The sequence below is a fragment of the Apium graveolens genome, chromosome 2 (genome assembly GCF_009905375.1).
Source record: "Apium graveolens cultivar Ventura chromosome 2, ASM990537v1, whole genome shotgun sequence".
In the NCBI taxonomy this organism is placed as follows: Eukaryota; Viridiplantae; Streptophyta; class Magnoliopsida; order Apiales; family Apiaceae; genus Apium; species Apium graveolens.
In genome coordinates this window covers 248,891,136-248,963,224 of record NC_133648.1, presented here as the reverse complement: position 1 = coordinate 248,963,224, position 72,089 = coordinate 248,891,136, and the positions used below count along the sequence as shown (strand labels likewise).

Sequence of the window (72,089 nt, the reverse complement as noted above, 5' to 3'; positions counted from 1 at the left end):
TACGAGAACTCCTTCCTTACCTAATTGCAATATTTCGAGCATTTTCCATGTTTCGACTTTTCCGATCCGGCGTACGGTTTGTCCTGTGCGGGTCCCGACACAACATTTTCGACACATTATTCGTTTCGGTAAATCAATAAAACTCGTATTTTTGATAAACGATATATTTTTATTAAACTATTACAATTATCACCTCGTAATACGTATAACCAGGCGCTGAGACCAAGACCGCAGTATAAATTGTACTGGTTTGGATAATTATCTCGAAAACCGGTACCGTTTGGATCAGTTTTTATAAATAAACGTACCATTTTACATCTGGAATGATCCAACGGTATACTAATTTCCCGTAATTATAAATAGCCTTTACCGTATTTTATTTTATACCAGAAATCATTTACAAACAGTATTTACAGAGAAAATACTATAATTTATATTTTGTTCTTCGTAATCAAACACAAATTCGGAGGCGTTATCGATATCCGATTTTGGCATACATATACTCAAAACGAAGCTACTGAAATCTAGAATCCAAATCTTTCATCAAAACATACCCAGAAATATCAGGTGATTTTCTATTTAATTAGTTATATTCGAATTTCTTGGTATTTAAATTATGAATTTTTGTTCGAGAGATTGTTTGTATGATTTGATGATTGTATGTTGTAGAGCTTGTTTTCCTGATCATTTGGGTATATTATACTCTTGATTTGGAGTTCATAACATGTTTAATTTTGGGTTTGATTCTCTGATTAAAGAAATTAGGGTTTATATTCGTTTGAATATTTTTAATTGAATTTAGGCTTTTCTTGTTTAGGGGTTATCTGCTAAAATTATTGGTGTGATTAGATAGATCATTTAATAACGAATTGAATGGTGTATTTGGAATCAACGAACGATTCCTGGAGGATGCTCATCGGAAAACCGAAGCCACGACGGTGACGGGTTTTTCCCGTTGGTTTTCCGGCCGTTATGTTAATCGTTAGGGCGATTTGATTGCATAAATGGGTGTCTGGAGAGGTGTAGATGATTTCCTGTAAATTTGATCGAGTTCTGACCTCGATTAAAGCTTTCCGGCGAGCTTGCGCGGTGGCGGGTCGCCGTTAATGGCAGCCGGCGAAGTGGAAGGGGGAAGACGGCAAAATTGCTGTCTATTTCCCCTAGTTTATAAAAACTTACAATTTAGTCCCTGGCGTTTTAAAAAACTTATAAAATTTAGATTTCTGTTTTATTTATTTTCAAAAACAGGATATCTTTATATAAAATGAATTTAAAAATAGTTTTAATTATTTTAAAATTCTAAAAATCATTTAATTCCAAAATTCATTTTTAATTCAAAAATAAATCTAAATTACTTAATTAATTAATTTTAATTAATAAATAATTAATTAATTGGTCAATTAATTTAAATATTAATTGATTAGTTAGTTTAATTATTTATTAATTGATTTTAATTGATTATTTAATTAGATTTATTATTTTAAAATGATTTAAAAATTCCGAAAAATAGTTTCGAGCTTTAAAATAGTATTTTAAATTATTTTCAAAGCTCGATAATTATTATAAAATTTTTTTGAAGCCATATTTGGCCAACCGAACCCTGTTTATTACTTTGAAATTGATCCAATGACCCATTTTAATTCCGAAAAATGTTTTAAAAATCATTTTAAATACCCAAAAGCCTATAAATGATATTTCATTGATTGTTTGACGTGCTCTGTGCTATATGTGACTTATTTTTTTGACTGTCGGTCTATGTGATCAGTTTTTACTTGTTTTAGCATAACTTTTAATACGTAAATCGGATTTGGGTAAAATGAAGGGTAGTTGAAACCTTATGACGTCCATGTGATGATTAAAATAATGTGAGTTGAATATTGATAAATACTTATGATGCCTAGCAGAGTAAACAAGGTGTAGGAAAGGGAAGCAGGTGATCAGAAAATGGAATTGACATGTAGAAAATACGGCAAGTGATCAGAAAATAGAATCGAGGCATAGGAAAAGTAGACGAGTGGTTGTTGAAGAAAGTCATTGGGCGAGTACAAGTGAAATTGGAATCGATTGTGATAAGGCAAGTACTTCTAAACCTTTTTCGAGATATAATGCAAATATTTCTAAACTTTCTCGTAACATATTGTTAAGTATTCAAAATAGCTCTATTTTATATTGTAAATACATTGAATCCTTCAGCCTTGAACCTGAACCACATCATTTTTGATCTTTGAGCCGCAAGCCTTATTCTTTGTGAACCATTTATTGTTGATTTCTAGATACTAAACCACATAAATATGACACTGCTCTCCAAATATACAACCACCAAACACTGGTATAGAATTGTTTGAACATCCAGAAACTTTTATACTCAACCATACCTTGTGACATCAAAGAACTAAATCTTGTAAACCATTGTTCATCTAATACCCGATTCTCCTACAAGCTGAAGGCCATTTCTTATACATACTTCGATACCCCTTATGATACTCATAAAATGCATCATGCCTTTATACAAATGTTTCATCACTGCTGATTACGATCTTGTTTTATTAAATTATATTGTTTTTCATATTGAACTGCTTTAGAATTGGATAGCTTTTTTTATATATAGGGACCAGATTCGTGGTCAAACGATATCAATGGTCAATTTAGGCCAATGTGTGCCTTGGATCCAGTAATTAGAGCAGTGTTGTGTGCTTTGCTCGGGGTTAGTGCGTGACTGATCAGCAGCCTAACCTTGGTTTTAAAACTTAAAATGAATATCCAATTCTAATGAATAAACTTAAACATTACGTTGATCATTGATTAACCTCAATTATTGACATTGTGACTTGCTGAGCTAGTTAGCTCACTCTTGCGAATCTTTTTATGTATTCTACAGTTAAGAAGGATACGGTTGATAGCGAGGTTTTCCCAGTTCAATGTACGAGCTAGGATTCCTGATTATGTTGGATCGAGCTAGCAAGAGCTTATTGCAGTAGTGAGATAGTAAGTTTGTAAGAATAATTTCATATCAGTTGTAAATTAAATTAGTTGGGATTTGGTACGTTGTAATAAAAGTTAAGGTTGTGGCTTGTTTTTATACTTTAACCTGTTACGATCCGTGGTTATGTAAAGCAGGGTCATTGCAAATAATATTTCATATACAGGTTTATATTTTATGTATGTGTTGTGGACCCCAAACTTCTGACCCGGGTTTGGAGTCCATGCTTTGTTGAGTTTGAACAACACTTTTAATAGTAGTTTTCATACTCGTGATTTCAGCTGAGGTAGGTGTGTGGAGCATAAATCTATCATTTTTGTCCTTGACGGCAACATGAGACTTCTTCATTCATCAAGGTCAGAGTGAATTCCTTTGACAGAAATTGTGGAGGCCTTGAGATGCAACTTCAGATCAGGATTTTGAATTTCATCATAGGCGCGATGAATATGTTGCATGCCAATAATAGATGAAATAGAAGTATTTGCATGTCTCTATTTAAAATCCCATTCTGTTTGTCGAAAATGCTTAGCATCAGTACTATAATAAGAAGGATTTTCATTGAAGTGTGAAGAAGAACCAATATTGGACTTCTTAGATGCATCAATTGCAGTCTTAAGCTGAGCTGTGTCAGAATCATCCATCTCACTGTCATTATCAGAATCAGACAAACCCTCAGAAGAATTTGCAGAATGAGGCAGAACTTCCTTGCATTTACAGAAATCCTTTGCAATAGGTGTCTGTGGCTGATGAGATCCTGAAACAGAAACATGGTAACACCTAAATCTCTCTTTTCTTTTCAAGTTATCTCGTCACTTCTCACACAATATATTACTTTTAAGAGTAATATGGTTCTCACAGGAGAAACTTTATAAGTAAGAAAAAAAACTTATAAGATTCTTGTCTCAAAGCTCCCTCTCCTTTTGCCAGTATAGGAGACTGTCACTCAAAAATTTAATTTTCTCACATGATATTTTCACACAGTCTCACAGACTAGCTCAATCCCACATTTTAGCAAAGAAATAAGAGATGGATGAGAAGAGTAATATGCTTGTCATATAAATAGAGGTAACCTCAAAGAAGAGACTATTTATAATCATACAAACATGAGAACATATGAGAAATATAACAATACCTGAAGGTGAGTTCTCAAGTGGAAGTGATGGTAGTGGAGGAACAAACAGCACATCAAGATGCTTTTGTAAACTAGAAATCAGTAGGGGATCATCAATAGTAGCTAGTTCAGTTGAAGGATGAAACTCAGTAGGAGCTGTTGTAACATCAGGATTTGACCTGTCAAGAGGAGGTGAGAGACCAACATCAGTACTTTGAACTGATGGTTCTTGGGGAGTCTGAGAAATGTGAGCTGCTTCGGCAATGCTTGGTGAAGGTTCTTGTGTGCTCTTCTCAAAAATAGGATCATTGATGATTGCATCCATCTTTGACAGTGCCTCCTGATGAGCTTGCTTTTCCTGTAGTAGTTGAACAGAGTCAGCAAAAAGATCATTCTGAGCAATATCAACAATGATTTGTGCAGCCTCATTGTCTGCATCTTCCCTTTGAGAAGATGGTTCTTGTGTGACTGGATGTGTTGCAGTTGCTAAATTCCTTTGAGACTTAGGTTCTTGTGTACTGACATCCTTGGCAAGAGGCTGAGTCTTTTTCTTCTTTCTCATGTACCCAACTACTTCTTCACTTTTTCTTTTCAACTTGCTCTTTGCAGTTGTCTTGAGCTCAGCAGTTGCTTCGATCACTGGAAGTTTGTGGAGCAGAGCACTAGCAGCAGTAGTTGGCTCATTGGTTCCAGTAGTGTCAACAGAGTCATCGGGATGTTTAACAGTGGATTTCTTGGTTTTCGACAAAGACCCTATTGGCATCTGATCATCGGAGTTAGAATCATCTTGTATGATCAGTCTTCTTCTCCTGACTGGAAAACAATCTTCTTTCTTCCCACTCTCACTCAATGAGGCTTGTTTAGCTTTCTGTCCAGATGTGACAGATTTCTTAACTAGCCTTTTCTTTGTTACAACTGATGTCTTTTGAGAGGCAGCAGCGGAGGCTAATTTAGAAGCTGGGTGTGTTTGCTGTTTGGAAGAAGAAATGCTTGGGTTAGAAACAAGATGGGTAGTTTCTTGATTCTCAGCATCGGGAACTGTGACAAAGGTTCCAATATCAGAATTTGCAGGCACTTGTGTAGGAGTAGGTCTATTTCTTAACAGAATTGTCTGACCTCTCTAGGCAGAAAGGGAGGTCCTGAAAATTTATTCTTTTCATCCCTTTTAATGTGATCAGTGATTGCTTTTTCAGAAATTTAAAAAATAGGAAGTAATTCATCATCATCAAAAATAACATTAGGGCATAGAAAATTAAAAATCAGTTGTAGAAATCTAGTATACCCTATAACTCCTGATGCATCTGATCTCCTAGCAATTATGAATTGTAGTATTGTATTACCATAATTAAAATTACCAGAGTAAAGAAGAGAGTACCCAATTTTCAGAGAAGTGGATGGAAGAGCATCAAAATTTGTTGTTTTGTTCAAGAAACACCTACTGATGCAATCAAATAAAAAGTTCCATTCTCTTTTCAGTTTAGTCCTTGCCAGTTTTTCAATGGTTGTGATTTCTCCTTTATAGCCTAAAGTCCTTAGCATATCAAACAGTTACTCAGTGGTATGAGTATCAAGAGCACCATCAAGGGCAGGCAATCTCAAGGCTTGAAGCAGAATATCAGCATCAACCTCATACATGTGGCCCTTATACTCAAAAGAAAAACCATTATATGTTGCATTAACCAAAGCTGTATTCCATACCTGCATTACAGCCCTGTATGACACCTTGATAGGATTCGTAAGAGCATACCCAATTGGACATTGGAGTAGAAAATCCTGAATATCATGAAAAGATGATGGTAGTTGCTGATGTGTAAGCAAAGCTAAATAATTATTAGTGCCAAATGTATTTTCATGAATGATTGTGGTTTGGCTGAAGAGTGGTGAAACTTCAGACGATGTCATGATGTGTATAGCTTGTGAGAGATAGTATAAGTGAGATGTGAACAATGAAGCTATGTGTATGATGAATTGTGTCACAGAAGTTCTTTAAATTATATAGCTTTGCTACTCTGGAGTATGTATAACACATTCATATGAAGAAGGTAATATAGTGAATTTGACTTCAGACAGGTAACAATTACTGAGTAACAGAGTTTGACGGTGGAGTAAATTGCGGAAGTAAAGACAAAATACGTACAGATATGTCAAGACACAACTGTAGAAATTTGTTTATCAGATAATCCACCATTAACCATTAATTAAGTAAGACAATAATTTTAGCAATAAAACTACTCAGAAATTAATTATTACTAATGTTGTGTATATGTTGTGTACTTGATGATTTCATGAACAAAACACCTTAGTAGATTTTACTTAGTGAAATAATGTAGCACTCGACGGATAAGATTTATAGTCCCGATGGATGACTCATTATAGTCCCGACGGATGATGACTTATTATCCATCGAGTGAGTAGCTTATGTAACAATAAGTCTGTAGCACATTTCTGCATTCACCATTGTATAGATTATGTAAGTAGTATTCAAGTCATGTTGACTTTAACTAGATATGTAGAATAGGTTGATTAATTGTACATAGATGATGTCTTGTAATTCTGCATAAATGAAATGAAGTCAAGTGCCAGTTTGCTACCCGACGGATAACCTACAATGAAGTCGACGGATGATCAAATAGACAACTCGACGGATGATCATGAACCCGACGGATAAAGAATTCAAATATCTGTTGACAGTGACAACACAGTCACATGCGTCGAGTGGATGCAAATGGAATGTGGTAGCCTATTCAACTGGGTTTTCAAGAATAAAGAAGCATTGCCATTTCTATGCTATTATGAAGATATTCAAAGATGCTGGAATAGAGTAATGAAGTAGCATTGTAATAGAATAGATAGTTTTTGTTTTATTATCTTGTCTTATTACTTTGTAATCTTGGTGATATATAAACCAAGTAGTAGCAACTAAGACACTATCAATCTAAGCAAGAAAGCAGAGAAACATTTGTAAGCAGGATTCTTAGCATTTCTCTGTAGTCTTAGAAGTTTAATTGTTGTAAGCAGCTGTGAGCATTTCTGCACACAGGGTTCTCTCGATATATAATATATATCTCTAGTGGAATCATTCAAAACCACCAGAAAGTTTTAAAGACTCTTATTTTTAATTACTTGTTTTTCGATTCACTTAAGTTTTTATTCTGCATTGTGCTAATCAATACACTTATATTTATATTTGAGTTAGAACATTTTATTTCAAGAAAAAGTTTCAAGAATTTCATTCAACCCCCTTCTGTAATTCTTGTCATATTGTTAAGGGACTAACAACTAATAATCTGAATTAGAACATGCTGACCTGGAATCAGTATTTGAGACCTCTTTTCTGTCAGGAGTTGACAAAATCAGGATATGTCGATTCGAATTCAACAGTTATTTGTCAAAGCATCATAAATTATTAGCAAACCACAATTTTAATCAAAAAAATCATCAAAGTATACATTTTAAGTGGATGATGTAAAGATTAACATGCTTCAAACAAGAACATTTACATGCATACATAGCGAAATAATCATTAGCTAACTCTTGCAATCAAAAGAAATTTCATTAATATATCAGATGAGTACATTTAATGAAATTTGTGGATTACATGCAAAAGAAATTACAAGATAGTCTAGTCTATGATAGAAAAGTAATCATCATCTAAGAGGCCTAAACACAACTGATGGTGAAGAGAAACAGCCAGAGGGTGTTTGTCAGGAAGATGAAGACGATGGTTGATCAGGGCTTCTTCTTCCTACTCTCAACGAAGAGTATAGCAAAACGAATAATTTTCTCCTGCTGTTGAAGAGTGTGGAGGCGAAATTCTCTTTGGAAAAACAGAAGATCATTTTTGATGACATCTGGAAGTTGAATCCAGATGTCGTGTGTAATGTCGTTGAGGGGATATGGAGTTGGGATTCCATTTCGAAAAATTGTCACAATATTTGTACCATAGCAGTAGAACTAGCTGGAGTTCGCCATTGTTTATGAGAAATGAAAATGAAGAGATGTGTTTGAGTTTGAGAAGATGTGATTTGACTGAAGGATGAGTGGTCATTTAAATAACCGAGAGAGAGAGAGAGAGAGAGGGAATATTAAGAGACCAGGGATTTGATTAATGATTAACTGAAGAGTTAACTTAATGATTTAACCAAAAATCTTATTTATGCGTGTCTCCCTAGATCGACAAGTAATGATGACAATGATATAATTTCATAGATGCACACTTAGTAAATAAATTCACTTAATTTATCATGCATAAAATGAAATACATCAAAAAAATCCAACAAAATATTCTCAATCATTATTTAGGACATATCAGTACTTGATCATTATTCATCAGAATTTGACCAAATAAAAATTAACAAGAATTTATTTGTCCCAACTAACCATTCTAAGCTCATTGACAAGCTTTGTAAACGTTGCTTCAGGTAATGGCTTTGTGAAGATGTCAGACAGCTGTTGATCAGTATGAATAAAATGGAGCTCGATGGTTCCTTCCATGACATGCTCTCTTATAAAGTGATATCTGATACTGATATGATTAGTGAGAGAATGTTGCACTGGATTCCCTGTCATAGCAATAACACTTTGATTATCACAGAAAAATAGGAATTTTAGAAAATGATAATCCATAGTCCATGAGCAGGTTTCTCATCCATAATAGTAGAGCACAGCAGCTTCCAGCTGTAATATATTCAGCTTCAGCAGTTAAAGTAGATATGGATTTCTATTTCTTACTGAACCAGGAGACTAGTCTTCCTCCCAAAAACTGACAACTGCCATAGGTGCTCTTCTTGTCTATTTTACATCCAGCAAAGTCAGCATCTGAATATCCACACAGTTCAAAATCAGCTTCCCTTGCATACCATAGACCAAGTGATGTTGTGCCCATGAGATATCGAAAGATTCTCTTGACTGCAATAAGATATGGCTCCCTAGGATTTTCCTGGAATCTTGCACACAAACAAGTGGCAAACATAATGTCTGGACTACTAGCAGTTAGGTATAAAAGAGAACTAATCATACGTCTGTAGCTTGTGACATCAACTGATGTACCTTCATGAGGATCAAGTTTTGTAGCAGTTGCCATAGTAGTGCTTGCAGTTGCACTTTCTTGCATATTAAACCTCTTTAGCACATTCTTTATGTACTTGGACTGATTAATGTAGATGCCATTATCAGTCTGTTTAATTTGCAAGCCTAAGAAGTAGCTCATCTCTCCCATCATACTCATTTGATATCTTGATTGCATCAAATTTGAAAACTTATCACACAGTGTTTGATTAGTTGATCCAAAAATGATATCATCCACATAAATTTGAACTTAAATCACATCTTTACCTTTATTTAGATAAAATAAGGTTTTATCTATTATACCTCTTTTGAATCCACTTTCAAGTAGAAACTGAGCAAGGGTCTCATACCATGCTCTAGGTGCTTGCTTCAGTCTATAGAGTGCTTTGTCAAGTCTATAAACATAGTCAGGATGTTTAGGATCCACAAATTCTGGTGGTTGTTCAATATAGACTTCTTCTTCAAGTTCTCCATTGAGAAATGCACTCTTGACATCCATCTGGAAGACTTTGAATTTCTTGTGTGCAGCATATGCCAAGAATATTCGGATTGCTTCCATCCTAGCAACAAGAGCAAATGGCTAATCATAGTCAATGCCTTCCTGTTGAGAATAACTTTTAGCCACTAACTGAGCCTTTTTCCTGAAAATGGTTCCATCAGAATCAGTCTTGTTTCTAAAGACCCACTTTGTGCCTACAATTGACCTGTTTTTAGGTTTAGGCACCAGCTTCCAAAATTTATTTCTTTCAAACTCATTCAACTCTTCTTGCATAGCTATGACCCAGTCTGCATCCTTGAGTGCATCTTCTACTTTCTTTGGTTCTTATTTTGAAAGTAGATTATGATATAGACATTCATTTTGAGTTGCACTCCTTGTCTATACACCTTCATCAGGATTTCCAATGATCAGATCAGGAGTGTGATCTTTGGTCCATTTTCTGGCATGAGGAAATATTCTTCTAGAGCTAGATGCTCCCCCTGAATCATGTGCCTCATCAAATGCATTTGAGGCTCCCCCTGAGTCAGTCTGTTATCTCCTGATGAAGTATTAACACTTGACTCATGCTCTCCTGATATCGTGTCAGCATTATATTTTTTTTGATTAGATTGAGAAGAACCTTGAGTTGATTCTTCTGTGTTGGTACCATCAGTTGAACCTTGTTGTTGCTCCCCCTCAACATGTGCAGGTTCATCAGTACATTGATCATCTTCAGGATATGAAGGAGTATCAGGAATTAGATCATCAGTAATTGATAATTTGTTGGAGTCTGATGCAGAGTCCAGCAGTGCATATTCATTCTCAAAAATCAATCTTTCATGAGAGTCTTCTTCAAATCCAGAAATATTTCTATCATCAAAAGACACATTGATGGATACAACTATAGTATTTGTTCTCATATTGAAAACTTTATATACTCCTGATGGTGCATAACCAACAAAGATTCCATCATCAGCTTTTGATTTAAATTTTCCTAGCTGATCAGTGTGAGTCCTTAGAACAAAGCACTTACATCCAAATATATGGAGATGTTTCAGACTTGGCTTCTTTTCTTTAATCATCTGATAAGGAGTTACACCATGTCTTTTTATCAGAGTGATGTTCTGAGTGTAACAGGCTGTGTTTACCACTTCAGCCCAGCAGTAAGTGGGTAATTTGGCTTCTTCTAACAGAGTTCTGCCAGCTTCAATCAAGGTTCTGTTTTTCCTCTCAACAACACCATTTTGTTGAGGTGTAACAGGAGCTGAGAATTGTTGTTGTATAAACTTGCAAACTTCCTCCATCTTTGAATTCTTAAACTCAGTGCCATAATCACTTCTCAGAATTTTCACTTTGAAATTTGTTCCATTTTCAATTTGCTTTACATGATCCAGAAGAATTTCTGGAGTTTCATCCTTCCTGTGTAGAAAATAAACCCAGGCATATCTAGTGAAATCATCAATAATTACAAGTGTGTACCTTTTCTTGTTGATTGACATTATGTTCACTGGTCCAAAGAGATCCAAGTGTAGCATGTGATATGGTTCAGTGATGGAAAATTATGTTTTACTTTTGAAGGATACTCTTCTTTGTTTGGACTTTTGGCAGGCGTCACAAAGACCATCAGATGAATATAGCATATTTGGTAGTCCTCTCACTAGCTCCTTCTTGGCAAGTTCATTTATAGAATTGAAGTTGAGATGTGAGAGCTTCTTGTGCCAATTCCAGCTTTCATCTACAGATGCCTTAGAGATAAGGCAAGTAGCTTCCTTCTCAAGACTTTCATGCAACCTTGCTTCATATATGTTACCATGTCTATATCCTTTCAAGACAACTTTTTTTGTTTTGATGTGAACAACTTCACAGTGAGAGTCATAGAACACCACATGGTAGCCTTTATCAGTGATCTGACTGATGCTCAGTAGATTATGGTTCAATCCTTCCACCAAAGCCACATTTTCTATTACCACCTTTCCAATTATCAAGTTGCCATATCCTAGACTGTGTCCAATGTTTCCATCCCCATAAGATACATTCAGGCCAGCCTTCCTCTCAAATTCTGACAACAGGGTTTTATTTCCAGTCATTTGTCCAGAACATCCAATGTCCAAAACAAGAATGTTTTTCCTGTTACCCTGCAATCAGAGAGATGATTAATTAGAAGGATTTTTAAGGACCCACACTTGCTGGGCCCTTGTTTTGAACAACTTAAGTTTCTGTGATTTAGAATCAATTCTGACAGGTTTTTCTTTGATAGGATTTGTCTTATCAGAAGCAGATTTAGTAGAACTTGCAAAAACACATAAGCAGTTTTATTAAATTTAGGCAAGGGTTCATAGAAATTATGATACAGCTTATGATAAGAACTACAAGTGTAAATTGAATGTCAACTACTACCACAATGAAACCAAGGATTTTATGGTTTGTAAAATGCTAATCTACCCCTAACATCAGACTCAGGAAAAGCAGATTTCTTTTTCTTACTCCTACTGTAATCAATAGCAAGATGATTAGTATTTCCACAGTTAAAACATTTTTTTCTAGGAGCATTAGGAGCAACCTTATAGTTGGAATCTTTAGACACGCCTTGCTTACCATTCATGTTTCTTTTTGGACTTTTTATCTGAGGTTTATCAGTAATTTCAGATAATTTCTTTTTCAGTTTTTCTTTAGACAAAAGTCCTATATTCTTTTCTTTCTTAACAGTCTAAAAGGTTTCTTTATTTTCCTCACTTTGATTTTTATCATTTACTTTCTTTTCCTGATATGTAGATGTTGAACTCTTTTCAAAGGTTGATTTGGGTTCATTTTTTTCTGAAGAGATGAATTTAACAGGAGTATTAAGGGTAATTTTATTTTCAGTGTCAACATCTTTAATTCCATCTTTATAGCCAAGGCATTCTTTCCAGTTTTTCTTTGGGATCATCTCATGAACCTTTTTGCCTGAATCAGTCCAGGCTTTAAGGGTTTTTCTCTCATTTTCTAAATCTTTTTCTAACATATTGTATCTAGCCTCAAGGATCTTTACTGTATGTTTAGCTCTCTCACATTCTTTCTTCAAATCAATCTGATTTATTAAATCAGACTCTAACTGTACATTCCTAGATTTTAAGATCTCAATCTCAGTTATAAGTCTATCATTTTCTAGAGTCTTATTCTTAAAATTACCATGCAGAGATTTAAGAATAGACTTCAATTCAGATATATCCTCAGTAGCAAGAGAAAAGAAGGATGTTGATACCTTAGAATCAGGAGAAGCAGGATTATCAAAACTAGCCATCAGTGCATAGTTTGTTCCTTCAGCCTCAGAGTCAGTAGAGTCCATCCAGTCCTTGCTTGATGTGATCAAGGCTTTGTTCTTTCCTTTGTCATTTCTTGACTTCCTGCATTCAGTAGCAAAGTGGTTAGGTTCATCACAATTGTATCACTTGATCTTTGACCTGTCTACTTTTCCAGCTTTCGCATCTTTTCCTTCTCTTCTTCCAGAAGGCTTCCTTTCCTCTCCAGTAAAATTCTTCCTGAAGCTTCTATTCTTCTGAGACTTCATGAATTGCATTCTCTTGAATCCCTTAACCATCATAGCTGCCATTTTCATGACATCAGAATCTGTCAGGTTCCCATCAGTTTCAGAATCAGTATCGTCATCAGGATTTGATGATGAATCATCAGTATCTGATTCTGAAAGATAGTTCTTCTTCCTTGTAGCTTCTATAATCTTGTCATTTGAAGCTTTAGCATTTACCTTTAAGGCAGCTGATTTTGCCTTGATGCTTTTCCTCTGTTTCCTTTGCTGAACTTCCAAGTCATGAGTCTTCAGCATGCCATAGATTTCATCCAGAGTGACTTTTTCCAGGTCATACTGATGTCGTATGATTGAGGTCTGTGTCTCTCATTCCTCACTCAAAGCTCTCAGAAACTTTGTGTTTGAATCTTCAAGATCATACACTTTTTCCACCAAAGATAGGTCATTGAGCAGAGTAAGAGACCTATCATAGATGTATGTGAGACTCTCATCAGTCTTTGCCTCGAAATGTTCATATTCTTGAACTAAGACAGCCCTTCTGTTCTTCTTGATGGATGTGGTTCCTTGGCATTGAGTCTCAAGGGCATCCCAGATTTCTTTGGCAGTCTTGTAGGCTATAACTCTGTTTGACATCACAGAATCAAGACTGTTATGCAAAATATTTCTTACCTTTGCATCTTTCAGTACAACGACTTTCTCTTCTGGTGTCCATTCGCTTTTCTCCTTCAGCTGGAGATGTTCATCAACAGTAGGAGTTGCAGGGTTGTAAGGTCCATCATTGATTACATCGAGATAGTCTGGATCTATAGCTTCCAAGTGCATGAGCATCTTCACTTTCCATGTAGGATATTCAGCCTTCTTCAGAATGGGGATTTTGATACTTTTATACTTGTTCAGAGACATGTTTAGTTCGATTCTGATAGTGAATTATCAGTCCGCTCTGATACCAATTGTTTCCCAATAAAGATACAATTGTTTAAGGTGGTTGGATACATTTGTATAAATGTTTCGAAAAAGTAATAAAAATAACAGCTTTTTATATTTCTGATAAAAACTGTTACAAAACTCTCTCAAGAAATACTGATGTTCTTGAGAGCTGGTAGGTCGTATGATGCTCAAGTTCGATACACTATATGATGGCCTAAACTGTGTTTATATAATACACAGCTACAACTAAACAATCTAGGATATGCATTATCAAAAGCTAACCGAAACTGATACATATCTTCAACTGAATAGATAAAGTCCTATAACTCAGATGTAAAAGATATATATTTCACAATACAAGGAATGAAACAAATCCTCTAAGATGTCTGTCTCCAGATACTGATGACATCCAAATGCTGATGATGTGTCAAATCCTGACGACATATCAAATACTGATGACACCCAAACAGGCATATCCTGAGCTTGTTCTGATCATTGAGAATCAGTATGTAACAAATCTATTTATAATTTTACAGACTCAAGTACTACAATACAAAGTGCAAACTTAGATTATCATACAACTTACTTAGGGCTGTCAATTTGACTTAGTCTTGTTATAGTAAATGCATGTCTTGCACAACAAGCTTAGAGTTGAATAATGTCGTTCTAGGAAAAATGTTTTAAGTCAAATATCGACAAGTTATAGATCAAGAAATATAGAGATGTATGTTGAGAAGTCAAAAATGGCTCATAGAGAAGTCCCAAGAGATATCGACAAGTTAAAACGGCTTATAGAGAAGTCCTAAGAGATATCGACAAGTCAATTTGCATGTCGAGAACTCGAGATATCGACAAGTCAAAAAGGTTCGTATAGAGAACTGAATATATCGATAAGTCAAAATCTATTTGTAGAGAACTAGAGATATCGACAAGTCATTCTACTTGTAGAGAACTGGAGATATCGATAATTTAAAAGTCTATGTAGAGAACTGGAGATATCGACAAGTCAATTCTACTTCTAGAGAACTTAATACCTTGATAATTCATAACACCTTCGAGAAGTGAAGATATCGATAAGTCATTTTACTTATCGATATGTGGCATCTCTGTACAATAAAAAAGATATCGACAAACAACTTCAGAATTCGAAATATAGACAACTTGAAGATCCAATATTATCAGTCAACAAACAATTATATCACTGAATTGGAAAGCCTACAAATGCAGCTTGAAGAATGTAAGATCAATGACCAAGATGAACTAGACAAAGGAGGGTCACGAACCTAGTAGATTCTACACAGATACGCTGCACTAGAAATAGAAACAGACAAATGAGCTTTATAAAACATTTTAGTCTATTTTAGTATAAGTTCTATAAACCATGCATGTTGATCTATAAAACATGTCACGGGTCCTTTATTTAGATGTAACAAACAAATCTAGAAAAATCTGGTATTTTCTCAAGAGAAGTAGCTGAGTTCTTATTTTTAAGAACATGGATTTTTAGCACAAACAAATTTGATTTAATACAAATCAATTGAGTTTTTGATAAATTACTTGTGTCTTTATATTTAGTCTTTTATCAATACAAATTAATCTAGTTGTTAATTTCCAAGAGCCACAAACATTTAAAGCTAATGAAGAAAACAAGAAAAAAACATTAATCCCCCTGTGTTGCACTTAATACCTAAAATTCCATTCACACGATCGTAAGCCTTACTCATGTGCACTTTGAGAGTCATCCATCCTGTTTTCCCAACCGATTTTCTTTTCATATAGTGCATTATCTCATATGAAATAAGTATTGTAAAGCATAATGTAACGTAATATGTAACCGAGGAATTATAACTCAACATGAAATAGAAATAGATAAATAATATTAATTGTGAAGCACAGGAACCCCAAAAATGAAAACTGGATAAATACAAAAAATCAAAACATGGAATTAATGCTCTAAGTTCGTACCGGGTCATGGAAAAAAGTTCATTATATGTTCAAGCGTCCGAAGAATAAAATATCATGGTACTTCTAGTGGAAAGAAAATGTATTGGTTTGAAGTATTGAAGATAAAGGGTTTCAATGATTGAAGCAATGAATGACTAACAGGCTATATCAGCTTAGAATTGTAAAGAGAATTGAATAAATCCAATTCAGTGCTGGTCGTTTGTGAACCGGACCAGTGCACTAAGAGTCAGCACATCAGAAAATGATTGATTTAGTTCATGGAAAAGAAATCAAACTAATACAGACAAATATAAATCATATTGGCGAAAGAATCTAGCTTTATTTGGAAAGTCAAGAAAATATTCTAAATAGGGAAGCCTGTCCACCCTAGGCACAACTAAGAGTTATACTAACACTATTTTCCCTCTTGGCGCAAGTAGGGAAAAGTTCTAAGTCAGGAACTTTGGTTCTCCTTCTTGGTGCAAGTGGAAAAAGAGTCTAAGGCAAAGAGCAGTACTCCCCCTTGGCGCAAGAGAAATCCAATTTGGAGGGAATGCTTTTGTTTCTAGATGGCGCAAGTAAATATTGATTCTATGTCAATAGACTTATTTTTGTTGATGGCGCAACTGGAAGAAGAGTAGTCTCCTTCTTGGTGCAAGTGGAGTATTTTTCTAGGTATTATCATACACTTCAGACGCAACTTAGTACCTTGGTTTATTCTTTGATATTACAGAAACATACTCAATGAACATGGTTGTAATTAAGCCACATAATTGGGTGTAAAAAAGTCTACATTCAAAAGAAGCATATTACATTTGATGTAGTCAGTTTTCTTCTCAGCAATTAAATGTGTTTTACGAAGCTCCATTGAAGGCCATATTTATTAAGCTTGTAAACATACCGTTATGCGGGTGAATTTATTATAGTTAATCATTTATATGATTAGAGTGTAGCAACCTCAAAGTTTATATTAATAAAATAATATATTCCTTGAATTGTTTTGTGTCTATCTTGATTCCGTAAATTTAACGAAAAACTTGAATCAAATCGAAAAAGATTGTAGCTATCATATTCAGCCCTCCTTTTACGATACTTTGGGACTAACAAGTATATTATTAGTAATGAATCTTTCTGGAACAAATGCACTTTGAGTTTCAGAAATCCTACTGTTGAGAAGCCTTTCAAATCTATTAACATGAACTTTTGATGCAACTTTATACAGCACGTTACATAGAGAGATAGGTCTCAATTCATTCATTTTGGTTGGGCTTGGTTTCCTATGGATTAACACATTATTTGTATATATTATATTCTCCTCAAATTTTCCAGTGGCAAAGAAATGTTTTACGAACTTATACACATCCTCCCCCACGATATGCCAGTACCATTGATAGAAGCATGGGCTCATACTATCTGGCCCAGGTGATTTATCTGGATGCATGCTAAATAATGCCATTACCTTTTGAAGGCCATCATCTCATCTCACTACTTGCCCCATCTTGTTTTCCAGGCTGGATATGTAGTTAATTTTCTGTCTAGTCTTCGTAGCCGCATGAAAATACTTAATATTTTTGTCTCCATCTCGAAGCCATGGTTGTTGGGACACTGCTTCCAGAAAATTTCCTACTGTGTATACACCTCCTCCAGCTGTTTTGAGGCCTCCTGGTATAACTTCACTGAACCTCCATCTCTTATGCCTTTCTTCATCACCTTTTTACATTGATTTATACGTGATTTAAATTGTCCAGTAATCTCATATCCCCAACTCGATAAAATCTCTAAGAATAGCGCTATTTTCTCCTGAATGGATTTATTTTGATATAAGCTCCATGTTTCTTTAACAGTCTGGAGACATATTGGTTCCCTCAGTCATGCATTTTCAGATTTAACCTTTTGGTGTGTGATGGTTTTGTTATGACTTTAGGTTCAAAAAATATTGGAGTGTGGTTAGAGGTTGATACCTCCAGATTTGTCAACTTGGTTTCTGAGAAAATATGCTTGAAATTGCTTAACACTAATGCTCTATCTAATTGGATTTCCACCCACGCCTTTGTACCATAGCCTCTCTCCCAAGTATATCTATACCCTTCTATTTGCATGTCATGAAGATCGCACTTATTCACTACAGTTTGGAAGCCAGTAAGAAGCCATTGAGGATAAGGACTTCCTTCTCGTTTATCATCATGGCTGAGAATGTTGTTCATATCTCCAATTATGCATTGTGAACATGTATCGTGCTGATGTAAGGTTCTGATGAGATCATGGGTTTCTTGACGCCTTACACGGTTTAGTTCTCCATAAAAGCAGGTTAGGCGATAACTTTCCCAATCTTTAATCATCACCACCATATCAATATGATTTTTGCTATTGGATGAGACACTCACTTCATTCATATTTTTCCATAGTAAGGCTAAACCCCCGCTCTGCCCTTGCACTTCCACGGCAAACGAATCTTCAAAGCCCAGTCTGTTTTTTACATACTCTACTCTTTCTTTTTTACATAAAATTTTACTGAGAAAAATAAAATGGGGACACTTTTGGAGATTTAACTCCAACATGAATTGGAAGTCCCATGGAGTGCCCAACACACAGCAATTCCAGCTGATAAGACTCATTGTTGAAGGCGAGCCCTGTTACAGGGCTCGCTATATGCCCGTTTTTTTGAATCCAATGACATGTTTGGATTTTTGTTAGAGTCTTGATCCATATCATCAACTTTTGTTACATTCGGTCACGTGTCCAGGTCCACCTCAAAATGTTGATCCGACCCATTAGAGGTTCTCCTTTTTTTATTCTCAATCACAATAACTCCCTTGTACCAAGTTAAATGAATAAAGTTTAACATAATGAAGTTGTAGAAGTAAGAAAAAAAATTCAATGCACATCTTAAAAAGTACAAAGTGCATAAATATTTAAGTTGAGAATTCCAAAAAATCATATATAAAAAGACAACTTTTAATGTAGTGAAGCGTGTATATCGAGATGTCCAAAACATACTGTGTCGAGAATTCTGCTATATTGAGAAATCAGCGTAGAGCATAATCCAAAAATGATACCGTATGACCTGTAATATATCGACAAATCAAGATGTCTACAAGTATTTATTATTATATATAACAAACTGGATTTTAATTAGAGAAATGATAGAGATACTAAAAATATGTCCTAAAATAGGTATTAAATGACAAGTAACAATATTTGATATGTGCCCAGAAATTATAATTAGTCATCTGTCTTTTTAAAAATTATTTTGGGACCAATCAAAATTGCCCCGGTAACATTACTCTTTTAATTATGATATCTTGCGGAAGTAATCTGTATTTTTATATGGCTCATGAGCTTGCAAAAAAATATTGTAGCGAAAAGCCTGTATCTAAGATAAAGCCTTCTCCGTATGTGATTATGAATAATCGGATATATGACCCAAGAAAAATCGGACTATGCAGTGTGAACATAAATATATATAGATAGTATAGGTTGGTCCCACAATATATAAAAGAGAAACGATTCAATTTCTACATTTATCAGAGGAATTACAAGAGATATCTGCATTTACTAATTTTAACTTGGTGGCATCCAGATCATGAACAAGATATTCATTTACTACATTACTTCTTCCATTTCCTAATTTTCTTGAATTTCAAAAATTTTGGGTTCCACACAACCATGTCAACAAAATTCTCTAAATTCCTCGCAACATTTATAATTTTCAGTTTTTTCTCTGCCACAGTCGGATCTGCAGAATATACTTCTTTTCCGTTATCTCTAGTAAATGAAAGTGCCAGTACTGACAGCCCCTGCGGTGGAGGAAAATCTAATCCGGTGAATTGTCCTGTAAGTTGCTTCCGAACCGACCCAGTTTGTGGCGTGGACGGTGTGACTTACTGGTGTGGTTGCGCGGATGCTGGATGTGCTGGTGCTCAGGTTGCGAAGCTAGGGTTTTGTGAGGTTGGAGATGGTGTTAATGGGAGTCAAGCTCTTCTGTTGGTTCACATTGTATGGCTCATCTTACTTGGCTTCTTTGTTGTATTTGGCCATCTATGAAAAATATAACTACATTTCTATTAATGTTTGAATTCAATGAGAAATTATTTAGTCTGAATTTGCTATTCTTATATACTCTGCCTAATTTACAGTATGTGCATGCATAAATAGGATTTTTGGATTTTGTGGGAAACTTAATATTTACTTACTACCTTCCACCAGAAAGTTGTTGAAATCTGTAAAGATCTCAATTTAAGATTTGTATCCTGTATATCCTGTATAATCAAATATTTATTACAGATTTAGAAGAATAAATTTATAGTAAAAGTAAATATGCAGATTGGGTACATGCATACTAGAAATGTTACCATATTAAAAATTAAGAAGACGATACAGAAGATGGGAAGAAAACGGACGATGGACGATGTTGATTTTGAATGCACGAACAAAACCACATTCTCCGAATTAATTATAATATAAGGTGTTGTTGACTGTTGAGGCACACATTGCATGCAAATTTTTTGGTACAAAGTCAAGCACTTGTACGTACTACGGGTTCATCACTCCTACGTTAGCGTCATTTGAACCTGTGCTCATAGCTAGTTTTCTCACTGATGTAATAAATAAATTTAGGGGTTTTTAAATAGGTAGAAAATATTTTTAATAAACTTCAACATAATATAAAATATAACATTTGCAATCTCGTATACAAGTAACCTCTTCTGCAAATTCATTTGTAATTTTTCCAGTATTTTATAAAATAAGTTTACAAATATGGATATTTTTTATAAATTTCATAAGTTTATATTTAAATTTTCATAAATCAACAAATAGTAATAATTAAATTTATATAAATGTTGAATATGAAGCTATTATGTTAGTTTTGAATGTATAATATTTAGTTGCTTACGTTAGAGATAAATGGAATGTGTATATACTTTGTTGATAGTTTGGCTTTAATAAAAAAATTAGAAGGATTAAAAAATTATTATAAAGATACATTTTTAATTAGAAAATTGAATTTTAAAAGTTTAGAAATGCGTTTCCACTAAAATTTAACTTGCCAAATCTAATCAGTGAGCGAGTCTCAACTATCAGAGTTGTTCTGCCCTCATTGTTTATTTTCCTCTAACTTTGCTTTTATTGCTCAGAGCTTATGAATGTATAAATTATAGATCTAAGTTCCTGGAAGAAAAAGAAACGGAATTAAGGGCATGTTTGTGTTATAAGGTACTTATAACTTATAAGTTCTTAACATATTGAGTAGTGTTTGTCAACCCCACTTATGTTTTATAAACTGATAAGTTGAATGTTAGCAATGACATATTCTTTCTTAATTTATTTTAATTTTTCGTTTTTTTATTAACTTTAATTTTAAAATATATGTTTATAAATATTATATTAATTCAAAACTTGTGAATTAAGATAATAGTATATAAAAAATATTTGTTTTAGTTCATTTAAATAAAAATTATTCTGACTTTTAAGTAACATTATCCAAACACTTATATAACTTATAATTTTTAATTTACTTATTATTTATAAGTTAATTATTCATTTTAAGTTATAAATTACTTATTTTAAAATTTTCCAAACGGACACTAAAACTCTAATATTATGGTTCTTACCTTCCATTATCATTCTCAATTTTTTCACATTTTTATTATAACAAATTTGTGTTCACTCGCTTTTTTTCTCAAAACATCCTTCAATTTTTAATAGTTTATTTATTTTTATTCCGTTACATTTTATTCTCCCTACCCGGATGCCTTATTATCTCCCGAGCTGAGCTTTAGTTTTCTGGCTTGACATAAAAATGGGCCGGGCCCAATGGGCCTTAACTTCGTTGTTTGCAATGAAGATGAGCTCAGGGACTGGCCCGTTGTACTCCCTTCTATTCAAATTATTAAGCAGTACTCCCTCTTCTTTTTAGTTCTCACATTTGATTTTGATCAAGTTATATTAACTAAAATTTAATCAAAGTTTATTAATATTTTATAATGGAACAAAATTAAAAAAATTACATTATCAGAAAGTAAATTTAATATATTTTAATATATAGTTTTATATTTTTTTAATAATATAAGAGTAGTTTTAATTTTTGGTTGAAAAGTTGATCAATTTGACCGCGATAAAAAAAATGTGACAATAAAAAGGGACGGGGCAGAGTAATACTCTAAATTAGCTAAAAGAGCTCATGTGAACTCAGAACTGTAATTTGAGTTGAGCTGTTTCAAGTTTAGCTGTGTTCACGGGCATAAGCAAAAACATGGATGCCGATATCCTAAGAATTAAGAACCAGAGAAAAATTAGTATGAATAGGAAGGTAACTCCCAACATCTATCCATTGCAAGATTGATGATGTGAGTGAGTGCTACTTAAATTGGAGGAGCATGAAACAGAATAAGCATGAGGACATGAGTTGATCCGTTTCACCAATCAAACAATAACAGTTAACAAAAAAGGAGGATTCCCGGGAACAATAGAATAGAGCATGAAAGAAAATCTTCGCTCATTAATAAAGATCACCGTTTTTAATCCCGCCCGAGATTTGTGCTAGTCGGGAACACTGGACTTTGGGAGATCCATGATGCAGCTGAGAGTCCTGTCTAGTTCTAATGTGCAAGTTATTAATAAAAATCTGTAGCTTAGTTCAAATTAAGTTGTGAGATCTGTTATGTCCAAATATTGATATAAACATTATTCAGGTTAAGATCGATAAAATAGTCAAAGTTGAGATGTAAATGTCTAAAATTAAAGAACGAATAAGATAATCCTCCTTTATGAACGGAAAGTAGGCGCGCCCTATGGGCAGGGAAGGACGCGCCTTGACCTATGGTTGATGAAAATATGCCCCCGAGATATGGAGGGCGCGCCCTCAAAAAATGATGGGGGATTCATTAGAAGATTGACCCTTTCTACCCTTGAAGAATTCAGGGCGCGCTATGAGTGAATAGGATATTTTGGGAAGACTTTTAACATGGATGCTTGGATGGGTTCTTTGGAGTATTCGAGGAAGATGGAGATTATTATTACTAACCTATTTGATGCAGATACTCTATTGAAGAACTCTTTTCTGTAGTGCATCTACAGGAAGGCGGTGTCCGTGGTCAGAGACCTCTAGGGGTATGCCTGGACGGAAGGGGTATGTCTGGACGGAAGGCCTCCTCCAGTAGTCAATGAGTGTCCTCATTGGGGATATAAGGTGAATTCTGGTGTGTGCTTTGGGAGTTTTGTCTATGTAGTCAACAGGTGTCCTCATTGGGAGACTTTGGAGTATCCTGCACTTTGCACCCAAAAGTTTGGGATCACTTGTCCTGTAATCTGGTAGGGGCTCCTTATCGGGGGACAAGGATACGTCCAACATTTGGGGTGAACCACGACTATACCTGCGTTCACGGATTAGAGAAACAGCTGGTAGCGGAGGCTTATCCTTGGTCAGGGAGATGCCTAGTCTCGAAGCCGCGGACGAGTCTTGGGCCTTTGTGGTTGGGCCTCATCGGCGGACATTCCTAAAGATAGTAGAAGACGGTTTCCAGTGGGTTTTCCATTGGGCCTCGGGACAAGAGATCTAAGCCCATTAGGTTTCTTGTTCCTCAAGAACTACGTTGGCTTGATTCCCTATAAATAGAGATACGTAGGCAAATTGCAAGTGGTCATAAGCGAGAGCGCAAAAGAGCCACCACTAACCCTAAGCAATCTCAGCCACCAATAATCACCGCCACCAAACACTATTCATACTTTCCGACGAACACTATTCATTAAATCCACTGATTACTGTTCACGTTTCCGACGAAGAACCACCATTACAGATCTTTTTTCCAGCTACGAACATCAGACTTTGTTGCTCCCAAATTCCTCCGTCAACAAATTGGCACTAGAAGGAGGGGCTAATCAAGATCTGCATCTAGAAGGAAAGATGTCTCAATACCGTGATGGAAGTTTTATGATGGAAGCTCTGAAGAAGAATCTGATCATGGCTATGACCGCCATGAAACCTACGATCCACCCATGACTGATCGCCCCACTCCAGATGTTGGGGGTCAGCCACCTATGTTGATCAGCAACGCTGACTTGTTGGAACAACTATATCGTATAGGAGATGCTCTGAACGGTTTCGACTCAAGGCTGAGTACCGTGGAACGACGCAAGACTAGAAGGGGCTTCGAACTGAAGGTGGACGTGTGCCAATAATCCCGCGACGTCTGAACTATTCCAACGATGTAATCCCGATTGTCGAGCTTGTGGACGAAGACGCGGATGGTCGAGAAATACTGTGGGTAGATAACCGGGGGGTTACTCACTCGTACCGGTCCGGGCGTAGTCTTGAGGAACGTCGACAAGCCGAGTTCATGCCAGACATTGAACAACGAGGTTTCACAGCTTTAAAGGATCGCTTGGGGATCCGCTTAGGTGACGATGATCTAAGGATGTTGTTGCTAGAATGGCAAAAAGAGGCTGATCGCGGTGATGTGATGCCCCATGGTACAACGTATGTGCCCCTGAATTCCCATGAGAATCAGGAGCGGCACCGCGATCATGAGAGAGCTCCTCCCCGCGGATCGCTAGACCGGTATGGTCGAGGATATGGAAACGACCGTTGGGGAAGACCCCAGTGGAGAGGAAGAGGCGGAGGTCGAGGTAGATACTTAGATGGATATCACCGTGACAACTATCGTGGCCACAGGGATTCTCGCTGGTATAATCGAGCAAAAAAGGATAACTATGCCGAATACGATGGTCATAGGGATGTGGCAAATTATGACCGCGAGATGGCTTGGGGCCGCGGCCGAGGTCAAGGAGAAAATCTAGGGGGAGATCAATGTCAAAACCCAGAAGTAATTGTGATACATGAGGATACCCAAAACACCAACCAACAGCAAGCTCCTCCAGGTGGAGATCAGGCAGTAGTACCTCCGCCTCAGCCCCAAGGTCTACAACCTCACATGCAAACTATCCCAGGAGTGGGAACCTTCAATGTCGATGATCTGAAAAGGCTGCTTAACCACTTGGAAGGCAGAGTAACAGCCACGGCCGAAATCCCTTCCCCATTCTCTGTGGCGGTAAGAGAGGCGCAGTTGTCGGTCGGATATCGGAACACTACTAGTGATCGCCATTTCCATGGAAGTTCAGATCCTGTGGAATTCTTGGGCCGATTCAACCTAGAGATGGACGTGTATCAAGTCCCAGACTTGGCTCGATGTCGGCTTTTGGCATCGACTTTCAGGGAGAGCGCCCAGCAGTGGTTCCAAAAACTCGGACCGGGAGTGATCACTTCCTGGGACCAAATGAAGACCTTGTTCCTAACCAAGTTCCAAGCCGTCGTGAGGTATGCTTCCTCTGTTACAACTCTTGCCAATGTTAGATAGAGGGAAAATGAAAGCTTATTGTCCTACTTTAAAAAATTTAACGCTGAATCCACCAGCGTACGAGGGGCTTCGGACGAGGCTTTGAAAAGCTTTTTGATAGCAGGGCTAAGGGTCGACTCGGATTTATGAAAGCATTTACAGGGAAAAGACCCGGCCACTCTGGCAGATTTCTTTACTTTGGTGGAATCATTTAAAGCCATAGAGCAGTCTCTGGCAGAGGTGCAACCAACTTCGCAAGCAAGTCAAAGAAGCAAAGCAAGGAAGAGAGACAGATCTCCAAGCCCGAGATATAGAATGAGTAGTCGAAGCCCAAATCGGGTAAATGCTACGACCACAAGGAGGGAATGGAGCCCTCCCTCGAGCTATGACCACAGAGCAAGCAGATATACGCCTTTGGCCGCGTCTATTGAACATATCTTTCAGGTAAACAAGAATAGAGGGCTGTTAAGAAAACTTGAGGTTCTATCATCTTGGAAAAACAAAGATAAGAAGAAATATTGTGAATACCATGACTCATCCGGACACAACACACATGAGTGTCGGCAACAAAAGGATGAGATTGAAGCCCTTATCAAGGAAGGATATCTTGGTGAATGGGTGGTTAAGGAAGTAAGGAGGCATAAGGATGACACCGACAGAGTAAAGGAAGAAGGAGGTCGAGCCCTACGGGGATCGAATGGTGAAACTCTGGAAGAAAATAAATTCGTCAGGGATGGAAGCATCCGAGCAATCTACGGGAGAGATCCCGGGATGGAATGCAGCAACAGAGCCTTGGAAAGGTATGCAAGGGAAGCCCGGTTCAGACCTCTGACCGACATTCATAGGGTGGAAACTCGGTCATCCAAAGTATTTAAGGGCGAGTCTATGGACATCACCTTCAGATAAGCAAATGCCCGGTGGGTACATCACCCCCACAATGACGCACTGGTCATTTCCATTCAGATCGGGACCAAGAACATTCACACAACCTTCGTAGACTATGGAAGCTCGGCGAACATCCTCTACTACAGCACCTTTAAGAAGATGGGGCTACCTGATCGGGATATGTCAGGAGAAGACTCTTGGGTCTATGGTTTCTCTAGCGCAGGAGTTAGAGTTATGGGATCAAATCGATTATCGTGTACCTCGGGGGAGAGTCCACTGTCCGTCACAAAGATGCTCGAGTTCAAAGTCTTAAATCAGGAGTCATCTCACAATGTACTGCTACGCCGACCTTTTCTTATGGAAATGAGGGTCATCACTTTGATCCACCATCTCACCATCAAGTTTCCAATTCCGAACGGTGTGGGCAGCATAAAGGGCTCTCAATATGACTCTCGAGAATGTTACAGGTAAGCCATGAGAGGCTTTAGGAGAAAGGATGCTCACAGTGAAGATGCGTCAGATAATGAGCGAGAGAAAAGCATCGAACAGCCGATCGAGGAAATCCGAGTCCATTACTATGTCGAGCAAGAAAACAAGCGTCCTTCTAAATTGCCTCTAGCAACGTTGTTCTTAGAAAACAAAATCAGGATATAAATGTTGGAGGAAGAAGACCCCCCAAATGACATAGTCCAAGCAAACTTCAATGGGGAACGGCTCGAAGGAAGATTTGATGTCTTACAGATTCGTGGACAAGATGTGCGTAAGGTAGATGCCCCTCGCCCTGAGAGCGCTCCCTTATCTTTGGGAGATTTAAAGGAAGTTGATGCCCCTGTGACACAGGGCGCACCTTTCAAAGAAGTTGATGCTCCTCTCCAAAAGGATGAGCCTTATTTGCAAAATGATGAGGATCGTAATCAGCTTGACTTAGATCCACGGATACCGATGCCAACGGAAAAGATGGGGCCAGTGGAAGACACAATTGAAATCCCTGTTGATGAAAAAGATCCAAGTAAAGTTCTGAGAATTGGATCTCAGTTGGCCCCAAGATTGAAAGAAGGGCTTTCAATATTTCTCTTGGAAAACTTTGATGTATTTACGTGGAACCATTATGATATGGTGGGAATTGACCCGAAATTTATATGCCATCGTTTGAACATTGATCCTAAGTATAAGGGAATCAGGCAAAAGCGGAGGGCCGTAAGTGGAGAAAGGGCTGTAGCCTTGGCAGAAGAGGTAGAAAGACTCTTGGATATCGGACTAATTAGAAAATCTTTTTACCCAGATTGGTTGGCAAATCCGGTGTTAGTGAAAAAACCCAACGGTAAGTGGAGAACTTGTGTGGATTTCACTGATCTGAACAAAACATGTCCAAAGGATAGCTTCCCTTTGTCGAGAATCGACCAGTTGGTCGATGCCATGGCAGGGCATGCCTTGCTGAGTTTCATGAATGCATACTCTGGGTATAACCAAGTCCCCATGTATGAGCCCGACCAAGAGCACACCTATTTTATTACTGATAGAGGGCTCTATTTTTACATTGGGATGCTGTTTGGTCTGATCAATGTTGGGGCCACTTACCAAAGATTAGTAAACAAAATGTTTAAGAGGAAGATCAGGAAGACGATAGAGGTGTACGTGGATGATATGCTTGTGAAATCTAAGAGGGCGGAAGATCACATAGCAGACTTGGTTGAGATGTTCCATATTTTGAGAAAGTATAGGATGAAGTTGGATCCTCAAAAGTGTGTGTTTGGAGTGGAATTAGGAAAATTCTTGGGATTCATGGTTAACCATCGAGGGATTGAGGCAAACCCGACAAAAATCAAAGCTCTGTTAGACATGAAATCCCCCACTAGCGTTAAACAAGTGCAAAGCCTGACGGGAAGGATTGCGGCTTTGAATCGATTTGTCTCAAAGTCGTCGGATAGATGCAAGGAATTCTTTAAGGCAATTAAAGGGACGGGGAAGGATTTTGTGTGGACCTCGGATTGTGAAAAGGCTTTTCTGAAAATTAAAGAGCAGTTGGGAAATCCTCCTATGTTAGGCAAGCCAGAAGAGGGGGAAACATTGATTCTTTACTTGGCAGTTTCAGAATACTCCATCAGCGCAGTGTTAGTGAAAGAGGAAGTGGGCCATCAATCTCCTGTGTACTATGTGAGCAAAAGGTTGCTAGACGCAGAGACTAGATATACCAACATGGAAAAATTGGTGTACACCCTTATCCTCGCTGCACGAAAGTTAAGGCCATACTTCCAAGCTCACCGAATAGAGGTTCGCACCGCCTATCCTCTCCGACATATTTTATATAAACCAGAATTATCGGGAAGAATGTTAAAGTGGGAGATAGAGCTGGGACAATTCGATTTGGAATATTGCCCTCGTACAGCGATCAAGGACAGGCGTTGGCTGATTTCATACTTGAGTTTGACTCTGAAGTAGACAATAAGGCTATAGTGTTGGCAGAAACTTCCTCACAAGGAAATCCTCCTGCTAACGTGAGAGAAGAGTTCCCACACCCTTGGTGGATCTTGCATGTTGATGGGGCTGTGAATAATAATGGAGCAGGTGCCAAGATTGTTTTGGTCACCCCGGAAGGGCATCATTTGATGAGTGTCATCCACTTCAAATTTTACGTCACTAACAACGATGCTGAGTATGAAGCATTAATCAATGGTTTGAAAATAGCTCTGGAAGTGGGGGTTGTAAATTTGATCGCTCGGAGTGACTCAGAGTTAGTGGTAAACCAAGTCAACGGAGGTTTCCAAGACCGAGGACCTCGGGCAGAGCTGTATATGAGATGTGTGCAGTGTCTACTAGAAAAGATTGGAAGTGCCAAGCTGGAAGGTGTACCAAGGGAAGAAAATAATAATGCAGATGCCTTGGCAAAGATGGGGTCGCAAATGGACAACATACAACTTGGGCAAATTCCTTTGGGGATCCAAGAAATCCCAAGTATTCCAGAAGTAGGGATGTTCCAGACACAGGAGATCCCGCGAGAAAATTGGATGACCCCCATTCAAAACTATATTCAAATGGGAGCTTTGCGAGAAGACAAGTTGCATGCTCGACGCCTTCGCTACCAGGCTGTGAACTATGTCGAATATGATGGAGTGTTGTATACGAGAGGGTTTAAACAACCACTGTTGTGCTGCGTGGACCTGGAAGAAGGGAATTATATTCTCAGGGAGGTGCACAAAGGAGTTTGCGGCAATTACTCGGGGGGTGGTCCGTTGGCATTGAAAGTCCTCAGACAAGGATATTACTGGCCAACTATGAAAGAAGATGCCTTTAAGTTTGTTCGGGCTTGTGATCGCTGCCAACGATTCGCTAATTACTCCAATGCCCCGACAACATCTATCACTTCGTTGGCAAGTCCTTGGCCTTTCGCCATATGGGGGATTGATCTCATTGGAGAACTGCCCAAGGCCAAGGGGGTGTGAAGTATGCCGTGGTGGCTGTTGATAATTTTACCAAATGGGCGAAAGCTATGCTACTGACCACGATCACGGCAAAGAAAATCAAAGTCTTTGTTTTTAACTCCATAGTCTACAGATTCAATATTCCATATAAACTCATCTCAGATAATTGAAGCAGTTTGACAATAAGGAGCTAAGGAAGCTTTGTGAGGACTTGAACATCAAGAAAGATTTTGATGTGGTCTACCACCCATAAAAAAATGGTCAGACAAAAGCCATAAACAAGATTATCAAACACACTTTGAAGGCCAGACTAGAAGAAAAGAAGGGAGATTGGCCGGAGGAAATGCCCATGGTCCTTTGGTCTTACAACACAACTCCTAGATCAACCACATGAGAGTCCCCATTTTTGCTGACTTATGGGTATGAGGCTATGGTTCCCGTGGAAGTAGGAGTCGGATCCCTGGGAAGGGACTTATTTGTTGAGGAAGATGCGGAATTTAACCAAAGGCTTCACTTAGATCTGCTGGACGAAGCCAGAATGAACTCCCAGTTGAAGCTTGCTGCATATTTGCAGAGAATCGCAAGGTATTTCAATAAGAAGGTGAAGTTTGTGCCCTATAAGTTAGGAGATCCTGTGTTGTGAAAAGTCATGCCAAATACTAAAATAGCTCAGCACGGGGTGCTTGGAGCAAATTGGGAAGGACCATACAAGGTCAAGGCTATACTTTGGAAGGGGACTTATCGCTTGGAAGACTTGGATGACAAGCTCATCCCCCGAGCATGGAATGCAGAGCACTTGAGAAAATATTATCAGTAGGGTGTGGCCTTGGCCCCCTCATTTCTACGATTGATTTTATATAATAGACTAGTAGCAAATAATTTCCTCCTAGCCTAGGGGGTAGTATGTATGACTACTAACCTTGGAGCTAGCTGAAGGATAAATTTTTTAAATATTTTTCCCACAGAGCATAGTAGCCATGGGACTGGTGCAATCTTTGCACTAGAGCGCATTATTAATGAAAAGAAAAAGTTGCTTCAAATTGCTTTGCATATAAATTATAAGGGGACTTTAGGGCGCGCCATAATAATAAAGTCTCTTCATAAATACAGAAAAAGCTATTTGAGATACATCAACAAAAGATGTTCATAATATGATTCCATTATTATTAGGGATTTTTCCCCTGAAATCAGAAGTTATAAAATTTCCTATCTAAGAAAATCTTTTAAAAAACATAGGCGCGCCCAATTGGGGAAATACTACGTTAATTTGTGATCACATTGCAAAAAACAAGATCTGAATGAAAAGACACACCTTACCTTCTGTATATTTATAAAATCTTAGCAAAAATAAAAGTGTAAGGCTTTCTAAAGAAAATTAAAACAAAAAATCCAGGTTAAACAAGGCGCGCCTTAATGGTGGAGGCACCTTTACAGGTTTTGACTTTGAAAGATTGCTACATCCTTTGAAAGGAGCGCCTTAACAAATATTTGAAAAAATTACTATACGAGAATGTTTACTTTTAAGGTTTGGCTTACCCCTTAAGGCGCGCCATTAATGTGGTACTTAAAAGCTTTTTTTGCAGAAAATCTACTTGTTGAAAGATAAATGAAACCTTAAAGTCACAATTCAAACAAAAAAGTAGAAAAACGGAATATAGTCTTACAACTTTGCACAGCATCAAAAGAGGGCTGGCTCCTCAAAGTATTGAAACATAGTTCAAATAGGATATAAGAGCAACAAATCAGGGCGCGCCCTGAGAATCATCGGTTGGGGGGATTGTCTGGAGAGGAACTGAGGGATCTACCTCATGCGCGTCTTTAGCTGGTTCTTTAGTAGGCGCGCCTTCGTCCTCCTCCAACCCAAGTTCAACTATCCTTGCCTTGATTTCTGCAGCATATTCTCTCTTGAACTCCACCATTTCAACCATTATCTCCTCCCCAAACTTTTCAAAAGTGTAATCAGGATCGTTGGCAATAAACCCCACCCTGTTAGCAAAAGCAGCATTTGTGATCTCCCTCTTCTCATCAGGCCACCCTTCCTTTTGTTGATCCTCAAGATACTCTATCCTCGCTTTTGCTTCAGCCAATTCTCCATGAAGAGACTCTGCCTTTTTGTTGGCTATTTCAAGCTGGGAAGTCGATTTTGTAACTTCACCTTTAAGGAAAGCGATTTCAGAATCCTTCACTTTGATATCTTTTGAATGGAGGAAGTCTTTGTCCTTCAAACAATTTTTCAAAATGTTGTTGTCACCCTGCAGCCTTTCATGGAGTGCCTTCTCCTCTAAAAACTTGTCCACCATCTGATTATAGTGGGTGAACAGTTGGCAAGATGCCTTAATAGAAGCCTTGGTGGCGTCTTCCAAGCTCATGGCTTGCCACTGCTCTACCTCCTCATCTGTAACGTGGAGGGAGCCTAAAGGACCAAGGGAATTTAAAGCAACAGAAGATCCCGAAGGCGCACCATCTGTCCTTGGCTTCTTGGGCGTGCCTTGATTTTTGGTCAGATCAATGATTGGCCTTTTTGGAACAGGAGCAGTTTAAGGGACAGAGGTAGGAGCAGGTGTGGAAACTTTAGCCTTGGGGACATCTTTCTTTTGTTTGGGCTTGTCTCCTGGACGCGCCCCAAATGACTTAGGAATCCTTGGGGGATCCATCTCTGCACAAGACATGAAAAATATTAGTAAAATCTGGCCACAAGGCGCGCCCAATCGGTAGGATGCGCCAAGACAAAGCTGCTAATAGAAGGCTGGAAAATATATAATGTACAGAGATGCAACAAAAATAAAGGCAAGAATTAAATACATGGTGTAAATGGCAATCCTTATAATAAAACAAACATAATAGGGAAAGAACTAAGGTGCCCTGATAAAGGGCGAGCCCTAGATAAAGGATATCGAATCCATAACGATAAAATACCGACAAATGAAACACACCCGTACTGGAGGGCGCGCCATAAAGGCATAAGATAACCAAACCTGAGAGAATCTCGCTTCGAAATGAGCTGTCTTCCACTTCCTCATCTTCTTCCTCAGCTTCTTCATCACTATCTAAATCAATAACCCGAGAAACAGGGATACCTTTTTTGAATTTTATAAATTTACGCTATACATCCACTTTGTCAGAAAGGATTCCAACTCGCATCAGATTGGTCCTGGTGACCAATGATTTTAGATTCCACCTCTCGGCAGCCACTCTGAGGAGGGCTTCTGCTCGCCTTTTGGGCGCGCCCTCGAGTGTTCTCGCCACTGGTTTTTTTGAGTAAAAACAATATTATGAGAAATAGAAAATGAACACAAGATGAGAAAAGGAGAACGAGAAGGCGTGCCCTTACTTGGAGATGTGTTGAATCTAATTTTAATCATGGGAACATCGTACAGATAGAAAAAAATTTCCTTCCAACCTTTCTCATGGCTGAGCTTTCTAGAAGAGAAGCCCTTTTTATTGTGTTGTTTGTCCACGACCAAGTAATAGTATCCATGGTCAGACTTCCTTAGGCTGAAAAAATGAATTACTTCGGCCATTGAGGGCTGAGGGAAACCTAGGTCTGTGTAGAGGATGAACAACGCAAGGACAAACTTGTAGCTGTTGGGAGATAGTTGGAGTGGAGCCACATCATAAAGTTCAATCACCTCTCTAAGAAAAGGGTGCCAGGGCGCGCCCACACCCAATGAAACCAGCTTTGGACTGGTTACCATTCTAGGGATCCTGAAATTTCTCCCATAGTTAAAAATGTGGAGGCGCATCATGCTGAGAAGGCGCGCCCAAATGCCTTCCATGTCATAATACTCCATGAGCCATTCTAGTTGCTCATCAGAACAGGCTGAGGGAAGTCCCACACAGAATAGCTTCCCATTCTCTTTCCTAAAACGTTTCTTCACGACTTCATTGCACGGCTCGAACTTGTCCCAGTCAAAGTCTAACTCACTGTCAGAAACTTCCCAATGTTGGAAAGGGATTGGAGAAGGTTCAGGAGAGGCGGAAAACTAGAGATTGTCTTCATCAAAGAAATTCATTTCATCACGAAGGGGCGATGAATTCACTTCAGGCGCGCCCTCAGAAATGGGAGATGTAGGCGCGTCCTGAGATTAGTGTGGAGAAAGGTTTGGAGAAACAACCCTGTAAGAGACCTTAGATAGTCCTACACCAATGTTAACCCCAATTTCGACGCCCCTATATCTATCCACGTTCAAACTTTCCAACCAGTCGTCATCATCTAGTTCTGTACTAACAGGAACTGGAGATCTTTCTTTTTGAATTAGCTTTTGTTTACCCCTTCTCTGATTTAGAGGGACGTGATCTTGAGAATCGGTTGATGATTCTGCCATTATATCACTAACTTTAAATTCTTGAACAAGGCGCGCCTCCTGTTCCAGGAAGTGGGGGGTTCTATGTGCATTTGGGTGGTCTGGCTCAAAAGAGATGGGTGAGGGAGAGTAGATCCCTAGCTTAGTGCAAAAATCCTTAAATTGATGAAAAGGAGAGGACGTGCCCTCATCTTCCAACTGTCTAGAAAACCAAAAAATGTTGAGGGCGCGCCCAATTCGAAAGAATGGGAGAAGACAATGTCAAGGAAACAAAACAAGTAATGAAAGGTGTTAGGTCACACACACACTGTAGAGGGGGTGAATACAGTGTATAGTACACTCAAATCGAACTTAAAGAACTTGAGTAACAGAAAACAAACTTTATTGAAACAATAAACTCTGTTACAATATGGAACTGTTACCTCTCAGTGATGAACAAATATCACGAGAGCTGCTAGGGTTATATATATTAATAACTTCGATAATGATAACACTTATAGTGTAAACCCTATGCCTGTGTTTATATATTACACAGTTACAAGATAATCGCTAATTGATATGGAATATAATTCTGCTTCCTAAAATATATCAATCAGATATCTTCTATTCCAAGTATTCCATTCTTCACGGAATTCCTTCTTCATGCATATCTCTTCTTATGTTTTACCTCTATCTTCTTTCCTTTAATCAGCTACTGTCATTATCTGATCGTCCTTCAGCACTTAAGTTCTGATATCTATCTTCTGATGATTATCTCCTGATAATATAAGTACTGATATCCTTAAGTCCTGACTTCCAGTATAAGCACTGATCAACAGTTAAGTACTGATCTATCCTGTTCACACAAGATCTGAAAGCTAAACATAAGACATATTAGCCATGACATTATCAAATATATCTAAAAATCTCCCCCAACTTGTAAATTAACAAAATATACAAGTTAAACAGATATTTGATGATGTCAAAAACATTAAGTACAAATGCATGAGAAATAGACTAGATAACTACAACTTACAGTCCTTAAAGTTTTACCAATTTCAACTTCTGATAACAACTTCAATCTGCATAAATATCAGAATTTAAGCAGTTGTAGATCTTCGACTTGGCTTCATCAACTTCTGATCTCTCTGATGTCAGGAGTTGTTCTGAGATAGTTCTTCAACAAACATTTCTCAGCATATCTTAGTTCATCAATCATTCTCCTTTTAACACCTTTAAGCTCTGCAGTATCTTCACCAGTTTGAAAGATTGCAGCTCTGAGATCATTAATCTTTGCTTTCCTTAACTCCTGGTCTAGTCTTATGACATAAGCTTTGTCAGATTCAAGATTGAATTCAAGTCCCTTAATACCAAGATACGTTCGGATCTGTGCAGTATTAGGCTTCATATCAACAATATCCCCATTGTGATCTCTGTACTTTGGAACATATCTGCTGTCAGACTTAACAGAATAAAGCCTTTTCTGTCTCTGAATCTGTTCTTTTAAGTAGTTTGCAGCAGTCTCTGTTATTCTGTCATCCACTTGAAGTAAGAAAAGTACATGCTCCAATTCTTCAAAATACTTCAAAGGAATGGCATTTTGTCTTATATGATAAACCCTACCATCTGTCATGAAATACAACATGATGTATTCTTTCAAGTAGGTATGGTAAACCATCTGTACAGATTCTAGTTGATTCAATCTCTCAGGAGTTGCTCCAATACCTGGTTCACTCAAGGAAGTTGGATCATCGGTAGTGTTGTGTACTCTTCTTTCATCAGCACTTCCCAATCCAGTTTTATCTCTAGCTTCCTTTCCAGTAACTACTCTTGCTTCAAAAACACTTGGAGTAGTCTTCAAAGATTGAGTCTGTTTTGCTTTAGTGAATCTTGGTAGGAGTGTTTTAGATCTATTTTCTGATATCAAGTTAACTTGAGCACTGTCAGAGGTTACTTGCTTCTTCTGAATATCAGAACTTACAATTTCTTGACTCTGAACAACTTGAGCCATGTCAGAGGTTGTTTTAAGAACTTTTCTTGAAGTCAGAGCAAGATCATCTTTTCCATCAGTAATTTCTTCTTTCTCAGGAGGTACATAAGGCTTGATAGGTTCACCAACCTTTTCTTTACCCTTGGATCTTGGATCTATCTGTGGTTGTGATCTAGTCAAAGTTTCTTCAGTATGTATCCTTTCTTTGATCACAATGCCTTTAGGTTTTGGAAGTAACTTTTTACCAGAAGCTTCAGATTTAGATGTGACTTTCTCTGATTTAAGTCTGGCTTCTTCTTTCTTTAAACTTTCCAAGTCCATCCCTGGATTTTCTTGAAGAAATAACTGTCTTGACATTTCCTCATCAAGATCTAGAAGTTCATCAGAACTTATCCTTTTACCAGCAGCAGAACTTATTCTTTTCCCAGTATCAGAACTTGTTCTGTGACTATCTTGTCTTGATGTAAACCTTCTACCTTGACTATGACCAGTACCCATTCCAGAGTTTCCTTGGTCATCTTTTCCATCATCCTTTCCTTGCAGTGTCTTGTTGGTTTTGCATTTGGACTTAATTACCTTCTTCCCCTTTTTGGCATCAGCAGATAATAAAAGAGAGATAAGTAGTTCCACTGAGGTCTGGATTTCAGTAAGTTGCGATTGCTGAGAAGCTTGGTTTGTTAGAATTTGATCAATCTGAGCTTGTTGCTTCTCTTGAGTTTTCTCAATATAAGCAACCCTGTCAATGGTAGGTTGGAAAAACTTTTTCTTATCAATTTTCCAAACTTGTTCCTGTTTGATAAAGTTCTCCTGAATCTTGTGTAGCTCTGCATGAGTGTTAGAATGAAGACCTTGTAAATGTTTAGTACTCAATGCAGTGACTCTAAGCTGGGTTTTAAAATCATCAGAATGTAACATTTCATCAGCTTTAGTCAAGTGCTCAGCAAGATGTAAAGCATTTGGAACACAGGAAACTAAGTTCCATTCCTTAGTCCACTCCTGACCTGCAGGAGTTTCACTCCAAGGTACTGGTGCATCCCCGATAACAAACTCCTTTACCAGTTCAGACTTTGGAAGAGTCAGTGGAGGAGTATGTCCTGAAGGACCTGCTTCATCAGCATCTACAGTTGTAGCAGCCTCACCAGTATCTCCAACATTTGCAGCATCAGAACTTAGAGAATCAGTATCTTCTGATAAGACAACAGTGTGAGTAGCAATGGAGGCTTCAGCATCCTCTAATTGCTGATCTGATATTAAGTTCTGATCAACAGCCATATCCTGATGCTCACCTAAAATCTGATCATCAGCATCTTGATGCAGAGAAGGTGTGAGTGATAACTCAGGAGTTTGAACAGCATCAGTAACAGGTGTTGTGGAAGGATTATTTGCTGTTGGAGCTTCTAAGAAAAGTATTTCAGGCACAACCAGGTTCTGAATATCAATTTCAGCACTTGTGCCTGGATCAACAAGAGACACAGAAGGTGAATTAGCCTTGTCAGATACAGGTTCCTGAGATGGAGTTGATGGAGAAGAAGTGACTGGAGCAAATTCCTTGTCTTGTGAGATCAGAGATTCCTGATCCCCTTCCTTAGCTGCTTCCTCCTCATCATCTGAAACTGGCCTTTGTGCCCTCTGTTTCTTGTACTTCCTTGTTGATTTGGATTCCTTGGGAGTGTCAGGAACCGTCATACGTCTAAGCCTCTTGAGAAGCCTAGAACCCCCAAATGCAGAATCCTTCTGAGAAGTTGCCTTCTCAGCTTCATGGACTACAGGTTCTGAAGAAGGAATCTGATCCTCAGAATCTGATTCATCTCTCAAAGTAATTCTCCTCCTCTTTTGAGATGTGTGAGGAACAGTCTTTGTTCTCTTTGGCGTAGAGGATGTAGGCTTCACAGTAGGTGCTGAAGAAGAAGGTTGAGCAGTCTGTGAAGTGGAGAGATATGATTGGAGATAAGTTCTGAGGGTAGGTTGAGTAGAATGAGAGGTAGGTACTGAGGTTGATGGATTTTGGTTATGATGAGTTGGGTGAACATTTGAGTAAACAGATTTGTAAGTAGCAGGATCAGCATTTACCAGAATCTGTTTCACAGACTGAGGAATCTGTAATTGTCTCACCATTGATTTCTTTGTGTCAGCATTTATCAGGTCGTTAAAGTACCTTTTTGCAACCTTAAAAGGTGGGGTTTGAGTGCTGACTAACTGGGGTTCAGCAGTACAATACGTGTAAATAAGTTGACAGAATCTAGCAAAATAAACAACATCTCGATCCTCTGTCATCCTATCCCCAATAAAACCAATTATCCCAGTTGCAAAATCAAAATGAGTTTGATGAATAATAGCATACCCGATGTGCTGACTCAGAATTGGGATGGCATCAAAATTTGAACACTTGTTGCCAAAAGCCTTGGTGATGCAATCGAAGAAGAAACTCCATTCTCTTCTGATATTAGCCCGTTTCAACTGTCCAAGTTTCGTCAGACTCTTTTCATATCCCAATTCAGTCATTAACCCCCGAAGTTCTGATTCCTCTGGTATAGAGAAGGTACAATCTTCTGGAAGATGTAATGCTCTTCGTACTGTACCAGGAGTGACTACATAGGATGAATCACCCACTTGGAAGATAATACTGGGAGTTCCTCGTTTACCACCATCATCAAAAACTCCAGTCCTCCAGAACCGCAGAACTTGTTGACTTGAAAATAATTCAGGCTGAGTTAAGGCGTACCCAACCTCACTATGTGCAAGAAGATCTTGCACAAAGTGCAATTCAGATGGAGCTGCAGCATGATCAAGAATTACAGCATAGTTGTTTGGAACAAACTTTGCTCCATCAATGATTAAATCCTTTGGTGCCATGTGAAAAAAAATATTGAGATTCAAGTATGCCTGTTAGGTGTTTGAGATAATATCTGTATGAAAACAACGGAAAAAGTAAAGTGAAGGAGAGTAAAAGTAAGAAGAGAGATAAAAGATTAAGAAATTAAAAAGATTACAGAAATCTTCTTTCTGCTGTACTTATACAAAAAAAATATTACCGTTGGACACCTGTCAGACATGCAGTAATAACGGATAGTTACTGGGCTCGAGAAAACAGGAATGATTACTTACCCAGTTGCCTTGTTTCAAGGAAAAACCGTTCCATTTATCAAGAAACACAGTTTTAATTCAAAATTTAAACCGTTAGCACTGATTGAAGTATTTTTCACTGCAACATTAATATTCTGAAAATGAATCATGTTAAAAATGACCGAGATAATTTCGATGAATAAGTGCTGACAAAGAATCAGAACTTAAATAAAGACAAAATTTAAATGGTCATCAGAATATCAAGCAAGATTTAACAACGCAAGATAAAATAACTCAGAGACAAAATCTTGAAGTAAAAACAACTTTCATTAATATATCAAGACAATACATTGATGAAATGAAAATTACATCAGTACTTATACAAGATTTTCCCTAAGCTCCTAATCCTAACGTCAACAGCTTTAGTCCTAGCTAAGAAGCCTGACAAAGCTGAGGATGAAGAAGAACAGGAAGAAGATGAGATTAAGTCATCTTCCTCTTCCTATCTTCGACGAACAAGATGGCGAGTTGTATGATTCGCTCTTGCTGACGGATAGCTTCCCGCCTTTCCTCCTCCAGGCGCTCCAGATGGCGATGATAATCCATCTCGAAGAATAGAAGGTGAGCTAGCACCTCCTGTGGGACAGAGTCCCAGATCTCCTCAGGAATGGCTGTTACATGCCACTCTTGCTGCCAGTCAGCACAACTGAGCTCCATTGTGAAGGTTTGTGTGTTCAAAAACATGTTGTATCGAACCATTGTGTTTTTGACAGAAGAAGGAGGATAAGTGTGTGAGAAGAATGTGATGGAAAGACTGATGTGAAGTGGTTGTTTAAATAGGCAAGAGAATGCCAAGAGACGCAAAGATATTTAATGCTGACAGGTAGAATTAATTTTACCTCGTCTCCCTAGACTTTGAAAAAGAGTAACAGTCATTGGAAAGAGGAAACATGGTCTAGACTGCACAAGACACAAGAAACAATGAACTGTACAAGTACAAATACCATTAATCCTAATCATAGTGACTATTAATCTTCCACTTCAACATATTCGAGTTCGAACTGAGACTGTTATCAAATTTTATTCACAGATAAGCCAAGTAAAGGATTAGACTGAGAAATCAGAACTTAGACTTATACCAGAACTTAACAGTCATCAGAACAGAATTTCTTAACTCGAAAAAGGAATGCCCATCTTAGTAAATACTCATACAAATTCTGAGTTATGGACGTCAGAACTTAATCATTAGAACGTGTAACTTAGAACTTGTCCTCAGAATTTGTGCAATAATGACACAATGACTGTTTATCTAAAATAACATAGACCACACATAAATTTTCATCATTCATATGGAGTGATTAGTGTGTGCATTAAGCTAAAAACAGACAAAGAGTAAAGTCCGATTCACTTCAGTATATCTTAGAAATAAGGCATAACTAAAATTTTGCTAAAGATCTGTCATTGTCCTGAAATCTACTGATGAATGAGTTCATGCTTGAGTCCACCTCAACTGTTTTGTGCTCATTTTATGCATCTTTTGAAATTCTATTTTACAGTGGCTTCTCAGTGTAAGTGAGTCACGACTGTTTATTAGAATTTATGCTATTATCAGAGTATTTCTCCAGTAATCATAGAGTGTGAAAAGTCACCAAGAAAATATTTTGCTTTTCTAATGCATATTTACTTAATACCAGCAATGCACTTGGGTCGTCCTTTCCACAATTTTACTCTAGATCTCAAAGGAGTACCTGATTTTATTCTTTAATCTTTTTGCGTTTTCTTTTGATAAGAGAGGTCTATCAGCACTTAGTGCACTCAGCAGTTTTACTAGTATCAGAACTTAACAGATGAGTAGCATTATTCTAATTTGTGACTTAGTAATAAGATATACAAAGTAAACTTAACTAAGCTCAATTATCAGAATTTGCTAGTGTCATAAGATTTCCATTGAAATAATTATTTCTTTCATGGAGTCATTTGTTTATTGAAGACTACTAGGTCAGTATCTAGCACAGTTATCCTCATAGGATTGAATAGGTACTAAAACAAACATATCACTTATCAGAGTTTAGAATACACAATGATATTAATTCTGTAAATACTGAGCATAAAGTCTGATAACACAGAACAAGTCTAAGCAGATTTAAAGAAAGAACCTGAAACCATTCCAAGTTCATTTACCAATCTTGTAAAAGTAGCTTCACATAATGGTTTTGTGAAGATATCTGCCAACTGTTGATCTGTGGGAACAAAATGCAATTCCACTGTACCTTCATCCACATGTTCCCTGATGAAGTGGTACCTGATGCTGATGTGCTTTGTCATTGAGTGTTGAACTGGATTACCTGTCATAGCAATAGCACTTTGATTATCACAGTAAATAGGGATTTTGAAATATGTTAACCCATAATCCAGTAATTGATTCTTCATCCAAAGAATCTGTGCACAACAGCTTCCTGCAGCAATATACTCTGCTTCTGCAGTTGATGTGGAAATTGACTTTTGTTTCTTGCTGTACCAAGAAACCAATCTGCCTCCAAGAAATTGGCAGCTTCCACTTGTGCTTTTCCTGTCAATTTTGCAACCTGCAAAATCTGCATCTGAGTAACCTATTAGTTTAAAATCTGATTCTCTAGGATACCATAATCCCAGAGCAGCTGTTCCTTTAAGATACTTAAAGATTCTTTTTACAGCTGTTAAGTGAGGTTCTCTTGGATCTGCTTGAAATCTTGCACAAAGACAGGTAGCATACATGATATCAGGTCTACTAGCAGTTAGATAGAGTAGAGAGCCAATCATACCTCTGTAGTCAGTAATATCTACTGATTTACCGGTATCTTTATCCAGTTTTGTTGCCGTGGCCATTGGGGTGGATGCACTTGAACAATCTTGCATTCCAAATTTCTTTAGCAAGTTTCTGGTGTACTTGGTTTGACAAATAAAAGTGCCTTCCTCATTCTGCTTGACTTGAAGGCCCAGAAAATAGCTAAGTTCCCCCATCATACTCATCTGATATCTTGACTGCATTAGTTTGGCAAACTTCTTGCAAAGTTTGTCATTTGTAGATCCAAAAATGATATCATCAACATAAATCTGGACCAAAAGTAAGTCCTTTCCATGGTTGAGGTAGAACAGTGTTTTGTCTATTGTCCCTCTGTTGAATCCACTTTCCAGAAGAAACTGAGCTAAAGTCTCATACCATGCTCTAGGAGCTTGCTTAAGTCCATAAAGTGCTTTATCAAGCCTGTAGACATAATCTGAATGTTTGGTATCTACAAAACCTGGAGGTTGTTCAACATATACCTCTTCCTCCAATTCTCCATTGAGAAAAGCACTTTTCACATCCATTTGAAAGACAGTAAACTTTTTGTGAGCAGCATAAGCCAAAAATATCCTTATGGCTTCTAACCTAGCAACTGGTGCAAATGTTTCATCATAATCAATTCCCTCCTGTTGAGAATATCCTTTTGCAACCAGCCTTGCCTTATTTCTTGTAATTATGCCATCACTATCAGTTTTGTTTCTGAATACCCACTTTGTACCAACAACAGATCTATTCTTTGGTCTTGGCACTAGGGTCCAGACTTTGTTTCTTTCAAATTCATTCAACTCTTCCTGCATTGCTTGCACCCAATCAGCATCTTGAAGAGCTTCTTCTACTTTCTTTGGCTCAGTCTGAGAGAGAAAAGAATTGTATAGACACTCATTTGAAGTACCTGTTCTAGTTCTGACACCTGCTTCAGGATTTCCAATTATCAAATCAGGTGTATGTGATTTTGTCCACTTCCTTGCAGATGGAATGTTTTCTCTAGAACTGGATGCTCCCCCATGATCCATACTATCTTCATTTTCATTTTCTGATGCTCCCCCTGAAACTATGCTCTCTGTGTTGGATTCTTCAGTATTTAGATTTTCAGTACTATCAGAACTTGGTTTATCAGAACTTGACGAATCAGAACTTGAAGAGCCATATGCATGTTCTAATGTTTCTTGAGATGTGGTAGAATCTTGAGTATGCTCCCCCTGCATAGGTGCATCTTCCTTTAACGTAGTCACCACAGTTTCAATAACATCAGAATTTAATCCGTCAGAGTTTGAGTCTTCATTTTCAAATCTCAGCTGATCATGATCAACGAAATCTTTAAGACCAGTGATCTTCTTGTCATCAAAAGAGACATTGATAGATTCCATGACCACTTTTGTTCTCAAATTATAGACTCTGAAGGCTTTTGTGGAAAGTGGATATCCAACAAAGATTCCTTCATCAGCTTTTAGATCAAACTTTGATAGCTGTTCAGGATGAGTCTTGAGAACAAAACATTTACATCCAAATACATGAAAATATTTCAGATTTGGCTTCTTTTTCTTCACCATCTCATATGGTGTTTTTCCATGCTTGTTAATGAGTGTTGCATTTTGAGTAAAACAAGCAGTCTGCACAGCTTCAGCCCAGAAATAGGTTGGAAGCTTTGCCTCTTCAAGCATTGTACGTGCAGCTTCAATGAGAGTTCTATTCTTCCTTTCAACAACTCCATTTTGCTGTGGAGTTCCAGGAGCAGAAAATTCCTGCTTTATTCCATGGCTTTTACAGAACTCTTCCATTATCAGATTCTTGAACTCAGTGCCATTATCACTCCTTAGAATTTTCACATAATTTTTGACCATTTTATCCAGCTGTTTGACATGATCAATCAAGATAGATGCAGTTTTACTTTTTGTGTGCAAGAAATACACCCATGTGTATCTGGTGAACTCATCCACTATGACCAACGCATACTTCTTCTTTGCAATAGACATGACATTTACTGGACCAAATAGATCAACATGTATAAGATGATAAGGCTCAAGAATTGATGATTCAGTCTTGCTCTTGAATGAGAATTTTCTTTGTTTGGCTTTCTGACATGAATCACAAAGACCATCAGGAGCAAATACTGTGTTTGGCAATCCTCTCACAAGATCTTTCTTGACCAGTTCATTTATATTGTTAAAATTTAAATGAGAGAGTTTCTTATGCCAATTCCAGCTTTCTTCAATTGATGCTCTACTTAACAGACAGATTGCAGAGCCATCAGCACTTGTTGAAAGCTTAGCTTCATAAATGTTACCACGTCTATATCCTTTCAGAACTACTTTGCCTTTAGATTTACTCACAATTTCACAGTGTTCTTCAAAGAAATCAACATGATAACCTCTGTCACAGATTTGACTTATACTCAGAAGGTTGTGTTTAAGTCCTGAGACCAGAGCTACTTCTTTAATGATGACATTCCCAAGATTGATATTGCCATATCCCAATGTTTTTCCAATGTTGCCATCTCCATAAGAAACACTTGGGCCAGCTTTCTCCACAAAGTCTGATAGCAGGGCCTTATTTCCAGTCATATGACCTGAACATCCACTGTCCAGAACTAGAATATTCTTCCTGTTGCCCTGCAATCATAAGGACCACTAATTATTAGTTTTAAGGACCCAGACTTGCTTGGATCCTTTGGTCTTATTAAGTTTGTTAACATTTGCAGCGGATTTAGCATCAGAGTTTATGTTAACATTTTTCTTATCAGAATTTACATTATCAGACTTTGAATCAGAATTTATACTAGAAGGAACAATGGAAACTTTCTTCAAAGAAGGTTTTATTTGATAATTCCTTACAAGTATAAATGGAATGCCATAAACTACCACAATGAAAACAAGGATTTTGTGGTTTGTATCTAACTGACTGACTCTTAACTCCTGATTTCGAAGGTAAGGAGTTAATATTCTTATTTTTCCTGCAAAAAGAAGCCAGATGATTAGAACTTCCACAGTTATGACATGTTTTCCTAGGTGCATCAGGAACAGGTTTATAATCATTGCTTTTATTCACACATTCCTTTCCATTCCTATTTTTCCTAGGTGATTTTACCTTGTTTGCATTCTTGACATCTTTCAGCTTATGCTTAAGCTGCTTCTTTGTCATTAAGCCTATGTTTACTTCAGCTGTCTTTTCCTGTTTTAATTTGTCAGAAGTTAATTCCTCTTTAACTTCTGATTTCTCATTATCAGACTTTACAGTTACAAACTTAACAGGTTTTAACTTTGGCTTTTGCTTAACAACAGGCTTAATTTCTTCAGTTCCTTTATCATTCTTATTTTCTCCATAACCTAAGCCATCTTTCCAATTTTCACTACTTAGCAAATTTTGAGTTGTTCTGCCAGAGTTAGTCCAAATCCTGATTATTTCTCTTTCCTTTTCTAACTCAGTTTTTAGAGATTCATTCATTTTTAGCACTTCATCCCTAACATAAAAAGCATCATCTCTATCCTTCTGAGTTTGATGGAATATGACTAATTCTTTTTCTAAGAAATCATTTCTTTTCTTATATGCAAGATTTTCAGAAGTTAATCTTTCACATGTTAAAGTTTGATCTCTATAGCTAACAAACATGGTTTTAAGATATCTTCTCAACTCATAAATATCATCAGTATGAAAAGCATAAGTAGTCTGATGTACCTTTGTTTCAGCAGCTTCAGAACTGCTCTCAGCACTTTCTTTATCAGCATTTGCCATCAATGCATAGTTCTCCTCACTTTCAGAGTCTGAAGTGTCTGTCCAGCTTTTCTGCTTTGTGACAAGAGCCTTGCCTTTGTCACCATTTACCTTCTTGCAGTCAGGAGATATGTGGCCTTTCTCACCACAGTTATAGCATTTAACATTGGTGTAATCTCCTCTGTCAGACTTTCCTTCTCTGCCTTCAGATCTTCTGAAATTCTTCTTATCAGAACTTATGCTTTTCCTGGAAACCTTCTTTCCCTTCCTGAACTTCCTGTATGCAATCTTTGTGATTCCTTTCACCATAAGAGCACACAGCTTCATCATCTCCTCATCAGCATCAGTCTCAGGCAAGCTTTCAGAATCTGAGTCATCATCACTTTCAGAACTTGATGACTCAGTATCAGACTTTATGAAAAGAGCTTTACCCTTGTCTTTCTTTGAGGAAGCTGCTTTGGGGAATTCTTCTTCAGCCTTAAGAGCAACTGTCCTTGACTTTCCTCCTTTCCTCTTGCTTCTTTGTTCCATCTCCAGCTCGTGTGTCTTGAGCATTCCATAGATTTCGTCAAGAGTTGTTTCATCAAGATTGTAGTTGTCTCTAATTGTCGTTGCCTTCAAATCCCAGCATTCAGGAAGAGCTAACAGGAACTTAAGGTTTGAATCTTCATGATCATACTCTTTATCAACCAATGACAAATCATTCAAAAGTTTGACAAATCTATCATATAAATCATTCAATGACTCATTAGTCTTTGAGTCAAAGTGTTCATACTCTTGAGTGAGTATTGTCTTCCTGTTCTTCTTAATTGTGTCAGTTCCCTGACATCTTGTTTCCAGAGCATCCCATATCTCCTTAGCAGTCTTGCAGTTGATTACCCTGTTTGACATTACATTATCAATGGCACTATGCAGTAAGTGTCGTACCTTAGCATCCTTAGCAATTGATGCTATGTCCTCAGCAGTATAATCACTCTTCTCCTTTGGTACGGTCATTGCTGCTTCACCTGCAACTACAACAGCGAGTTTGGTTGGTTTGTGAGGACCTTCCTTGATTCTATCCAGGTATTCTGGATCTGTTGCTTCCAGGAACATGGGCATCCTTACCTTCCATATGGGATATTCAGATGGTCTCAGTATGGGAACTCTGATGGTCTCATACCGACTCTGAATTTGTGTCTTTGGTGGTTCCTCAGTTGTGGTAGGCTTAGTTGGAGTTTCTGTGTCCGACATGATTGTGTTTGGATCTTTAACTGTATGTAAGTTAACAGATAGGCTCTGATACCAATTGTTAGGTCACACACACACTGTAGAGGGGGTGAATACAGTGTATAGTACACTCAAATCGAACTTAAAGAACTTGAGTAACAGAAAACAAACTTTATTGAAACAATAAACTCTGTTACAATATGGAACTGTTACCTCTCAGTGATGAACAAATATCACGAGAGCTGCTAGGGTTATATATATTAATAACTTCGATAATGATAACACTTATAGTGTAAACCCTATGCCTGTGTTTATATATTACACAGTTACAAGATAATCGCTAATTGATATGGAATATAATTCTGCTTCCTAAAATATATCAATCAGATATCTTCTATTCCAAGTATTCCATTCTTCACGGAATTCCTTCTTCATGCATATCTCTTCTTATGTTTTATCTCTATCTTCTTTCCTTTAATCAGCTACTGTCCTTATCTGATCGTCCTTCAGCACTTAAGTTCTGATATCTATCTTCTGATGATTATCTCCTGATAATATAAGTACTGATATCCTTAAGTCCTGACTTCCAGTATAAGCACTGATCAACAGTTAAGTACTGATCTATCCTGTTCACACAAGATCTGAAAGCTAAACATAAGACATATTAGCCATGACATTATCAAATATATCTAACAAAGGGCTTGAGTATCCCCTGAATTAGGGATAACCTATGTTAATCATTTTAGGGAGCATCCTATGATAAGAAAGCGTGTCCTATTAGGGATAACGCTTATATATTCTAGTGTAAAGATTAAGCGCTAAGATGTTGGAAATGGTTAAGATGGCGCGCCTTAAAAGGGAAGGTGCGCGGACTACAACCTAACGACACCAGTGATAATAAAGTGACGCGCCTCAGATAAATCGGAGGGCGCGCCATGAACAAGTTTCACAATATATATGTTTTTGAACCTAATTGAAAACAGAATAATAAACGGTTGGAATTCTCAGAAACACAAATTTGGAAATTTAACCCTATGATTTTGAATCTAAACCACAAAAATTCAAATATACGCGCATATATACACATGAATACACACAAATACATACAAACAGTGGATGAGTTATGAGCAGGAAGATGAACAGACTTTAACCACATGCACACAATCTGGCCAATAAAGCTTGAAAATGAGACAATTTATAGGTACCTTGTTAGTCGACAAAGAGATTGATCGGAAAAAACTGGGAAAATGGTAACCGAAAGATAAGATTCTGAGCAATAAAGTAGTCCCGCTGGTGGTGATACTTTTAGAGAGAAAGGGAAAGTGAAAAAGGGAGAGAAAGTAAAAATAAAAAAGTAGAAAATGAAAAGTTACCTGTATTTATAGCTGAAAAAAGTGACAACTGTCAAATCGAGTCACATCAATCACGTCGGCCACGATTCCCGAGAAATAAGGGGAACCGTTTTTAAATCAATTGAAATTTCAGGACGCGCCATTTCGAAGGCGCGCCCTTTTCTGGTTATTAAAGCAATATGGAATTTTGGATAGAGAAGGATTCGAGATCCTAAAGGCACACCCTGTTTAGGGCGCGCCCTGTAAAATAGTGTTAGCAAATATGTTTATACAGATTTTGATAAGGATAATAAAAATTCCAATCCCATTTTCAATGACATATGAAATTTGGGGGGTAGTTGTTATGCCCAAATATTGGTATAAACATTATTCAGGTTAAGATTGATAAAATAGTCAAAGTTGAGGTGTAAATGCCAAAAATTAAGGAACGGGTAAGATTATCCCCCCCCCCTTATGAAAGGAAAGTAGGCGCGCCCTATGGGCAGGGAAGGACGCGCCTTGACCTATGGTTGATGAAAATATGCCCCCGGAGATATGGAGGGCGCGCCCTCAGAAAATGATAGGGGATGAATTAGAAGATTGACCCTTTCTACCCTTGAAGAATTCAGGGCGTGCCCTCAGTGAATAGGACATCTTGGGAAGACTTTTAACATGACTGCTTGGATGGGTTCTTTGGAGGATTCGAGGAAGATGGAGATTATTATTACTAACCTATTTGATGTAGGTACTCTATTGAAGAACTTCTTTCTGTAGTGCATCTACAGGAAGGCGGTGTCCGTGGTCAGAGACCTCCAGGGGTATGCCTGGACGGAAGGCCTCCTCTTGTAGTCAATGAGTGTCCTCATTGGGGATGTGGGGTGAATTCTGCTGTGTGCTTTGGGAGCTCTGTCTCTGTAGTCAACGGGTGTCCTCGTTGGGAGACTTTGGAGTATCCTGCACTTTGCACCCAAAAGTTTGGGATCACTTGTCCTGTAATCTGGTAGGGGCTCCTTATCGGGGGACAAGGATGCGTCCAACATTTGGGGTGAACCACGGCCATACATGCGTCCACGGGTTAGAGAAACAGCTGGTAGCAGAGGGTTATCCTTGGCTAGAGAGATGCCTTATCCGTAAATCTCGAAGCCACAGACGAGCCTTGGGCCTTTGTGGTTGGGCCTCATTGGCGGACATTTCTAAAACTAGTAGAAGACGGTTTCCAGTGGGTTTCCCATTGGGTCTCGGGACAAGAGATCCAAGTTCATTAGGTTTTTTATTCCCCAAGAACTACGTTGACTTGATTCCCTATAAATAGGGATACGCAGGCAAATTGCAAGGGGTCAGAAGCGAGAGCGCAAAGGACCCACCACTAACCCTAAGCAATCTCAACCACCAATAATCACCGCACCAAACACTGTTCATATTTTCCGACGAACATTGTTCATTAAATCCACCGATTACTGTTCACGTTTCCGACGAAAAAACACCATCACAGATCTTATTTCCGGCTACATACCTCAGACTTTATTGCTCCCAAATTCCTCTGTCAACGAGGTCTTTTCAGCCAAATCTCAAGACATATTATCTTCCCCACATTAGCCTCGTTTCTCAATTATGCTCTCAGACAATGATTTATCTGAGCCAGCGAGCCTGCTCATCATTTTGCAGCAGGTTCATCATATACCAAGCATCCAACAAATCTATATTTTCTTCCACCCTAATCCACCATGAACTGGAGGTCAGCGTACTCCGTATTTGGGTAAAATCATAGTATCTATTTATCAAAAACAAGGACGACCTGGCAATCTTTACATAATACATGTCAGGTTTTATTAAGCAACAAGGTTTTATTCAATCAGTAGTTGTTAATATAAACATACATGAATACAAACTTGGAGACCAACACTCCCAATGCACTTAGCAAAATAAAAATCACACGCTAGACCACCCCAAAACAAACACTCCCAATGCCCAGCCTAAACAAGTCTATTTTCATCCTGGGAAGTTCTGATTACTCATCAGCCAAAATATTAATTTGTACCGTGCAGCCTGATTACTTCTATCTGACGCTATTAATCACAATTGTTATTAGGCCGTTGCTGGTTTACAACGACCCGCCTAATTGTTTTATAATCTTTTCCATAATTTAGTTAAGGTAGCAAGCTTATGTTGGTGAAGCCAAACCTAACTCTTTGGATGTTGAACTGTAGTGAGTCTAGTGACTAATTGAGATGATGAAAGGAAGAAATCCGTGGATGTGTATGATTGCAAAATGAAATTTATATGAACTTTTGAACCACAAGAACCGGGACAAGTTAAATTTGTACAACAAAACAGGGTATTACATTAGAATTTAGGTACAGCTGTGCAACTGATAAAAACACTGACAAAAGCTTGTTCAATATATTGATGAACTTGAGACGGATTAAGAGCAATGTAACAATAAATTAAGTCCTCCAGTTCATTCCAGTTCCGGACTCCAACAGTCTCTATCATCTCCACAACGGAATCTCTAATATCAGAAAATGGATCTGAAGAATACTTAACCGCGCAAATGCTATCAGCGTAAATACCACGAACATCCTTAGGCAAGCTAGCCGAAAAGCTGAATTGATTTCTTCGTAAACGTTGCTTCCTTTTCCTCTGATGTTGATCTTCCGGAAGATACATTGTCATTCCCTTGGAAAGAAAAGCCTATACATGAAGTTGTTGTTTATTTGCATGCAAGTGTCATCTTCTTATAGAATAATACTCCTAGTAATTTACTTGGTAAATGTACATGAGAAAAGACGTGGGATGTCGTGTGGAGCGTAGTGTATGAGGACATAGAGTTATGGTGACAAAAAACAGAGCAATTAATTTAGCGATGGATCATGTGATATAGGAGCCAACTCAAGTAAGTAGCTGGTGATCAAAACTTACGAATGAAGTTAAATTTCAGGAGGAGTGTCTGCTGCATTATGTTTCATTTGGATAATCCTATAATATTTCTTGCCTGTGGGTAGAGCCGGCCATTTGTGCGGGTCGAACCCGCTCACTCGGGACCGATTCGTACGAAAACCGTAATTATTCGGCTCGAAGCGGGCCGGTTCTCAACCCGCACAGCTCGTTGTAATAATAGTGCCGATTACGAGTCATTAAATTGAAAACCGGGATCGAACCGGCCCGGCTCGTGAACCGCACGAGCCGTTTGAACCGATCAACCCGGCACTATTCGGCCCGCACAAGCCCACCTTTGTCTCTGTCTTCAACATTTACAACATAACATGTACATACACAGAATTCTACTTAAGATTAATCATTAATCATGCGGATAATTTAAAAATATAAATTAGTAATCTAATTGTAATTTATTTAACTTATTACTTTTATTGTTCACTAATCATAATTCACTTTTATTCAATTAAGTTAAATAAACTTACTATTGTCATGTATATATAAATGGGATAACAGTATATACCTCTTAATTAAAATGATTATTAATATGAACATTAATATGTAGATTTTGAATTAATAAAATTTACCGAGATGTTGTCTCTTTTAAGCAAAAAATTGAAATAATAAAATTAATCAAATATGCCTTTTAATCCGGCTCGCAAAACTATGTAAGCACAATACATGCTCAACATCTAATTTTAAAACTAATTTTAAAATATGTTGAGCACAACCATATTTTTTTTACATATCAAAACTATTTAATCTGTTGAGCTGAGTGGGTGACATGTGATGTGACAGAGTAGGTGGCAGACACACTTAGGCTAGGAAAAAAAGAAAAATAACAATTAAGGAGTCCGAGCAATACAACCCGCGGCCCGCCTGCAGTACAACCCGCGGCCCGCACAACACGCACCCGAGTTCAGTGTTGGGTACGAGTTTACTTCTATCGGTTCAAGCACAGCCCGGCCCGATTCGTTTAATTAACGTGCCGGTTCAGTGTTCATTATTTCCGGTTTCAACCCGCTCCCAGCCCGGCCCGAACCGCCCGACCCGCACTACTGGCCACCTCTACCTGTGGGTATTGAAGTTTAAATTGAGCGCACAAACTTAAAAGAAAATGCTAGAGATGGAACCCTTTTTTTCCCGAAAGTTTCCCTAAAATTTAATGTGTCACTACTGTAGTTAGCAACTTTATTAATAGTAATACGGGGCCCTACTTGAATACATACACATGCGCTCCTAATTCACGAAACAAAACCAATTTTATGTAAAAAATTTGATTAAGATTCTTGAGATACCTGACACTAATTAACTTAAAAATAGAATAGGTTCTAAGTTATAATTTTAGATCAAAATTAGAAAGTAGAAATAAATTTCAGTCTGAAACATAAAACTGTACAACTTAACTGAACATTATGACGTAAACAAAGAAGAAAATGACGATGGAATTGCATAATGCGGGAATACTACACATGAATTTTGACGTGCCATAGTGGCTAATAAACCTTTCAGCTACATCTAAAGACGGGATATCCAGGAGATAAAACTGGCCTATTTGATATTGTGTCTTTTCACAAGTTGCCATTTGTTACAATAAATCTTACATTATTTTTATAATTATAAAAACCCAGTTAATTTTTGTCCATTAATAAATTTGTGATTGATAAATATTAATACTTTATTGCGTTTAATTTATCCAGATTCTACCGCTGCACATTTGCTTTTTAAATAAATTTAGTTTTTACTATTGGAGATATTCTTACAAAATATCTTTAACTTGATATCATTTTATTTGACTGTAATACATAATACATTTTAATTCTCAAATATCAAATCTGCAAATATTTTTTTCAATATTGTTCAAAAGAAATTCGGTATACATAATTATCTTTTAAAATTACTAAATTGCTCTGTAATTTATCTAGACGGACAGTAGAGTTGCCGCTTCCCTGGAGTCCACAGAAAGTAGGAAGCAACAACATTGGGCGGTCAGCGTCGGGCATGGGCCGAAGCCCCAAAACAACGTTCAAGAGACGTATTTTACAAACCACATATCACTTAATAAATATTGGTATTAACTACAAAATTAAAATGTACGTAAATTCTTAATTATAAATATGTCACCAGAATACATGTAAGTACACGTGTAAATGGCTCAAATCTCGAACTCCATTTGTAAATTGTTTGAATTGGATTCGGTGATAACTTAGTCAAATTTGAACTATCAATTTTTTTGCCTAGCCGACATTTAGCTTCAAATAACCCGATTTGTAAATTCACGAGCCTTATCAAGTATCTATTTTTCTTAAATTTTAATTATAAACATATTTCTATATAAACATTCATTTTATATTTTATATATTTAATCGAATCGTACTCATGACAAAACAATCATATTTCAAAATTTTATTAATATTTGATGGAATCGATTAAAACTTTTCAGTTGAACTCGAGTCCATAATGCCTTTTATGAGTCAGTTTTGAGCTTGAAATTAAAGATTTGATCAAATTTAAACTCGAGTCCGGACTTTTTTTATCAAGTTCAAATAATATTCACACCGATCTTTTCTAATCGAGTTTAGAACAATATTTACACGGCTCAACTCAATTACATTTAACAAAGTAGGCATTGCCCGAAACATAAGCTATCTATGAAAAAATTGTGATATGTAAGATTATCTGGAGTACAATTTTTAAAAACAATTTTATTAATAGCTCATATAAATTTGTTTATACAAAATTGATATTTATAATAATTATGTAAAATAGTTTAATTAATTTAAATTTAATATTTCCCAATTTTTAATCCTAATATGAATCTTTAATTTGTTCTACTAATCAACTTTCGGTTACGGGTCCCTTACATAACAATTTCCTATATTCTCGGTATATCTCCTGCTCTCCCTATGCCTAAGTCTATTTAAAAAAAATTCACGTATTTTAAGGTGAATAAAAAAATTAATTTTATAATATTTTTTAATTTATTTTTCTGAATAATATATATATATATATTAAATTTTAAAATAAAAAAGAAGAAATTTTTTTAAAAAAATAACAGAATTATGATTTTTATATATTTTAAAATATACGTAAAAATTTAAAAATATTTATATCTTGGAACGAGAGAATTTTTTTTTTATTTAATACAGGTACCACACACGCACACTGCATTTCTCCTACGAACCGTACATTTTAGTGCTCATTTTGAAGAACATACAGCTCCAACAAGTAAAGGTGAACAGCAAAAGCATCTGCATCTACAACTGGCTGCTCTTGGACCCCACCTCACCGGCTTTTTGTCGCTTTGCCGTGACGATAACCAACATAAACAATTACAGATATTAAATAATGATAGCCCATTTTATCAACTTTTTTGAGATCCAGCAAACACTTTTTTTCTTTCATAATTAACTACTCCCTCCGTCCCGCTGTTTGCACATATTTCGAGATTTCAATAAAATATAGTTTTATAATATTTTTTTTTTAATTTTTTTTGAATAAAAGTTTAAACATAATTTTTTTTTCACAATATTTTTTAAAAAATAAAATATTATAGAAGTATACTTTAAACGAGTATTGAAAAGCGTGCTGAAAAGTAACGTAAACAATCCAGTGCTACGGAGGGAATATAACGTAACGTCAATAAATTATAGGGAATTTATCAAAAATATAATTTTTTATAAAAATATTTAAAAAAACGGACGCGGGTTGCAAACGTGTTTGAAACGGTTACATATGTGATTATATATGAGATTGATCCGTATTTTTAAAATACCTTATGTAATTTGGGTATTTATGCAAAAATTCCTAAATTATATTAATATATAATATCCGTAGCAAGATGTATTAGATAATAAAATTTTCAATTCAGAGAAAAAAGTATCTCAAGATATGTACGCCAACTAATTTTTTTCTTTTCTGCATAAATGCTGATTTTATATGTGAAATATTAAAATAACGGAAGATTAAAACCAGACAAGGCCATAATAATTAGAACTTAAGTATCATAATAAGAAATACTCCAAAAAGTTATTAACAATAAATCATAATAACAAAATAATTATAATAATTAATATTATTAAAAATTACAAAAAGAAAATGAAATCTAACTAGAGGGATCATTTGATTACATCCATGAAAAATATATCAAGTAGGTGAAAAATGGGTGAATACTTTTGAAAAATGCACATAATACTTTTAAAGAATATAAAATAATGCAAACACTATATTTTGTGTGTACTAAATCATTCCTTTGTTATTAACCATTTTGTTTTAAAATATTAATCACATTTAAATACTAATATTATATTAACCGAAACACAACATATATGATATTACATTGACTTCTTAAATAAAGTATTACATTGACTTTTTTAATATTTAAATATTATAATTTATTATAATAATCACCTACTTCAGCCTATACACGGTTTCAAAGCTAAGCATTGCCGATATGCAAAATGGACCCCGAAACAAACCAGTATCGTACCATGTTACCTGTAGTGGAAAATGAAAGTTCAATGTTCATGAATCGCTTTCTACATTAACAAATCAAATTAACTCTTTCGTAAACTTGACATCCCGTAAAGAAAACAAAATAATACTGAGAATTGCATATCAGACTCCAATTCTAATACTGCCTGCGGTAGGGAACAACACTACAAAGAAGTGTTAAAGAAAACTGTTGGCGCATAGTAACTCGTGTTTATCGACATGTCACGTTTAAACTTCTTGAATATTCACGTTTAGTTTCTTCCTTTCCTCCCAGATATTCTTCTTCTTCTTTAAATTCTTGTTCTATAAATATAAATTTCTACACCTCAGACCCAGACTTCTCAGCCTGTCCGTGTCCTTTTTGTTTGTGGTTGTGCTTCTTTATTCTCCTTGCAATTTCTTATATTCTTCATCCCTCTTGCAATTTCATATTCTCTCTTCTCTCCCCTATATTCTATAATCCTATCTATATATACCTACACACACTTCTGTTAACAAACACAAACCACATTCAACTACTTCTTGAAATTTAAACAATGGGTCGGAAGAAGATTGGGAGCAGTGCTATTTCATGTACTACTTTTAACATCCTGGCTCCTATTTACAAGAGGCTTGATCATCAGGTCCTTTTTTTTAAACCCATCTTTTTTTTAGTTCTTGATCATTATGTTTCTTGTATGCAAGAGTCTTTTTGCTAATAAAAATCCCATCTTTTTCAGTTCTTGATTAGTGTATGTTATATGTATAGACCTTTTGCTAATAAAAATCACATCTTTCTAGTTCTTGATTAGTATGTTATATGTATACTTGAATAGGCCTTTTGCTAATAAAAATCCCATCTTTCTGAGTTCTTAATTAGTATGTTATATGTGTGCTTTATCTGGTTCTTAGTTTGATTTAAAAAAAACCCATTTTTCTTAGTTTTTGATGATTATGTTTATGTAAAATTGCTATTTGTAAGGTGTTTGTATCTATGAATGGATCTTTTGGTGTTTAGTTAAAGATTGTGTATTGTGTGTTTGGTTAAGCAGGATCAAAGCTGTAGAGAAAGTGATAATAAGGCTAATTGGGTGGATAGGAACCAGAGGATTTTGGATATGTTGTTACTTGAAAGATCATCCATTATTTGCCTTCAGGTACTACTTTTCTTAACACTCTTTGTCTCTTTGCATTGTTGAAGCCATTAAAGTAAATAATATAATTTGATATAGTTAAGCCCTCTTTGTAAAACGCTGAGGTTAAGTAGAGCTAGTAACTGCTCAGGTTACCTCGAGTTTAAACCCTTCTACTATATCTAATTAGGACATCAAGCCATCGAGGCAAATATTGCCCAAAAGATCCACTCTTGAGTCCTGAAAAATGGGTTTTCAAGTAAGAATGAGTTTTAAATCTATAACTAATCCAGTTAAGCTATCTTCCTACTCCTAACACACTGAGGTTTGAGGGAAGCCGGTGACTTAAAGCAAATTAAAACCAGCAGGATGAGGATAATGAGCAAATTTAACATGTGGTGTATTTTTGTCTATTGTCATGCAGGAATTTTGGGTTGGAAACGAAGAATTGGTTGATTTGTATGATAAGGCACTTGGTGAATCTGGCTACATGACTTTCAAGCTTGCACGGACCAACAATCGTGGTGATGGTAAGGCCCCTGACCTGACTAATGCTAATTTTTTTTAAGGTTTACTGTATTTATGAATTGTATTGTTTCTGGATTTATTTTTTATGCCTAAACATTGTGAGGTCATTTTTTTCGTTAAATTTATCTTCTCATATATGTAGGCCTTCTTTTGGATGTCAAAGATGCCAATTGGACTTTTTCCATTGACATGTTTCTCCAGGTTGGAGGATCAAGTTATTTTTCAATTATATGACGTTCTTCTATTGTAAAAAAGTAAATAATGTATACCTTTCAAGATAAATTGGCATTTGCCTCACCTTTACTATTTGACTGGTGGAGAAAACTTATAATTGAAATGGGAAAAGGAAGACAATAGTTTTGTGATATCTCTACAGGCATATGAAAAGATTCATCATTGCAACATCATCCTGTATGCGTTATATATTTAAAAATGATCATCATTTACATATTATCTTTAATAGCATTGCTGAAACTTTTATAATAATTGATTGTATAATTTTGTATTTATAATATGTCTTTCACTTGAACTTACGTTTTTTACCAATTGCTATTTATAGGTCTGCTGACCGCTGTGCATAAGGACTACTTTCGGGTTATAAACAATCAACCGTTTCTCTTACATGGCTTTGGGGATCGTGTTGCTCACCTCTTACATCTTGAAGTAGCTACACCAGTTTTGCAACACAGAAACAACAGCGTGCGGCAAGAAATCCTTGTTGTAAATACCCACTTGTTATTTCCACATGATCAAAGTCTGTGCTTGGAACGCTTACGCCAGGTATAAATTTTCTTGAATGAGGATTGTATTTGTGTGCATTTCTATGAGAGATATTTTTCCATATTATCTGCTCTTTGTATACTAAGTTGGACTATATTGTTTTGTGGTAGGTGTACAAAATATTGCAATATGTAGAATCTTATCAGAAGGAAAATAAGCTTCATTCTTTGCCAATCTTACTATGCGGGTAATTCCTTGATTCATTACCTCTATTTTTTTGACTTCTTGAGCGCATGCTCAATGTAGAATGAAGAATCTAATTCTCATTGTTGTTAATATCTTTCCCCCTTGCAGTGACTGGAATGGAAGCAAGAGGGGCCATGTCTACGAATTTCTCAGGTCCCAGGGATTTATATCATCCTATGATAAAGCTCATCAGTACTCTGACACAGATGCACAAAAGGTTACCTATGATTAATAATAATAGTCCCATTCTGGCTTTTAAATAATAGAATGACATAATGGAACACCCGCCTTATAATTTTTTTCTTTTCCTCTCCAGTGGGTAAGCCATCGCAATCATCGGGGAAATATATGTGGAGTAGATTTTATATGGCTTCTCAATCCTAATAGTAACCGGAAAGTACTGAAAGTCAGTTGGAGCGAAACAGTGTTTGGCATGTTTAAGGTATGCAATATTTCTCATTGTATCCACCACCTCCACCTATTGATCATGATGCGGTGTTTTGCAGATAGATGATTGCTTCCAACTCCAAAAGTTGAGAGTATAGAATTCTAGTTTAGTGCTAAACAAACTGTTAGAAAACTGTTTTTTTTTTTGCTGCTAACTAACCGGTTTCAACCCTACAAAAGAGGCACATAATTTCTACCATTCTTCTTGACTTGGTTCAATCAGTCTAGGTCTAAAAAGGTATCTTAACATATTTTTCTTGGTAATACGTGTTTTAAAAGAGAAGTTTGATGTTAAAACTTCGTTCAAAACCAAACTTCTGAATAGTATTTTATGTGCAAATACCTCTATTAGTCAAAGGGGCAAGTAAATGAGGGCGTAGGTAGTATCACTGTGTGATTTGCTTCTTAAAGATCCTTCTTTATGGTCTTCAATTTGTGAAAGTGAATGATACATGGTTAGTTGCAACTTGCAATAAATACTGAGCACCTTTGTATAATTGATCCCCCTCAACCCCAACTACATATAACACACAGATGCATAACAACTCTGAGTCACATATATAGATAATTATAGGCAAAGCATTGGTGCCCAAAGGCTAAAGCTTCCTCATGATAAAGGAAATGAATCTATTCAGTTTGTTTAAAATCTGTATCTCCTCCAATTCTCATACTGATGAATAACGGATTGCTAGTGGATTTATCTTGACCATGTTGGAACTCATTTGCAGTGTCTTATTCGACGAGCATCATTGACTGCAAATGATGCATTTGCCATTTTAAAGGCTGATAGCAGTGGTGATTACATCACTTATTCTGGATTCTGTGATGCATTGCGCCAGGTATGTAGTTGTGTGTATCTATTTGTTATTGTCACTATTAAATGTTTTCCATGTTCATTTGGGCAAAAAAAAATTGTCACATTCCTTTGTAAAGACTTATTTGTGTGTTCATATGTTTACCATTGTGCAATATTTCAGCTTGATGTAACTGGAAAGCAATATGGTCTGAGCATGGAAGAGACAAAAGACTTGTGGGAGCAGGCAGATATTGATAATAATGGCATCATTGATTATGAGGAGTTTCAGGTAATGTATTGACACATCTATTATGGGTACTCATTGTTTACTTCGATATCAATCTTTATTTTCTCTCTTCCAAACTGTGTTCACTTCATACTACTAAAAAGTATTCAGAAATCAGATGCATATGCAATGCATCCAGAGTGTTATCATGAGACCCTTGATGAGCTTTTAGTTCATGCATGTATATGATTTAATTTGTTACTGAAATCATTTTTCCCCTTTCCTAAGAGTACTTGATTAGAATCAGTGTATGAGAGATTTCTTTCAGTATTTGGTTAATACAACATCAAAATATGTAGTAACTATTAGTAGTAACATGTTAAATCAATAAATCATGATCCATAATTCATTTTGTTTAAATCTTGTCCTTGCAGTTGCGAATATGGAATCCTACATTGTCGCATCAAGGAGATGAAATTAGGGGAGATTTTGTCAATAGTACAGAGCAAAGCATTGGTTTGAATGTGAAAAATGCTGTTCTTTCCCCCCCTGAAGTGGAAAAAGGAACGTGGCCTGAGGACTACTCTCTTTCTGATCATGCTCGACTTACAGTGGTATTTTCTCCTACTAATATGTCATGCTCCCGGCTTACATAATCTTGGCATATCTGGATTCTGTATCCTCAAGTTGGATGTTACGTACGTGAAAGAAAATCAAAAGATCAAGGACATGAACTAAAAAATAAATTGCAGATTTGGCTGAAGATGATTTGGGAAATTCTCAAGCTGGCACAAGAAACTCTATGGTATGAATAAGTGGTATACCTACAGTATATCTGTTCTTGTACCTTCATATACCTCGACGAAGAATCTAAAACTTTAAGAAATGCCTCTTAACTTTTCAAGGAATAGGCTAATGGCCGGCTTTTCTTTATTTTTGTGTCGCCTCCAAAGAATTAGTCATAGCCACAAGTTCACCTGAGACATTTGACGATGAAATCGGTATTGGTATCATGCTTTTCATTGTTGGATCATGTGGCTATCTCCTTTGGAAAGGAAATGGAAGATTGAAAGTGAAAGGAAAGAGATAAGATGCAAACATTTCGGAAATTACATTTTATCATCGATGTACAGTGAAATTGCATCATCTAGACTAGAGCTACTTGTATAATTGAATTCCCTTTATTTGATTATTATTATTATTATTATTATTATTATTATTATTATTATTATTATTATTATTATTATTATTATTATGCATATATACCTTAAAAATTAAAGTTGGAAATCTTCATGGTTCTTTGATTAATGATTGAAATTGTTCTCAGCATTTGCAGCGGCACATGAATAATGATAGTAGAACTACTTTATAGACTGCGGCAGAAAGGACCGTGAATATCTTTTCAGAAAAATTATATTCTGATTGATGGTACTTTATATCCTTTGTCTGCTCCAATCAGTTAAACACAAAAAAAATTAGAAACAACAAGTTAAAAATTAAGAGAAAGTAATATTGATACTAGCTTTGTGAGTTGTTAAAAGCCAAAGTTTGTGCAATCGCAAAGTGAATGCGGATGAAAATGACCACGTCCCCGGTCGGCTAAGCCGATAATTTTAGCAATTTTTTTATATAATTATGAGTTTTGGTTAGAAATTAGATTTAGCAAAAAAGGTTTATTTTAAACCCTGATTAGCTTTATGATTAATTCTCTTTGAATTCCGTTTAGCTGATGATCCTAGTTCCGTCGTTCTTCGTAACCGCGAACCACAGTGCTCAAAATTCTGTTTATAAATCCTATGGTAGAAAGAAGGAAATTGAACATCTTTGCATGGTTATTAGAGATATAAAGTTAGAGATAGGAAAAAGAGCTGAAATTAAGTTGGAGGGGTGGCAGGCCCACGTGGTTATGGGTCCCGGATACCTTTCTCCGTACATAATCGTTTTTTCAATATTTACCAAAACAACTTTATAAAAGAGCAGCACCATGCATTCTTGCTTTTAGTTAAAAAAATAAATAATGAATTACCATAAAATTACATGTACTCGTATATACTGTGCAGTACTGGTAGTAGTATGCTGGCAATTTCGGATTTTGGGTCGGGTTCGGTTCGGGTTGATTATACCCGGTTCAATATTTAGGTCTACCCGAATCCGATACGATCCGAAACGGGTTCAAATTTATCAACCCGAACATGATCTGTTGATTGCGGAATTTACACGAACCCGACTTGGTCTAACCTGAATCACAAATGGATGATATTTTACTGACGCCCCCAAACTAAAAAAAGCAAATCGATTTAGATCACCCAGAAATCAGCAAGAAATCATTACATACACCACCTCTCCAATAGAAAATCAAATGGGACTGAAAACTTCACACTTGTATACATACATTCAAATTATATATATACAAATCCAACATCCAATTCATTGGTAGATTAATAACAAAATCAGGGCAACAGAGAGAACAAATAAGAGAGGAAGTAAGAGAAAAGAAAAAAAAAAGAGAGGATAAGAATGAAAAGAAGGGGAGAGGTTGGCTGGCTCCTGTATTGAAATAGGGTTTTAAGTTCGGATCGACCCTGACTTCAGATATGACTACTGATTATATATTGTTGGGCTTGGGCTTCTTATTGGCCCAAAACTAGTGGTCGAAGTAAATGACTCAGTATGATATTAAACATGTATTTATACATTACTGGTTAATTTGGGTATTTCGGGTTACCCGAAATTGACCCGATTTTTTCGGATAAGTTTTAGATCAACCCGAACCCGACCCGAAATTAAAAAACCTCAACCCTAATTCGTATTTTCTCATGTCGATTTTGTGTCGGGTTTCAGGTCGTGTTGATTTTTGCCACCCCTAGTAGTCTGCATTGCTAATTTGTTCAATAACAGGAAGCAAAGCTAAGCTGTCATCAGGCGGAGCGTGTTTCGGTTTGGTTCTGTTTTGACCAAAAATTAAATTGTAATCAAAATTATTCGATTTTTATAATTAAAAACTAAAATCAAATCGAACAGCGTTGATGTGATTTCGATTTTTAGTTACGATTTCGGTTTGAGGTGATGTAATTTCGATTTTAAAACAAATTAAATAAAATTACAAATTGTCGTGGAATAAAATCTAGAGTGCATTAGTATTTAATGCTAGGATTTGTGAGATTCGGGCTTTAATGGCTGTTCTTACGTTCGGGACTATCGATCCTTGCAAGATGGCTACATATCTCTGTGTGGTAGAGAATCAAACCAAAAACGTAGTTCTAGTTTGAGGAGTAGAGCCCTTTATATAGAGGTGAGTTTAGGGTTAAACTTGTGTTGGGGGACTTGGTTGACAAATCTCCAACTTAGACGCTGATTATGATTCCTACGAGGGAAGGAACCCCAGAACCTTCTGTGTAGGACTTTGATTCTCTTTAGGACACATGTCTCTACTTTTCCAGCCGTATTGGGCCTAACCCGTGAACAGTTAGTGTTCGTGGACCTTGATGGCCTCTTCTGGTGGGCCTTGTCTACACGGGCCGTCTTGAGTCTGCTACGAGCTCGGGTTAGACAGGTTTGCACTGAACTTCAGACAAGAATCCCAAGTGTAATTAATAAGACATTTAATGTGTTTTTAGGATGTATTTTCTATGCATGTCACAAATCAAATAGCTTGACAACCATTAAAGATTAGAAGATTTCTACATTCCCGTATGCACCTTACATTTAACTAAAAACACATGATAATCTATTATATATACAATCCAACAACAGGGGGTTTAATGAGCAATTTAATTAATATGACGATTATATCCCTACATTAATATATATTAAAATCTATATGACATTTATTTCACTCTCATTCATTTATTAAAAATTATTATTTGTTATTTAATTAATATGTGCGTACATACATTAATATATACATACATGCATACATATATATAATAAATATATACATATATATATAATACATACATACATACACACATACATACATACATACATACATACATACATACATACATACATAAATACATACGTACATACATACATACATGCATGCATGCATACATACATATATACATACATATATACATACATGTATGTATCTATCCATACAAACATACAAACACATACATATACACATACGCACCTAGATACATACTCATGTATTCTTATTTGTCATTAAATTAACATCGTTCTCTAATACAATGACAAAACCAAATTTTATATTAAAGTATATGAAATAAAAATAAAATAAACTATTTAAACACATATGTACGATTTATACTTCACTATTAATAATTATGTGACATATATATCATATAATCCACACCGTCCTATAGATTATTAACATTGTTAGGGGAGTTTGTTGAATAAATTACTTCATATGACAATTATACCCCTACATTAATATCTATATAATATTTAATTCACCTCGTCATTCATTTATTAAACATTATCAATTATTATATAATTAATATGTGCATACATATATACATATATACAATAAATATGTACATACATAAAAATTAATACACTACAGGGATAAACACGCGCATACATACTCATATATTCTTTTTTTGTCATCAATCTAACCTCGTCCTCAAACATAATGAATTATCGAAATTATATTAAATTCAAAGAAAGTAAAAATAAAATAAATTATTTATACCTATATGTACGATTTATACTTCACTAATAATCATTTTATGACATATATCATATATTTCCTCGTATCATAGATTGTTAACGTCGTTGTTAAACACAGAGATTAAAAAAATGAATTATGTTGAAGAAAAATTAAGAAAGCGAAGGTAAATTTTGGAGCCATTATAAAGATAATATGCTATTTTAGGAAACATTAACAATCTTTCGGAACATCCCAAAATAGAAAGATATTCAGACGAAGAGTATCATATGTCAACCAGTGAGTAAACTTACAGTACTGGCATCAATTGCCCATATAACATGACTCACCAATCACATTTATAACACATAAACACATTAAATAATTAATAAACCAATTAATAATTATTTATATTTAGAGTGATTGATATAAATCACGCACACATAATCACTTGTATTTGTTTTACTTTCTAAGAATTAACATATTACAAATACCATTTAATTATAAACTGGCAAAAAATATATACTAACATAATTTATTACCTCCTGCAAATGCACCATTGCAAACATACCGTTACTCGTGCTCATATGCATAAACAAATAAAATATTCATGCGTTTGATAACGACATAAATATATCGTCAATAATTACAGCGAAAACAGTCTCAATTAGCACAGTCTAGAGTATTTATGTGCATTGCACGGGTTATAGAACTATAATACAACAACATAGGGGTTCAATGAACAAATTTAATCATAAATACTATAATTAATATTTATAAAACTATTCATTTCAACCATTAGTACACATTCATTATTACATATTTAATGCTTATATTTATTTTAACTCATCACTATATAACAAATTTAATTATTAATACTTTCATTAATATTTAATAAATATTCTCCAAATATTAGTACTTATATAAAATTTATTTCACACTTATTCCCATAATTAATACATCATTAATATGCATATTAATATCTAAGTCATTATTATATATTTGATCAAAAATACATATATTTAGTGCAAATCTTTAATATAACATTAATTTATATTTCATCTCATCATTCATTTATTAAAAATCTATTTTGTTGCATAATTAATATGAATATTTGTCTATAACTCATATTATATAGTGATTAAAAATACATGCATACATACATTTATTAGTACATACATACTTATACATACATACATACATATATACATATATACATATATACATGCATGCATGCATATAATAACATTTTAGGTAATGATTTTTTATGGTATTAAATAAAATTTTATTTATCTTTAACCTTAGTTTAAATTCTGAACACAAGTTTATACATTATTAATTATCAAATTAATAATATAAACAAGTGGATTATAAACGAAAAGTACAAATAAATATTAAAATTTATACATTTAAATTTCACTTAGACATAAAAATACATAATTTGAATTAGATTTTTATTTGAATAGTAGGTCTATGTAATAATAATAATAATAATAATAATAATAATAATGTAATAATAATAATAATAATAATAATAATAATAATAATAATAATAATAATAATAATACACGGTAATTATATGTGGGAAACTTGATTATAAATCATGATATTTTATGAGTGATGTTCCTATATAACTAAAACTATAATAACAAAAAAAGCTGTCCAAATTGCTGAATTAGGGGTGGAGGTGACCAAAATGTTAAGCAAACACGGCAAATTAATCAAATGTCATATCAACTAAATACGTTGCACCAAATAGCATATCTTTGTGTCACATAAATTTAAATATCGAAATAACTCTTATATGCAAACATCAACAATACGCTAAACATATTTTTGTATAATTTCGAAATATTAGAGGTAACAGAGTACACATGAAATGCAGAATGCCACTTTAGGATGGGGTACACATGTATATAAGATATGACAATGAAGCTTGTATTTATTCCAATAAATTTATGTAAATTTATCATTTGAGTACTTAAATCATCCAACAAAGTTACGAGTACAAGAGAATGTTAAAAAGAATAGCATCAACTAAACACAGTGGAGAATTAATTGTGCTAATTGAGCTCTAAATTGAATCAATTCATTCACTGACTCGTAAAAAAGAATTAATAAGTTTAAGCCTAAATATGGAAAAGAAATAGAAGATAGAATGAATTATCTGGATAGAGGTCGTCAAAGGCGACTACGACACAAAAATAAAGGTATTAGTTGAACGGAGATATGAGTACATATTTATGTAAATATTAACATAAATTAAATACGCTATTGTGATTAGAGCTTTACATGGATATTTATGACCAACAAACTGAAAACATGTATATTGGGTTAAAGTATACCAAAAAAATGAGAATATTGGTTGTTTTCTCTTATTTTATAAATAAGTGGCAATACATTTAAATGATTATAGAGTTTTTTATTACAAAAATATAATTGTTTGTCATAAATTTCAATGATTTTCGTCACACCCTTTCTATGATAATTTATCACATGATTTGATGACATATACCGTATGTCACATTAATACTAATATTTAGATCCACTAATATCAATTGAAAAAAGTATGTATGAAGCATGAATGTATGTGTATGATTTAGCTTATAGTATTCATAAAACATGTGATCATGCTGGCTTATATTGGTGTTTGGATGCGTCCTTACATGCCGCCACGTGAACGAATGATATGGATTAAAATGAATAATTATGGTAAGATTTCTATATTAAATACAACCATGAGGCGCTTAACATGTCTAGGGCTGTGTATTAGTTAATATTGAACAAGAAAGGGGGATATTAATTAAGGTAAAAAAATAAAAATTAAAGAAGACTTAAATTCAAATAATAGTTATAAATTAAAAGTATATGTGAATAAACTACTATATTCTGCAGTAATTCAAAAAAATCATATACATTTCCGTAACAATAATTCATATAAATCACCCAGTAGACAATAAGGAATACAATACAAATGTTGTTTCGGCTTAATGTCAAATGTTAGAGAACATATTCTGCATTGATGCCATCATACCCCAAAAACTACTCATTATATAAAAAAACAAATACATCATCTATGATCCACCCGAAGACAATATGAATATACATTCAATAACTGTAATTAATAAACATATTCGTGCAATTTAGAGAATGCATGTGCATTGCACGGGCTACATAGCTAGTTATATTAGTATGCGCCACTATTTGTTGTAGGAGTACCAAAAGAAGCCAGAAGGATAGCTTTGTAAATTGAAAGAACAATAAAGTGTTAAAAGCTTCTGTTTATTTTGTTATTTAAGAAAAGGTTCACCTAGAAATTGAAATAATGGATCATATCAGCAGCAACAAATCATATCATCAGATGACTTTGTACAAAAAAAATATAACATAGGTAGCTTATATGTAGCAGACTAGCAGCAATACAACATAATACAATATGTCAAAAAAACACTCCAGCAAAATAGAACTTAGGATTCCTGAGAGCATCTCCAACCCCTTCAAACCCTTAGCAAAACAGTCCATCTGACAACTGATATAGATAACTAGGCAAAAGAAATCCACTTCAACCATTCATTCCCCTTGGATAAATTTATAGCCATGCATGTTTGGTTGACCAAATTTGGAGAAGCACTACAGATATGTAGTGAATGCCACGTCCTCTTACTGTCACATAAACTTTTTCCTTGAATAACAAATCAATTTTTGTAGCTCTCAGACAAATAAGAAATCAATTTTTTTGCTTGTTATGTAAGAAAATGTAGGTAATAAAGGCTGATACTTTGCAAGTTAACCATTAAGACATGACCCTATATTATTATTATTATTATTATTATTATTAATCTATTCTTTTGAGTTATAAAATAAAAAATTACCTAATCTTATTAGGATTATAATTTTCAGCAAATAAGTTTTAAAAAATAAATCAAAACTGAAAAAATAGAGCATTTAATGTTAATGTAAATTAATCAAAATTTATTAAAAACAATTTTCAAAATAATAATAAAAAACTATTATTGTAGAAATAGTACTTGATAAATTTATGTGTAAAATGAATGGGCACTCTATTGCCATTTACGTGTTTAGAAATATGTGCGCTTACACCATTCCAATTGATACTGCTAGTTTTAGTATTTTCATCAATTGTTGTTGTCAGGTAAATACACTTGATTATGTGTTTTCGTTGTTGTGACTCATAACACTCTCTTTAAGGTTCAACCCTGTTGAGGCTGAATATTTGTTTAGGAAGCTTTTTATATTCAATGAGGTTCAACCCAATGTAGTTATCTATTGCATTATCATTGACGGTCTCTACAAAACTTCAAATACTTTAATTGTTGTTAAGTTGTTCAACCCAATGTAGTTAACTATAACGTTTTGTTTACTTTTATTTTTTACCTTTTAAAAGGGAAACATTACTTCATGTAACGTTTTATAATTTTTTTATTTTTTTCTTATTTTGAGCTCCTTTTGGTGTATTGTTTAGGGGTCCCGGAAACATCACTTAATGTTACGTTTTCGATATTTTATTTTTATTTAATATTTTTAAAATTTAAGATTATACCATAATTTAACAATTTTTAACATTTAGAGTTCACCAATCCCTTTTTGGATTTTAGAAATATTAAAAAATTTAATAAATATTACACTGATTTAGGGAGCCTAAACTCTAATCTAAGCTAGGTTTAGGGAGCTTAAACCCTAATTTAAGCTAGGAACCAAAAATGTAAACTTTAAATTAAAAAATTTTAAAATTTAAGGGTGTAGTTTAATTTAATAATTTTAACATTTTAGGGTTCACCAATCCCCTTTTTGGGTTTTAGAAACAATTTAAATAATTTTTTAGTATTTTAGGAATAAACAATTTTTTATTTGAGGTTAAAAATATTTTTTTTTTAAAAATTACGTATGTAAAACGCTAGATGAAGTAATGTTTTGAGGCCAAAATGCTACATGATGTAGTGTTTGGTGCCCAACCACTACTTAAAGTCACGTTTTGTACATTAAAAAAATAAATAATAAGCATAACACTACACAATATAGCGTTTTGGGCTTCTTTCATATACGATACACGATGTAGTGTCTTGGAAATCATTTTAAATAAATTCGAGGTAAAATTAGTACTTCACAAGAGGACATCGAGTCCCTTGGAATAAAATAATTACGGACTTTTAATTGTCCAAAATATCTCCGGGATGATTCCCGGGTTTATACTTTATAAAAGCTGACCGGCTCTCGCTCTTATAACTTATAAATCACGCTCTTCAATAGCTTAAATATATTCTACGATATATGCATGGTAATTTCAATTAATATCGATACGTAAAAGCTCGTATTTTGCTATCACGACAAACATGACATTTGTATGAAAGACAGTAAAACAATCTTCACAACATAACAATATATGGAGTAGGGTTCGTAAACTTTCCTGGATGTTTTGAGGTAGAGGGCACTCTCGAGTTCGTCTGTAATTTATAATTAAGAACATTATCGTTCTGGTAGCTTCTAATCGTATTAATCGTTACTTGGTAAATACGCAATACTTATAATTAATTACACGACTCGCTTTACTCTCGTTATTTTAATAATGTACGAGTAGTCATTAACTTTATTTTCATTTCACGATCTTTTATGTCCATTATTCTCGTTTGCTTTTACCACTTGGCTCCTCTCGAGATATTTAAGGATTTCTACTCGCGCGATCTCGGCTCTGATATTTTTATAAAACTGAAAAATCCATATCTTCACTTGAAATTTTTATTTCAATTTGTATACTCCATTTCTTACTCTCTGTAAAATTTTTATGGTTTTTGAATAATTTTAAGTCGATCATTTATACTTACAAAGTTCATAATTCGTAGCAGTTTTGTCGCGTAAATTATTTTCACTAAAACAGACCTAACTTCTAACCCGTAAGTCGAAATCAAGACGCCTAAAAGATCCTTACAATAAGCTATATCATTATCAAGTCTTATTTCACAAGAAAACACAGTTTACTCAATCTGTATCTTTGTAAAAAACTTAATGTCGTGATTCGATCATTTTATCATCGTTACGTTTACGATCTGTGTTTCGTTTTAACTATAAACTACTAATTATCAACCAACAATCATAATTACAATATCTAACTACTTAATTATCTCAAGATCATCAAGTTCTTGAGGCCACAACATCAACCTTAGCATCTAACTAACTAATATTCAAGAAATCAATAAAACAATTACCAAACTATGCTTACATCCAAGATCCTTACTTTTCTTAAAACTTAAAGCTTAAACAAAGTTTGTATGAAGGTTTATACCTTTCTTAGTATCTTGGGAGGTTCTCTTCTTGATGGATGATGTTTGGTGAATCCTTGGTGTGCTTAAGGAACCTAGATCTTTCCAAAACACTGTATCATTTTATTTAACCATCAAAACCTCATGTAAATGCTATGAAAGATTTATCTTACCTTATTCTGATGATGAGGAAGCTTGGGAATTAATTTTAGCATTTATCCATGGCTAGAAGTTGAGATTTGAATTTTGGTTTCTTCTTTTCTTTAAAAAGCCGAATGAAGCTTTGTTAGGAGGGGGAGAATTTCTTGGCTTGCTTGCTTGCTTACTTGGTGATGTTTGATAAGTGTGGTGAATTTTGTGTATATATTTATATATGCATATCTTTGATCGAATCTAGTAGTGTGGCCTTTGTCAAAGTCTAAAACCTAGCCAAGTACTACTACTACTACATGCTTGCTACTATTCACTCCAGCTAGGTTACTATGTGTTAGGCAATGAATTACACACAGAGGGGCAGGGGTGAATGTGTTTTTGTGTTTCTATGCTTTTCTTGAACTATTTATGGTTGTGAACAAAGTAAATCAAATCTTGTAGTGAAGTGTGTTACTTGCAGAAATTAAACATGCAATAATAAAGAACACAGATCTTTTCAAAACTCACTTACTTTTATATTAAAATTAAGAATGTTTTGCTACAAAATTTTTAGGCTATTTGTTGATAAATATCTTAGCTTCTTCTTGAGAGTGTTACAAGATTTTCTATCTAAATTGTTATTTCTGACTGAAGGACCAGTGTTAACTTTATAATTTAGTTAATTGCTGGTTTGCACAGTGTACAATAAGACATGCTATTAACTTTAGTAAACTGTCACTTGTCATTTCCATTTTAGGAAAAGTGTATCTTCTATTTCTGGCTTAGCATATCTTAACATCCTGTGTTTACTTTAATCTTCCTTTGTCAGTTAATCTTCACCATTGATCTTGCACATCCTTCAAGCTGCTTTTTGTAGACTTGTCAATCCAGCTGTTTGGATTATTTATTGATTGTAAATTTTGGATATTGAACTGGTCTGCAAATTATACTTTGAGATCTTACCTCGATATCTCCAGTTTGGTCTATAGAGAACTTGACATCTCGATAAGTATTTTGGCTTATCGAGATCTTTGGTACTCCATAGTAAATTTGACTTGTAGAGGTCTCTGAGTTCTCTATAGAAGAATTTGGCTTGTCGAGATCTCTAGTCTTCATATCTTCACTTTGACTTATCGATATCTCTGAGTTCTCTACTGGCGTATTGACTTATCGATAACTCAGAGTTCTCTAGTCAAATTTGACTTGTCGATAACTCAGAGTTCTCTAGTAAATTTTGACTTATCGATATCTCTGAGTTCTCTAGTGGAATTTGATTTATCGATAACTTAGAGTTCTCTAATAAATATTTACTTGTCGATAACTCTGAGTTCTCTAGTGAAGAAATGACTTGTCGATATCTCCAGTCTTCATGTCTTCAATTTGGCTTGTCCATATCTCTCTGAGTTCTCTAGTAGCTTGCCTGACTTCTCGATAAGTCATTTTGTAGTTCTCGAGTGACTTCTCTATAACACTAAATCTGTGACTTGTAGAGA

General features: G+C 35.8%; 3 protein-coding genes across 3 annotated transcripts; all 3 read left to right on the top strand.

Annotated features, from left to right (window-relative positions):
- Positions 1-25,677: 25,677 nt before the first annotated feature.
- On the top strand, positions 25,678-26,718 carry LOC141699620 (uncharacterized). Its single transcript, XM_074503505.1, has 2 exons — positions 25,678-26,229; positions 26,326-26,718. Exons 1-2 carry the CDS (start codon positions 25,678-25,680, stop codon positions 26,716-26,718), a joined length of 945 nt encoding a protein of 314 aa, XP_074359606.1.
- A 183-nt stretch (positions 26,719-26,901) lies between these two features.
- On the top strand, positions 26,902-29,687 carry LOC141699604 (uncharacterized). The gene is made up of 2 exons (XM_074503503.1): positions 26,902-28,457; positions 28,562-29,687. The coding sequence occupies exons 1-2, from the start codon at positions 26,902-26,904 to the stop codon at positions 29,685-29,687; spliced, it is 2,682 nt and encodes an 893-aa protein (XP_074359604.1).
- A 25,942-nt stretch (positions 29,688-55,629) lies between these two features.
- On the top strand, positions 55,630-60,802 carry LOC141708317 (putative calcium-binding protein At1g02270). Its single transcript, XM_074511879.1, has 12 exons — positions 55,630-56,125; positions 56,534-56,638; positions 57,039-57,144; positions 57,702-57,922; positions 58,033-58,109; positions 58,217-58,325; positions 58,425-58,550; positions 59,284-59,394; positions 59,533-59,640; positions 60,012-60,191; positions 60,330-60,382; positions 60,483-60,802. The coding sequence occupies exons 1-12, from the start codon at positions 56,039-56,041 to the stop codon at positions 60,556-60,558; spliced, it is 1,359 nt and encodes a 452-aa protein (XP_074367980.1). The 5' UTR covers positions 55,630-56,038; the 3' UTR covers positions 60,559-60,802.
- Positions 60,803-72,089: the final 11,287 nt, after the last annotated feature.

Excerpts from the sequence above, each read along its gene's own strand:
- LOC141699620 (XM_074503505.1), top strand. The coding sequence starts at position 25,678 with ATGAGTAGTCGAAGCCCAAATCGGGTAAATGCTACGACCACAAGGAGG. Across the intron at positions 26,230-26,325 it reads TGGAAACTCGGTCATCCAAA|ATCGGGACCAAGAACATTCA; the intron begins GTATTTAAGGGC and ends ATTTCCATTCAG.
- LOC141699604 (XM_074503503.1), top strand. The coding sequence starts at position 26,902 with ATGTTGGAGGAAGAAGACCCCCCAAATGACATAGTCCAAGCAAACTTC. Across the intron at positions 28,458-28,561 it reads ACCAACATGGAAAAATTGGT|AATTATCGGGAAGAATGTTA; the intron begins GTACACCCTTAT and ends TATATAAACCAG.
- LOC141708317 (XM_074511879.1), top strand. The coding sequence starts at position 56,039 with ATGGGTCGGAAGAAGATTGGGAGCAGTGCTATTTCATGTACTACTTTT. Across the intron at positions 56,126-56,533 it reads ACAAGAGGCTTGATCATCAG|GATCAAAGCTGTAGAGAAAG; the intron begins GTCCTTTTTTTT and ends TTGGTTAAGCAG. Across the intron at positions 57,923-58,032 it reads GCTTGGAACGCTTACGCCAG|GTGTACAAAATATTGCAATA; the intron begins GTATAAATTTTC and ends GTTTTGTGGTAG.